Here is a 55,307-nt window from a genome sequence, read left to right as displayed (position 1 = left end):
CTCCCAAGGACAGGAGCAGAGCGGGCGCCTAGAGCACACGAACCTACTGAATTGATTGGATGACGAATAGAATGAGATAATCCCCAGAGCCTGGAGGTTCCCAGCCCTGCCTGGCCTTCAGGGTGACCCCACTCCGGCGTTAGAGTCAGACCTGGAAGGCACTGGGGAAACTGAGGCCGGGGGAGGGGCGCATCTGCTGGCATGGGAAGGACGAGAAGAAGAATATCAGGAGTAACTGTGTTCCAGGCAGCGTTCACAGCAAGTGCAAAGGCCCTGCGGCAGAGTCAAGTGTGGATAGCTGGAGGAACTTGAGCAGAGCTGGAGTTAGGGAGAGGAAGCAGAGACAAAGCTAGAGGGGCTCTTGGGCCAGACCACAGCAGGCCTTAGGGGCCTGGGCTCAAGCTGCCACCTGCCCTCAGATACTCCAACTTGGTTACCCCATTAGCCCAGAGTGGAAGCTGGACCTGTGCTCTGGAAAGGCCAGCCTCCTGGGCCTGGAGGCTTCTTGACAGCACATTCCAGACGCAGCTGCCCACGCGGGCCTGTGCATTATGATTCCACCGGCTGGGAATGTTTTCAACAGACTGCAGCGTCCTCTCAAACCTGCCCCAGCCCACTCCAAGCTGCCCTGGGGGCCTCGACCTCAGATCTGACTCACACCTGGGAGTGCCTTCCTGGCCCTGGGGGGCTGAATCAGTTGGACCTGGTCTCTCAAGACCTAGAGACACCCCCTCAAACCCCTGTAGTCTGGCAGAGCCAGGAACCTGGGATGGAAGGCAACACTTTGGAGTTCTTTGTGCCTCCGTTCCCTCTTCCTTTCCTTGGGAGTAGATGCCCTCAACCATCATTTCCCCAAGAGCCGGATTCCAGGAACTTAGCAGTGAGAAAGTTATTCTTTCTGCTTCTGCTCGAACACAGAAGGTCTCACTCCATGCCCGCCTGTATCTGATTCCAACCTCAGCTCTCTGGCTGCACTGCTGTCCGTCTGAGGATCTGTCACGCGGCTCTCTCCTCGCAGCGTTTCCTGTTATGGCTTATTGTCATCATGTCAGTGTGTGGCTCTGGTTTTCCACTCCTGATGGTGAGATCAAGTTTCCTTGTAAAACGTAAGCAAGAAAAATGGGAATAACACACCAGACTGGTGGACAGAGGTGTGATTAAATGGGAAACACAGCATCAGAGGTTGGAGTTTGGGCGACACCCGTGTTTCAGAAACTGTTTGCTTAAGTTGGGTTCTCACCCAAAATGTTTTGTCCGATTCTTGCCCTGAGACGTTCACACGAACCTTGTGAGTTGTGCCCATGTCGAGAAAGGCAAGGATCTCTAGATGGAAGGCGAGGATACCGGATTCTAGGGATTGCCTGGAGTCAACTGCCACAAACCAGGGCGCCTGGGTGGCACAGTCGGTTTCCGCTCAGGTCCTGATCTCAGGGTCGTGGGCCGAGCCCCGCGTTGGGGCTCCACGCTCAGCGGGGAGTCTGCTTGAGATTCTCTCTCTCCTCCCCCTGCTCACTCGCTCTCTCTAAAAATAAATAAATAAATCTTAAAAAAAATAAATGAATTGCCACACACCTCGCGCCTCCAACAACAGAAATGTATTCTTACATTTCTGGAGACCAACCCAACAGACACCCAGTGTCGGTATCCGCGGGCTGAAATCAAGGGCTTGTAGGGCTGCACTCCCACTGGAAGTTCCAGGCGGAGGGTCGTTCCTGCCGCCTCCAGCTTCTGGGGGCTCCAGGCATCCCTTGGCGTGTGGCTGCACCCCGTCCGGTCTCCACCTCCGTGGTCACGTGGTCTCCTCTGTGTCCGTGTCAAATCTCCCTGTGTTTCTCTCTTATAAGGACACTTGCAACAGTACTTGGGGCCTACTAGGATGGTTTCCTCATCCGATGATCTGAATTTCATTGTATCTGCCAAGCCTCCAAATAAGGTAAAATTCATAGGTTCCTGAGATGAGAATGTGGACATATCTTCGGGGGCTGTTATTCAGCTGATCAGAGACTACCCTGGGTTTGTGACGAGCGGAAAAAGCTATTCTAGGGCGCTGTGGGGACAACAGGGGCCGTCTGACCATGGATGGTGGATTAGATCGCAGCTTGGATATGACCGAAGACCTTGCCTGCAGGAAATACGTTCATGTGTTTAGAGGTGAAGTGGTACCATCTCTGTGGCTTATTCTCAAATATCCACTTACATAAAAAGATTACCTGTGTGCCTTTTTCCAGGTATGATGTCAACAGTGCACACGTCAGGAATACAGCTCAATTTTCACAAATCTGACACACAGGTGTCCCAAAAAGCGCCCAGCCCCTGACACCCCCCCACGCCTCTCATCGCTGGCCCCCAGGGTGATACCCCCATCCTGACGCCTCACACCGGCGTAGTTGGCTTTGCCCGTTGCAGACCGTGACATAAATGGACCTCCTTTGTGTCAGGCTGCTGCTACTCAGCATCCTGTCTGAGACGCGTCCACATTGTTGTTTCCTGGGCACAGAATTCCCTGGTGGGAATTCGCTACGGTGTATTTACCCATCCTCCTGCTGATGGAGAGCAAAAAGAATATATAGAATCGGGGAACACAGGAATAGGGTGCCCACAGTGCTGTTCTTACAGGCTTGAAGTCTTGAAAAACCGCAGTGAGACACCACTTTGCCCCATTAAGATGGCTGGAGCCAAAACGGGCGATCACCAGCGTCTGGAGGACGTGCAGAGATCGGAACCCTGGCGCACTGCTGGTGGGATGTGGATGGGACAGCCGCTGTGGAAAATAGTCTGGCAGTTCCTCAAAGAGCGAAACATAGAATTATCGTATGACCCAGCAGTTCTACTCCTATTCATATAGACGAGAGAAATGAAAACACGTCCACGTAAAAACCTGTATACCCAGGTCCAGGGCAACACAATCCACAGCAGCCAAAAGGTAGAAACAACCAAGTGTCCGTCGATACATAAATGATACAGACCACGCGTCCACCACGCATGGGAGCGTCCCTCAGCCGCGGACAGGAGCCAGGCGCCCACACGCACTGCCCCAGGGACGGACCCCGAGCCCATGACGCTCAGGGAGGGAACCAGACACAGAAGGCCACGCGGGGTGTGAGTCCATGTGGGTGACACGTCCAGAACAGGCTCATCCATGGACGGGAAGGGGGCTTGTGGGGGCCGGGAGTTGGGGAGGGGGAGATGGGGAACGACGGCTGATGGGATGGGGTTTCCTTTCGGGGCGATGGAATGTTCTGGAACTAGAGAGAGGTGAGGGCGGACAACCCTGTACTGAAAACACTTGAGTTGTACACCTCCATGGGTGAACTGTGTGGTATGTGAATTATATTTCAATGAAGCTGTTATTAAACTCCAACAACACCCGGGGCAGGACAGCTTCCTGGGCGTGGGTCCCACCCCCATCACACAGAGCCCCGAAGATTGTCCTCCTGGGGGGCAGGGTGGGGACACTCCAGGAAGGGAAGACTGAGTTTCTGGCTGTGGGAATCAGGATGTTATTCCAAGTTTGTGCATCGCGGCGCCCTCTGCCCAGCAAGGCTGTGGATTACCTCATTCCATCCTTCCAGGCTTCTCTTCCTGGCCCATTTTCCTGAGGCGGCACTGAGGCTTGGGGAGGTGACACAAACATGCAGGATCCCTCAGGTGCTGGCCTCAGGGCTCCGAGTGCGGGGACACCCTCTCCCATCTCAGTCCTGGGGTCCTGTGGCTCAGGCACACCCCATACATGGCCCTCCTGGGACCAGGAAGAAGGATCAGGGAATCCCCAGAGCCACCAGGAAGGCATCCCGGCTTCTGGCCAGACCGGTTACCCCTCCAGCACTCCACTGGGCCAGGCCTGTCACCTTGTCTTCACCCAGGTGCTATTTAAAGGTGCCACCTGGGGCCCTGGCTGTAGGACTGGGCCTATGGGAGCAGAGGGGCAGGGACTGGAGCCCTGGGATGTGTCCTGTGTGGTGCCTTGGGGAAGGTGCTGACCCACTCAGGCCTCAGTTTCCCCACCTGTCAATGACGTCTCTAGGCTCTGAGTCTGTGAAGGTTCACCATGCTCCTCTCAGGATCCAGGGCACAGGGTGGCTCCCAGTGGGGCTTGGGGCTTGGGTGTGTCTGTAAATGATGAGCAGGTATGGGTGTAAATGGAGCCACCCTCCTCGGACATGCAGCTCTGGACGACGCTGGGGACCTCGTGCGGGCCCCAGTCATCATCCATGCCCCTGTCAGCTGGCCACAGACATGCGCACATATCCATCCGCCATCAGCCCACAGCACCCCATCCCCTCCCCTGCCCAACACCGGGATGCACAACATTCCCTCTACCCACATGTCCCCCCATGCCCAGCCCTCAGTGAAGACCCTGGCCCTGGGGGCCTGGCTCTTCGAGAGAGCCAGTTTGGAGGGCAGACAAGTCCCCCCCGGTGGCATGCCCAGTGCGGAGGCCGGGCTGGCACAGACATGCAGGCCAGGACTGTCCACCCAGTCTCTGACCCCTGAGCAGCTCTGTTGCTCCCTGTGTCTCTGTCCAACTCACTGTCTCACAGATCGGACTCTCTTAGCCGCCTTTCCCTGTGTCTCTCCCTGTAGCTGTCCGTGTCCCTGTCTCGGAAGTCTCTCTGTCTCTGTCTCCCTCCGTGTCTCTGCGGGCCCGCCTCTCTCACACCCACGCCCCCGCAGCCCCTTCAGGCTAAGCCGGTGACTCACGGACACGCACTCCCCACCCCGCAAGACAAACACGCGCGGAGGCAGGAGAGTTTTCCCGAATGGGCCCCGCCCCACGTCCTGGCCCCGCCCCAGTCGCCTCGTTGCCCCGCCCCTGCGGCTCTGGCCCCGCCCCCGAGGCGCCCCCACTGGCCGGCCGCAGCCTCTCCACTGGTCGGCTCCTTGCCCGTGGCCCCGCCCTCTCGCCCCAGGCCCGCCCCCTGTGGCTCAGGCCCCGCCCCCGAGGCTCCCTATTGGCCCGCGCGGGCTGGCCCTGCACGGGCGCCCCGCCCCTGCCCCGGCGATGGCCGAGCTGCGGACGCGCGGGGGGCAGGCAAGAGCGGGCGGCGAGCCGGGCGCGGGGCCATGCGCGGCCGCCTGTGGCTGGGCCTGGCGTGGCTGCTGCTAGCACGGGCGCCCGGCGCCGCGGGAACCCCGAGCAGTCCGCGGAGACCGCGCAGCTACCCACACCTGGAGGGCGACGTGCGCTGGCGGCGCCTTCTGTCCTCCACCCACTTCTTCCTGCGCGTGGACCCCGGCGGCCGCGTGCAGGGGACCCGCTGGCGCCACGGCGCCGACAGTGAGTTCGGGGAGGGGGTGCGGGGTAGACAGTCCGGCAGGAAGGACAGGGGCGGCGGCAGGAGTAAGGACGAGCCAGGTCCTCTGTCCCGTGAGGGTGTGTGGTGTCAGCCAAATCACTCCCCGGCGGGGGCCTCAGTTTCCTCAACCGTGAAGTGGGTCCAGCGCACGCGCTGGGAGGGTTGCACAGGTGAGGTAGGGGTCCCAGAGGAAGCTCCGCACGCTGGCCTGGCTCCGCAGCAGAGAAAGGTCTTTGCAGAATAGCTGAGTGGTTGAGTAGCTGAGATCACTGGGTCCACTTACAGAGGGGAGGCGGCGACCCCAGGACCCAGCTACATAAGGAAGTGGAAGCAGAGTTAGGGTCTGAACCCTGGACTCCCCACACTGCAAATCCAAACCCAGAACCTGCCCGAGTGAGGGACCCCTCTCTTTCTTCCCACACATCGTTTTGGTAGATGAGGCACAGAAAGGGGAAATGACCTGCCCAGGGTCACACTGCTGGGGTGCGGGTGGGGGTGTTGCTGGGGCTCCTTAATGCCCAGAACCTTGTCAAGTTGGAGTCACTGTCCCTGATGCCCTGCCCAGCAAACAGTAGGCACTCAATAAGTGTGGAACGTCTGAAGCAAGAGGAGACATGGGGGCAAAAGAGAAGGAGGAACCTGGGGATCACTGGGGACCTAGAGCCTCAGCGACCCTGTGGGCCTGTCTTGGTCTGCTCAGAGCTCTGAGGCCTGGGCTGGGGGGATAGCTAATCACTGGCCACTGCCTGAATCACTGCCATTAGGGCAGATAATCACCCCCTGCCCTTCCAGCTGCTTTCATCGGGCTCCCAAGGCTCTCATTAGCCTCACCGGACAAGGACGATGACAGGGGGACTGGCTGGGCCAGTCCATCGGTGGTGGGCACAGGCAGGGTGTCTTCAGGCTGGATCTTCTGGGTGGTTTGGGACAGTCGCTGCTTCTCTCTGAGCCTCAGTTTCCCCATCTGGGCAGCAATGGTGGTGACATGGTTGATGGCTCTGTGGGGGGGGAGGCGCTGGGAGCTCTTCTCTCCTTCGTTAATTCTGTAGTTATTAATTGGGTACTACGTATCCTGTAGTGGGCACAGGGGACAAAGCAGTGACCTGGACAGCCCACCTTCATGGGGCTCCCACAGCAGAGGGTAAAGCAGTTAAACGAGTGAATGGCTAATTTGGTAATTTCACAGGAGGCCATGTAGGGTGCAAAGAAAATGAAAACAGGGCGATGTACAGATGACTGGGGGGGCAGCTTTACTGGAGAGGTCTGGGGCCTCCAAGGAGGTGGGCTTGAGTTGACTCTCACGTAGAGAGAAGGACCTGGGTGCCTGATAGTGGAGATAGCAGGTACAGAGGTGCCATGTGACATGGGGTGAGCTCCCCATCACCTCAGGCATCCAAGTCCAGACTGAAGACCAGAGGGCAAGGCCTGGACTCCAGAATAGGCCCTGGTACATGGGTGGGTCGAGGGTATGGGCAGCTGCTCATCCCCTGGGTCTGCCTCGCTGGACTGCTCAGAGTGGGGCAAGGCTCCTCTGGGGTCACCCATCTGCCACTTCCCAGGCCTCAGTTTCCCTCTCTGGGAAGTAGGCACAGTCGGCACCTCCCACCTGGGGTTATGGGGTGCAGTGCTTGGCATATGGTTGGGGCTCCAGCAGCAGCGGTGACTATCATGGAGCTGAGCACACCATGCTGCCCCCCCATCCCACCGCCTCCTGCCACGCCTCCCATCTGGAGCTCCCGTCATCTCAGTGGCCAGGGTGGGAGGCCGAGCACCGCCTGTGTGGCTGCCGCTAGGGGGTCTACACCTGTTACGCCGCTAGGGGGTCTACACCTGTTACGCCTCACTTGTGCCCAGGCAGTCCCCGCCTCCTCTGCCTTGGTTTTCTCAGCCTTGACCCGCCAGGGCCCTCCCTGCTCTGAGCTTCCAACCTGGCTGGGGCTCCTCAGGGCCCAAGAGGCCGGCCCCTCCGGGCTGACGTCCTCCCACCTGGCAGGGCCCGTCCTGCCTCAGGTCTTCACACTGGCTTGAGAGTCCTTCCTGCCCCTCCATCACCCCCATCCTTGGAGTGCTCCTGGCAGGGCCTCTGTGCTCCCCTGTGTCAGGGCACAAGCCAGGGCCAAGCACACAGTAAGCGCTTGGTGAGTGTTACCTGTGTGAACGAGCCAGCCAGAGTAAGTGGATGAGCGGACGGTGGGCTGCAGGCCCTAACCAACCCCACCCCCAACCTCCCCACCCCCAGGCATCATTGAGATCCGCTCCATCCACGTGGGCGTCGTGGCCCTCAAGGCTGTGCACACGGGCTTCTACGTGGCCATGAACCGCGGGGGCCACCTCTACGGGTCGGTGAGTGCAGCTCGTGGGGCTTCTGGTGGGCGGGTGTCTGGTGGGGGGGTGTCCGGTGGCCCACCTCACACACCCGACCCCCCGAAGCGGGTCTACACTGCCCACTGCAGGTTCCAGGAGCGCATCGAGGAGAACGGCTACAACACCTACGCCTCCCTCCGCTGGCGTCACCGTGGTCGGCCCATGTTCCTGGCGCTGGATGGGCAGGGGGCCCCGCGGCGTGGGGGCCGGACACAGCGCCACCACCTGTCCACCCACTTCCTGCCTGTCCTGGTCTCCTGAGCACAGGGGACAAAGCAGTGACCTGGACAGCCCACCTTCATGGGGACAAAGCAGTGACCTGGACAGCCCTCCCTCCTGAGCTGCATGTCCAGGGGCCGGCGGCCGGCGAGCTCGGGCCGTGGCCAAGCACGTCTGGTCACTCGTCTTTTCCCCAAGGATTCATGGAGTGTCTGCTGTGTGGCGGGCTGGGGGTGCTGCGGGACCCCCACAGACACGGCCTGGCCCCCAGGGAGCTCCTGAGTCGGAGGGGAGGTGGACACTGAGTTGAGCAGAGGCCACAGGTGTCCAGTCACAAGCAGGGGGTGGGGTACGGAGGCCCCAGAAAGGCCCCACCCCAGGGATGGAGCCTGAAGGACAGGGCCATGTAGTCACCAAAGGGCTGAGACGTGGCCTAGGCAAAGGCTCTGAGGTGGGAGCCCATTGGGTGTTTGAGGCAGGGAGGAGGTGGGAGAGGCTGGGGCAGAGTGAGGTCTGAGGGCTGGGGGAGAGAGGGCGACATGGACATGCCACGGGGTGACCGGTCCCCGTCCTGGTCCCGGGACCTGGGACGTGTCCCCTCACGTGGCAGAGGGGACCTTGTCAGGGCCCCTGAGGAGGGGGTGACCCTGGGTTCCCAGGGGGCCCAGTGTCCTCACGAGGCCCTCACGAAGGGGAGGCAGAGGGTGGGAGTCCCAGAGACGGGCAGACCCCGCGCTGCTGGCGGTGAGGATGGAGGGGGGGCTGCAGGCCAGGAAAAGGCCGGAGCCGGGTCTCCCGGGGGCCGCGGGGGGAGGAGGGGACACCAGCCCTCCATTCTGTATTTCTGAGCCCAGAACTGTCAGAGAATCGGTGTGTGGTGGTCACAGCGGCCGCAGAGCAAACACACGGGCGCGCGCGGTCTGGAGGTGCTCGCACTGCAACCGCGGTCAGAGCTCCAGAGCTCCCGCGCTCCCGTGGGGCGGGCAGGGCTGGGAGTGGGAGTGGGTGCCGCGTGCGGGCCATGGGGGCCCCGTGCCAGCATCCTCCAGGGGCAGCCACGGCTGCCGCCCTCCCAGCACCCCTGAGCCCTCACCGTCAGGCTGAACCCCAGCCGAAGGAAAAGGGGTGCAGAGCCCAGGTTCAAACCCCAGCCAAGCTGGGCCCGGCAGTTCCGCTCGGGTGTCCCACCCCGGGCGAGGTGGGACATTCCGCGTGGGGAGGGCAACAGTCCCTGGGGCGGGGCGCAGGCTCCCACCCCTCCCCACAGCCCCCTCCCACTACAATACAGAGGATGAAGGCAGGGAGCGGGCAGACGGAGGGCGCTCACTGCGGTCGGTGGAGGCCACTGGTCCCCGTAGCCACGCAAACATGCGCGGTCAGCGGCCCCGTGGGCAGGGCCCCCGCGGACGGGGCTTTTCCGGCGGCCGCGGCCTTCACGCTCAGGGAAGCTCTGGCGTCTTCGGGCGGGGGGGCTCCCGGCGCGCTCCGGGGTCGGGTCTGCGGCCGCGGAGCTGGCTGAGGCCCGAGAAGCCCGACCTCGCGGCCGCACAGCTCGGCCCGTCCCCAGCGCCCGCGCGGAAGGAAAACGCCAACCACCTGCTTCTCTTTCTAAGTAGGTGTATTTTTAAATAGCTTTCAAGATACACATATTTTTTCCTTTAAAAAACGTCTGTCGGAGCAGTTTTGTTCTTGTTTTGCTGGTCATCCTGTGGTCCCGAGCCCCCTGCGCTTGGGTTGGGGGCTGGTGGCCTGTCCAGGCGTCGCGGAGACCCCGGCCTAGCGGCTCCACCCGGTCTTTCCACAGATCATGCAGGGCCGCGTGTGAGCTAAAACGTCCATTTATTTCAAAGCAGTAATAATTTAAAATTATAAAAACCTTTCCGCCGTTGACTGTGTGGAGGGTGAGGTTAGAGACAAACGGGTGGGGGAGCCGGGGACGCCCCGGGGGCGCCGTGTGCCCAGGCCCCCGTGCCAGACGCCCGTGGGGAGGGCGGAGCTTGCTCCAGCCTGGAGGCGGCGGTCGTCTGAGTCTCTGCCCACCGCGGGGGGGGGGGGGGGGGGGGGAGGGAGGGGGCAATGCGGGAGCCGAGGCGGGTGGGGGCACCTCCAGGCTCCAGCTCGCGGCGCCCCCCCCACCGCCCCGCAGGGCCTGGTGCGGGCGAGGTCCTGTGCTCAGGCTGGGGGCCGGCCCGAGGCGGGGGGCTCAGGAGTTGCCGGCCGGGTTTTCGTTGCTGGGCGAGCTGGAGGACGACGACGACGAGGAGGACGAGAAGCTCACGCCGGTCAGGCCTGGGGGGTTGGTGGCTGTGTTCTGACCCGTGAGGCTTTTCCGGCACACGGGGCAGCTGTCGTGCTTCGCGGGGACAGAGGGAGGGGCGGTTCAGAGGCAGAGCGGGGGGGGGGGGCCGCGCGGGACGGGTGGGGGCACAGCTCACCTGCTGCAGCCAGGGCACGATGCAGCCGTCGTGAAAGAGGTGACTGCAGGGCAGCTGCCGCACGCGCTCCCCCAGTCCGTAGTCATCCTTGCACACGGGGCACTCCAGCCCGGAGCCTGCGGGACGGACGCCTGTGACCGCCGAGACCCGCGGGGGAGCCTGCCCACCACCCCCGCCAGGGCACGCAGGGGCCGAGGCCCCACCTGGCGTCCTGGGGGACGGAACACGGACAGTGTCAGGACAGGGGCCGAGAGACACACACCTACGTGTTCCTCCGTGACGGGGACGGTGGGGAGGGCCTGGATTTTCTCTTTGTCTGCAGGCGGGGGGCCTGTGTTTTCAAACTGATTGAGGAGCTGAAAGACAAGAGGCCAGAGTGCCGGGAGCTCGGTAGGCAGGCGCCGCCCCTCGCCCCGAAGGGCTCTGAAATGCAAGGCTGGGTTACCTGCAAAAGCACCAAGGCTGTGTTTTTCCTGGTCCCCAGACCCCCCCACGAGGCTGAGCCCCACGCTCCTACCCACCCGTCCGCATGTCCAGTCAGGGTCACCTTGCACCCAGGGCAGCTGCAGCCCTGGGGACAGCGCGACCCCTCCCAGCTCAGAGGGTCCCACCCAGGGGCTGGTCCCTGAGGCCTCCTGTCAGCTAGAGCCAGAGGGCTGGGTCCTGCTGTGGGGAAGCGCACCACAGTTCACCAGCAAAAGGCCTCACAAGGGCTGCCAAGTTCACGGTGACCACCCCATCCCCGGGGCAGCTCAGGAGAATGTGGAAGTCCACGTGGGGCACCCCAGCCTCAGGATGGGAGTTATGGAGAGCTGGGGAGCAGGGCATCCACACCAGGGACTCTCTCGGCCTCTGGGAGCAGGGCCCGTCAAGCTCCTCATCCTCAGCAGGAAAGAGAGCGACCCCCGTGCCGTCCTCGGGGCGGTGACCCTGTACCTGCGTGATGATGGCATCCAGGCCGTTGGCCCCCCAGGCGTAGTCCATCGGGTTTGAGTGCAGGACACCCCTGCGCAGAGAGGTCTGGGGTTCAAGTGGCGGAGGGGCCGGGCAGGGCGCAAGGGGACCCGCCCACCTACTCACCAGGGGCCCAGGCCCAGGCTGGGGATGCTGGCAGGAGTGATGATACCATTGACCAGCTGCTGGATGATCCTGGAACAGAGTGGGGGGCCCAGCCTGTGGTCAGCACCCTCCGAGGCTGGGCACCCCAGAGGAGGAAGCAGAGGAGACACGTGTCCAGCTTCGAAATTCACAGCGTTTAAAGGCTGTGTTTTCAACCAAGAAGATTTGCGAAGACTCAGACACGAGACAGACCCTCACTGATCTCTGGGCCAGCTCTCCCGGAGGCCTGGACAGCGCCTGTGAGCGCGAACCACGTCACATCGCTCCCTATCTTACAACCTGGGGGCGCATCCCGGAGGTCCCCAGCCCTGCCGTTCGCAACAGCCCTGAAACGTGCCGGCTGAGGTCACGGTGAAGCCAGGGCCCGAGCCTGGGGCAGCCGCTGCAGGGCAGCTCACAGACGGGGGACACCAGGGCCATCAGGGCAGCCCAGACTGTGTCCTTGGCTGGAATCGAGCAGGACAGAGCTCCCTGTGCATCTAAACCCATCTTAAGAGACACAGGCGCTGCTCTGTGTAGGGCCAAGTTCCAGCTATGAAGACGCTGGAGAAGCCTGGCCCTGTATCCTCTGGGGGCGGGCCCTCCGAGGAACGTTTCCTTTTTACCCCCAGTCCTTCTGAACAAGCCTCAGCTTTCAAGGAAGCCGTCCTGGTGCCAACCCCAGCATGGAGGGAGCCTGGGGCTCTGCTGAGGAGCACGGATGCCAGAAACCCACCCCATTTGCCTGCCGCCCTGGGAGACAAGGACCCAAATGGGAACCAGCCGTGTCTGAGCTGATGGGCATGCGGGCAGGGGTTGCAGGGGAGAGGCAGAGACCCCTCTCAGAAGGACGGGGGCAACTAAGTGGACAAGAGGCCCCCTGGCCCTGTCCAGGTCCCACCGCATCCTCAGGCCCTCAGGCCACACTTTAGGGTCCCCCTCTGCACCCATCAGCATGGTGGGCTCAGGCAAAATCTGCCTGGATGCACTGGGGAACTGCCCTGCCCAGAGGTCAGCCCCAGAACTAGCATCCACCCCCTCTGTGCCCACAGAACCTTCTAGAAGGGCAGATGGTCAGTCTGCCTGAGTCGGGATGGGACAGGTTGTAAGACTCCCACGAGCGTCCCACCCGCCGGCTATCCCCAGGTGCCTCACCCTTCCAGCGTGGGGACGCCTTCGTGCCGGCCGGTGGCCCGCCGTGCAGTGAGGCGGGCGCGGGGCTGCCGGGCACCATACCGGTGCCGGGAGTGTTGCTCTCTCTCCCGCCGGCTCTCGGGGTCCCTGCCCTCATCGGTCTGCACCCCAGGGGGGAACGTGGGGATCTCGAAGCTGTCGTCAAAGATGCCGAAAGCAAACTGGCCGTAGCCCTGCGGCAGCGTGAACAGGTGCTGGTCCACATTCTGTGGGGAGGAGGGCCGTGATCACGGGCAGGGGCAGGAGCCCTGAGCTGCCACCTGGGTCCTGCCCAGCCCAGCACATTGCCTGGACCCCACGTTTCCTCCATGCGCTGAGGGGTGCTGTCCTGGGGTCAGGGCTCTGAGGGATGGGGACACACCAGGGGGACCTTGCCATGTGTGGGATAAAGGAGGAAGGAGCGGCCCAGCAGTCAAGGGTCAGGCGGGAGGAACAGTCCTGTGAGGCGAGGGGAGGGGTGGGTAGCTGCCTGCAGGAAAGGGGCGCAATCTGGGGCCAGACTCACCTCGAATGGTGGCCTGCTCTGGTCCGTGGGGGCTGTGGAGGGAGCGGACCCATTCTCTGTACTCCTGGGAGGACGGGCACAAGTCAGCAGTGGGGACTGTCCCACCGGGACCCAGGGCCACTGTCCCCCTCTGAAGCCCTGCCCGTGCCCTGGGTCAGGAAGGGGGGGGTCATCTCCCCTAACCCCCCCCCCCCAACCCACCGTGGCCCATCCAGGCTCTGTCTGCCCCAGAACTGAACCAGCATTCGGTGCAGCAGCCCGTGTCCTGGCCACAGCCCCGTCCGCACCCCGAGGGGCCTGGTCCGGCCAGTGTGCACCTGGGCTGTGTTACCTGGTCTCTTCTGGAAGCTCCTCAATAAAACCAGACTCGCATCTGGGGCAGATGTAATCCTGCAGAGGAGAGGGCAGGTGAGTGCGATCTCGGGGTCCCTGCCCCCGGGCTGAGCTAGCTGGACACCCCCACAGGACCGCAGCACGCAGCACAGGACGAGCTCCAGGCACACCTGTGAAACTGCTCAAGCCCAGAGTCAGAGCTGGCAGAGGCCCCACTGGGTGGCCCTGGGTGGGGCCTGTGCACGGACACCCATCAGCCGTGGCGTGGCTGGAGCCCCCTGGACCTGCTGCCCTGGTGCGGGTGAGGCCCAAGCTCCCGGGTCATCTCCCCACCGTCCCACAGTCCCACAGTCCATCAGCCTATGTTCCTCAGGATGACAGAAGTCATTCCAAGGTCTCCACTCAGCCACATCAGCTGCTGAAGGCTCTGACAAGGCCCGTACCAAACAGGCCAGCTGATGTGGGTCCACCGAGCAGTTCCTGACTTGCACAGATGGACATTCTGTGAGTGCCCCCCACGTGCACAAAGAGGCACGTGCCCCAAGCTCCAGGGGGGTCGCATGGGTGACCACGGAGCCCCAGGACTATGGAGGCCTCAGTAGCTCAAGTCCCTGGAGGGGGCCACGGAGGGTGGGAAGCACCACCCAGGCACAGGGACCAGCCTGTGGGTGTCCCGTGGTGGCATTTCTGGAACGTTCCAGCAGCCCTGGCACAGGGCCTGTGACCCCATCCCCACTGGCCACGCCCCCTCCCACCCCTGGCCCACCAGTGCTGTCCCAACTGGACAGTGGGGGACTGGCCCCAGGGGAGCCACAGGCACAAGCCCACAGCCGTGGGTCCCAGAGCCCCACCACCAGCCACCAGTGCAGGGTCTGCCCCTGCCTGCTGAGTGGGAGAGAAGGTGGGGGGGACGGCTGCTGACAGTCCCAGGGGAGCCACAGGTGGGAGGGCCAGGCCCCTCCCTCCATCAGGGCAGTGGGTGCCACCACAGCACAGGCCACGTCCCCTCACCTTCCTGCACGCCGAAAGCAAAGGGGGCCCCAAAGGACACTGTCTGAGCCAAGTGGGGAGCACAGGAAGGAGTGCACAGGTCGTAGGAACTGGTATCCAGGACGTATAAACGAGTCTAACAGTTCAGCGACAAAAACACAAATAACCCAGTGAAAAAATGGCCAAAGAACCAAGACAGTTCTCGAAAGACACACGGATGGCAGTGAGCCGGAGGACGCCCAGCACCGTCGGGCAGCGGGGAAATGCAAACCAGAGCCTGGAGACACCAGGACGGCCCAACTCCAACACCAATGACAAGTGCTGGCGAGGACGTGGAGACCTCAGAACCATCCGCCACGCCGGCGGGGACAGTCACGCAGTTCCTCGAAAAGTTGCACACGGAGTCACCGGACGACCCTGCAATTCCACGGCTGGGTACACGGCCAAGACATGAAAACGCACGTCACACCAAACCCACAAGTGCACGTCCACAGCGGCCCCGCTCACGGCAGCCAAAAGGTGGCGACAACCCCAGTGTCCGTGCGCAGGTGGATGTGGCCCAGCCACGCACCGGAGCGTCCCTCGGCCGCGGACAGGAGCCAGGCGCCCTCACGCGCGGCCCCGGGGACGGACCCCGAGCCCACGACGCTCAGGGAGGGAACCAGACACGGAAGGCCACACGGCATGTGAGTCCACGTGGGTGACACGTCCTGAACAGGCTCATCCGCGGACGGGAAGGGGGGGCTCGTGGGGGCCCAGGGGCTGGGGGTGGGGTGACGGCAGATGGGGACGGGGTTTCCCTTGAAGGTGATGGAATGTTCTGGAACTGGATGAGGTGGTGGGTACCGGACTCCTGAGTGTACAGGAAACACTGAGGGCACACCGTGAACAGGTGGGCTGTATCTCAACAAAGCCACCAGAAGGAGCAGCAAGGACAGCACCCTTTGCCCCTCTGAGTAGGGACGTGGGGGCAACGGGCAGCTCTGCAGCACAGTGAGTGACCAGCCCTCAGCACGTGGGGCGAGGGTCCTCACTGCCCGGTAGAGCCTCTAGGGGAGGGAGGGTTGGGACATGGGCTGATGTGGCTGCAGGTGTCTGTGGTGGCCTCAGTTAGGATCCCAGGAATCAAACCACCGCTGGGCATGGCCGTGTCACAGACAATACTGGGTGTCTGCCCAGGGTTGCCCTTGGCTCAGGGTGGGCAGGAAGGTCCAGGCTCTCTCTGTGTCCTGGCGGAGCCCACCCCACACACACACCTGCCCTACAGATGAGACAGAAATCAGACATGTGCCTGCCGTCTCCAAGCGGGATGGCGGGGCTGGGGAGGGCCTATGTGAGAAGCTGTCCCTCCCTCTCATCTGAGCATGCTGCCTGTCCCCAGCCAGCCTGGAGGAGCCAGAGCAGGGCCGGTGTGGCAGGTGGCCTCAGCCTGACCTGCTGGCAAACAGGCAACCTCTCCTGCCATTACTGAGGCTTGCGGCCGCTCCTGAGCGTCACCTGGGAGCCCCATCTCACACGGGGCACAAGCTCCTCATCCCACTCTCTGCTCTCCACTCTCCCCTGTGGTCAGCTCAGAACACCCCGGCCTGACCACTCCCGCTCCCCTGCCCCATCCAGGCCACCTCCACCTGCCCTCTCTTCTCAGGGCCTGCACACCATCCCCTTTGCCGGAGCGTTCTCCCCCGATAGCTACCTGGCTTGCCCCCTCTCGGAAGTCGGGTCTCTGCTCAAACGTCACCTCCTGGCTGCAAGCCTCGGTCTCCCCACCTGTAAATGGAGGATGGCCTCAACCCTAGGGCTCTGAAATCCAGGAGCCACTGGGGACTGGAGGGCTACGGCTCAGCTGCTGGCTGTGGTCAGGGCCCTGCCTCCGTGCTCTCTCTGAGTCCAGGTTGGCCTGTCGGAGCCGTGGCCCCGACACCTAGGAGTTCAGCAGGCTCCACGCTCTGCTTCTAGGCAGTGGGGAAGGGACCAGATCTGGGGGTGTCCCAGTGCTCTCCTCCTCCATGGGCACACCCCAGAGGTTTCTCTTAAACCTGAGTACCCAGTAATAGAAAACTGCAGCCAAGCAAGGAGACCCTGGACAGAGTGTTTGTGGCCCACAAGGCAGAGCCTGTCTACCGAGCCTGGGTCCAGGTGGTGGCAGCCCCTTGCTCCCAGCCCTCAAGTGTGAGCACCTGTCTCTAACCGATGGCTCCTCATGGTGAATCAGTGACCTCTCCCCCTAGGAGGGAGGGAGGGGACCACCCCAGCATCATCACCAACAGTGGCGGCCACAGCACCGAAGACAGGACGCTAAATTCACTGAGCGCTCGCTCCCTGTGCTCAGCCCCCATGATGCGCCTAGGTGGTGCGACTCAGCCCTCCTCAGTGACAGGGAGGTCAGCCGGGATGGCCCTCAGGAACAGGCACCAGCCCTCATTCATACACTCCTTCACACCATGGCCAGGCAAGTACGGTTACATCCGGGAAACTTCGGCGGGCGTCAGAGAGGTAGCTGGCCCCACAGGATGGTCTGCTCTATGGTGACGCTGGGCTCTGTAGGCCCAGGCCCGTCAGGGCTCCTCCAGAGGAGGCAGAAGTCCAAGTGCGGTGCAGACATCGGAGGGACACGGACTCAGGTCCAAACACAGACATGATGGGACTCCCGCACCCCTGCAGCCCCCTGCTCACCAGCCACGAACCCCAGGAGCACACTTCCTGCCCCACACAGCCGTTCTCAGCTGTCACTGAGCAGAGGGACCTGCCAGACCCCATGGGAAAGCCGACCCTGCCCCTCACCACTCCCCAGCCTCCCTGCACTTTATTCCTGGGGTCTTAGCAGCGGCCACCACGCCCCACGCTCACACCCCATCTGTCCCCCGAGCGTCTGTGAGCATCGCGCACACTGCTGGGTACGGAGCCACACCAGGACCTGGCAGTGTGTGAGGCCCGCTGCGAGCCAGAGATGAGCACACACACAGCCCAGCACTCGTTTCCACCCCGGGGTATCCAATCCCACCTTCCTTATCTTCCCAGGGTGCTTCTGACACCACTGCTAGCCGGGATGCCATAGGATAGGACACGTGTGCCCGCTACACTGGGGGTTCCCCCTCACTTCAGCCTGCCAGATGGCTCAGAGGCCTGGGGTGCCTAGGGCATGGCTCAGCCCAGCATCCAGCCACCTCTTTGGGGCTCAGCCTGCTTCCGCCCCTGCTGACTTCAGACCCTGAGCAAACACCAGCCCTCTTTGGAGCATCCACTGTGTGGGGCTGCAGGGTGGGGGTGGGGCAGCTCACACATCGAGGCTCCCTAGGCATCCCTGGTGCCCGATCTCAACTCCATGCTCTGCACTCCAGCGAACCACCGGAGTCAGTTCCACACTTAACCTCCCCAGGGCCCCGGTTTCTGCAGCTGCAAATGGACGGCTCACCATGGGGCAGGGCCTCCCTGCCACAAGCAGGGCCCAGCACAGCACATAGCACAGGGCCACACGGGGCTGTCAGGTGCCAGAGGGTCCAGAACGAGGCCATATGGTGCCTAGGAGGCAGGCCCAGCTCCATGGAGGGCTCCGTGGAGAGGACTCCATTCATTCTGCTAAAAACTGAGGGCCAGGACTTCTCCAGGCCCCTCTAGGAGCAAGGGCAGCGGACGCGTGAAGAGCGCGAGGGCAGGCCGGTTCTCCTCACCCCAGCACCCCTCCAGGCCCAGTCTCTGTCCAACCGTGCACTCAGGCCATTCCTGAGAAGGAAAGCAGTCACCATCACGAGACGACAGGTGGAAAGAGGGCCATCTAAGACGCCACCTGCAACAAGGAGCTCAGGGCGTGAGGACCCCGGACTTCCACCTGCTCCGTCCACCTGGTGGGACCCTGCACCTCCTGGCAAGCCCTGTGGACGCCGAGCACAGCCGGGCTCTGACCAGGGACGCTCCGCTTCCACAGCCCCACAGTCACGCCACCCAAACCAGCAGCACATCCACCGCATCCTGAGCGCTGCCGTTTCCCGGGAAGGATCGAGTCTGGGCTTGTGCGCCAGCCGGCCTGTCTGGCTCCTGCTCCCACATGCCCTGCCCCAGCCAGGCCACAAGCCTGTCCCTGTGCGTCCTGCGGGTCAGGCGCTGGGCTCCTTCACACACACACGCTCCCAACTGGACCCCACTGAGTGGGCACGGATTAGCTCCTCAAACCCATCTTGCAGGCGGGGAAACTGAGGTCCAGGGACGTTGAGCGCCTCGCCCAGAGCCACATGGCGCAGACGTGGCACAGCTGGGTGTGGCCTCAGCCTGATCCTGCAGAGAAGCTCCCGAAAGCAGGCACTGTCTGGGGCCTCTGGAGGGACCACCGCAATGACAAAAATCTAAGGCAGGAACTGCACACAAGCCAGCCCCAAGGCCCTGTAGCCCACTAACACCAGCACCACCTTCCCATGAACAGAACACGCCGCCACGGGGGCCAGGACCTTCCACCGCTACCAGGTTAGCTGAGTGTGCGTTTCCGGCCCCGCAACATCAGGTGTGCCCCTTACTGATAAACAGTCACCCTGTCTACTGCGCCTCGTGGAATCCTATTCCAAACCCACAAGCAGGCACACTCCTTACCGTTATTTGCTTTTACGGAATTTACCAGCACTCCCAACTAAATATTTGCCAATCCCTTACTCAACACTGGCTCCCTGACCAGCCTATAAACTCTGAGGACAAAAGTCAAGGATACCTTGACACCACTGGATTCTGTGCTTAGGAAGGTCCTCACCAGCCCGGCGACAACTGCAAGAGGTCAGGGTCCTCCAGGTCCAAGGCCACACGGCCAGGAAGCGGCCACACCTGGCCAGGACCCAGGCCCTGTGCTGGCCCCAGGAAGAGAGGCCCAGAGCAGACAGCTGTGCAGACTGCCCAGCCCCACCACAAAGCAGGCCACTCTGGGGGAAGCCCGAGACCCAGGGCCTGTCGCCGGGCTCATGCCAGCTGCAAGGGGCTGTATGCAATTAATCTACGCTGCTGAGCTGTCAGGGGACCAGCCCCTTCCTGCCATGGTCGAAAAAGATTCCGAGTTGGGGCTGCAGAAAGCCGGAAGAGGCAGAAGCAGGACTTCCGGGAGGAGGCCGAGTGGGGCAAGTCTCAGCTCCCCCAGCAGGTGCTCACACATCTGAGGTTTCATTTTGTTTTTCCCTCCTCCTGAGGAGGAAGGAGCCCCTTGCCTCTGGCAGCCACACCTCCCTACCTTTCCTGGCCTCCTGGGCCCAGACACCGCTCTCTGCTCCACACCCCGACTTTAGCCCACTTTCCTTCTCTGTGGCTGGGATGATGCCTAAAGACTCCTTCCCCAGCCCCCTCCCAGCCCCCTCTTCCCAGGGGTCCCCACAGCTGGAAAGGCAGATCGGAGTCGGGCTCTGATACCGAACACCCTCCATCCACCATCCACCACCCACTAGCCAGGCGGCTGTGGGGAGCATGCCGCCCGGAGATAAAGTACAAGGAGAGCACCTAGAAGGTGCTCAATAAATCCTCACCGCCGGCAGCCCCTTCACCGAGGCGGGGGAGGGTTCCCAATCCCACACCTCCCTCTTCCTGTCCCGCCTGAGCTGGCCCAGTGGCAAATGTCAGGACCACGGCTGGCCTGAGCTTCCCCGGGTTTCAGATTTTGCACCTGTAAGGTTGGAGAGGGTCGGACGGGACCACGGCTTTCCCTTCCGGCCTGGGGCAGGGAAACACGGGTCCCACCCTGGACCCCCGGGATGAGGAGCCTGGAAAACTGTAACCTTTAACAAGCAGCCCCCTCCCGCACCACCCGGTTTGAGAAACGTTGGCCCTAAATGAGCAGAAAGCAACACCTGGCCACAGGCTGGCCTCACCGCACCGCCCCCCCCCCAGGGAAGCTCAAAAACGCAGGCCCGGGTCACAAAGATCTGCCCCGGGCAGCTGTCAGGCCCAGCCCAGGTCCACCGCCTTCTCGTCCCGACCACGGGAAAGCGGGCGGGAGGGCTCCACCGGGCGGCCCGCAGCCAGGCGCCCGCAGCGCCGACCACGCGCTCCGGGAACGGCCCCCGGGTCCCCCCACCTCTCTCCCGCTGGGCGGCGTGCCGAGCGCAGGTCACGCGGCCTCCGCGGGCCTCAGTTTCCCCATCGGGGACCGAGGCCGCGCATCTGGGGTCATCGGCCTCGCTGCGCCCCTGGGGGCGGCCCCCGCCTCCGGGCCCTCCGCAGAGACCCGGGCCGACGCCGCCCGGGCCTCAGTTTCCCCGTCGGAGCCAGCTCGCCTCAGGCCGAAGGAGAGAGCTCCCGCCCGCCGCCCCGGCCCGGGCCTCACCGGCAGGCGCGGCACGATCTCGACCGAGCAGCAGTGGCAGAAGTACCGTCCGGGCTGCGGCGACGCCTCGGCCATGGCCACTGCCGCCTCCTCCGCGCCGCCCGCCCCCCGCGCGGCGCCCGCCGCCGGCCGTTTGCTGCTCCCTTGCCGGCCGACGCGCCCGCGCACGCTCACGCAAAGCACGCAAGGCACGCACGGCGTGGGGTGGAGAGCGCGCGGGAGCGAGGCAGGCGGCGCGCGCGGCAGGCGCCGGCCCGGGCGACGGCGGTCGCCGAGGGACAAACTCGGCGCGGCCGCCTCTCGCTGGGGCTCCGGGCAGGGGGGCGGGGCCAGGCCTGGGCGACCAGGGGCGGGGCCTGGGAGGGGCGGGGCCTATCTCCTTGGCAACCCGGTTCAGGGAGCGGGGGTGTGGCTGGGGGCGAGGCCCGGCTCGGAGCTGCGAAGAGGCCGGGGGGCGGGGCCTGCTGGGGTGGGGTCGAGCCCCTCCTCTTCTCCAAAATAGGCAAGTTTCCACTTCCCTCACTGTATCTCCCACCTCAAGTACCACCGATCCATCCCCTCCCTGTTGTGGCTGGTGCGGGGCGCCGGGCGCGCTCTCACCGCCGGGCCTTTGCACTGGCTGTGCCCCTGCCGGGTGCACCCCAGACACCTGCGTGGCTGCCCTCACTTTTCCCCAGTCTTTGCTCGAATGTCTCCCCTACTGAGATGCCCTTCTCAGTATTTCCACCTGATAAACGGTAGGGTCGGCCCCAAGGAGAAGGGATGTTTATATCTCGTTCCCAGCTGGACTCAGGACAGCGCCTGGTACATAGGTAGTCCATAAACCCTCGTTCAATGAACGCAGAGGAGAGACCCATTCCGGGGTCGAGGGAGGGCTGCCCTCCGTGTCACAGTATGACCCATGGGAGAAGTGAGTCTGAGGCCCGCTGGGTGTGGCCTTGTTTCTGAGAACGAAGGAAGCCTAACCTCCCCCCCCATCCCACAAAATTAATCAGCAAAAAATTCGTTATCACCCAGCACAGGCCGGGATCAATTGAGGTTAATTCCAGCCCAATCACGCATTTATTTATTTATCCACTCAACAAGACGTTCATTGAGAACCTGCTGCATACCAGACCTTGTGATGGGTGCAAGGACACAACGTGGAAAACAACTCAACGGGCAGTGAAAATGGCTCCGTGGCTCGGGGAGACACCCCAGCCCCATGAGATTGAGCCAGGGGATGTGTCCCTAGGGTGGTGCTGGCTCTGCCTGGGGAGACAGACAGACGGTTTCCTAGGGGAAGGGGCATTTGAGCCAGGGCTTTGAAGAATGAATAGGAGTAGGTTGGAGTTGGGCTTCCCACAAAAGGGGGCATTGGAACCAGAGTGCCAAGCAATTAAAAATTGGAGCCTGTGTATAAAGGATCTTGAATGTCAAGAGGCTAGGGACAAGGACTTGTCTGCCAGCCAGTCTTGGCCCCCTCAAGGTTCAGGGGTGATTCCAAGCCATTCCTGCTGTGGATGGAGAGCATGCTGGTCCCATCACTGGGAATCCAGGAAACCCCAGGTCCAAGGAAGGGCAGTTTGCCTCAGGCCTCTCATGCCCAGCCCCTTGCTCATTTCACACCACAAACATGTCCATGCTTTCATTCTGCAGAAGTTTATGAGGTATCACCCAAGAGGCCTGTGTTCAAGCCCCACCAAGCCTTGCTGGCTGTGTGACCCTGGGTGGGTCACTTAATTCTCCATACAGATGGCAGAACCTGCCTCCCAGAGTTTTGGGACTGGATGAGGCTTGGAGCACACATGGGTACCCATGGCAACTCCTGGGTCCTCACCGGACCCTGCTGCCTGCCCTAAGTTCATCTGCCCCGGCCCACCCTTCCCCCAACCCAGCCTCACTGGCCCCTTGGGTGGGCCAAGCTGCAGCTAACCTCAGGACCCTTGTCTGGTCACGCCCTCTGCTGGGAGTGCCCTTCCCACTGTCCCTTCTCTTTCCCTGCTTCTCAGGAGGCTGCCCCAATCCCTTCCTGAGGGAGTCCCCTCCCATACTGCACTCTGATGCCCAGCACCCTCTTTCCTTCTCCTACAGCCATCCCTAAATCCAGGAGTTATCAATGGCATCGCCTAAAACAGGAGACCAGTACTCAGCCTACAGTCAGTGTCCCATAGATTCTTGAATACATGAATAATTAGTGAGTCCCTGGGGCGCCTGGGTGGCTCAGTCATTAAGCATCTGCCTTCGGCTCAGGTCATGATCCCAGGGTCCTGGGATCGAGCCCCGCATCGGGCTCCCTGCTCGGCAGGAAGCCTGCTTCTCCCTCTTCCCCTGCTTGTGTTCCCTCTCTCGCTGTGTCTCTCTCTGTCAAATAAATAAATAAAATCTTAAAAAAAAAAAAAGACATTAAAAAAAAAATAGTGAGTCCCTGCTGGGTGCCGGCCCCAGGCAGGGCTCTGGAAATGCAGTAGGAACAAGAAACCAGGGTTTTGTATATTGTAAAACGAAGAGCTCAGTATGGGCCTGAAGTTGAATCTTCCCACAAGCATCATGATGTGAGGACAATTGAGTCCCCATTTTACAGTTGGGGAGACTGAGGGAGCACACAAGGTCATGCAGCAAGGCCAGGCCTCGAGCCCGGGGCCACTGGGCCTCTGTGTCCTCTGTGTGGGCCCTTGCCTGCTGGCCACCCTGGGGCTGCGGCATCGGAAGGCCAGCACTCAGGCCGTGTCTGCGTATAACCCAGTGGCTCTGGGGTTCTGGGGCCCTCAGGCACCCATTCGTGGCCAGGGCCCTGCACAATAAAACACAGGTGGCTCCTGATGGGTTTCCCAGCATTTCCTTGAAAAGGCTTTGATAGTGGATTATGGAGGTAGGGTGGCACCTGGCCCCTACAGATCCCCCCCAGGACAGGGCCATGCCTCCCCCCAGACTTCCCACAACACGGTTGTGCTCCCCTCTTATTAGACACTACCGGACAAGGACAGACAGCCCCTCCGAGACGGTCTTCCATCTGTGAAATGGGTCTCCCTCCTGCCTCCCAGGGCGGCTACCTCTGTAAACGGCAGCTGTCTAGTCACCAGACCTTTGCGAGTGCCTTCCCCTCTGCCTAGAGCATCCTTTCCTCCCGCTGCCACCATGCTGAGTCAGGAGCCTCGTGGGCAGAGGGGAAGTTGCCCTGACGACAGTCAGTCTACACCCATCTGAGTTTCCCCCCTGGGCAGGTGACTCCTGCTTTTGCTAGGTTTCCTTGCCTGTCGCCCAGGGACACAATAGCTTTCTCCTTCAGGTGGGGAGGATTCAGGAGGTGAAGCCTCTCCTAATCCTCTGCCACGTTCAGCCTTTTTTTCTGGCGTTGTAGTGTGTTTTGATCTCGATTTTGGGCGAGTGACCATATTCAAACTTCTTTTCTAGCTCATTTATTTTTCCAGGTGAATGTTAGGACCTTCTCTCAGGTGGGACAATTCCATGGAGATTACGACTGAAGCTGCATTCAACTAAGTGAGCTGGTAGCATTAAGTGCCCTGTCCTGGCCCAGATGGCCAGGTGTGCGCTCATGTACTCACCTACTCAGGTTCAAATCAAGCCTCAGGAAGTGGTCTTGGGGAGCTTCGGGCCGGAGAGAGTGATTACCCAGGTTGCAGGCAAGAGACTGAGGCACTGAGCAGGTCAGGCACCGCCCCACTGGGCAATATTTCTACTTATGCAGGTTTTGGGTTTTTTTGGGTTTTTTTTAATCTTTTATTTGTATATTTTGAGTTATGCCTTTTTTCCCTTTTTATGTATATTTGTTGGTTTATGTTTTTTAAAATTTCTATTTTTTCATTTTATTCATACACACCCAGGTGTCTGTCCAAAAGCAGGCTGCTCCTTTAACCCGAACCAACAGCACTTTACCAAACAACGGGGTAATCAGTAGGAAAGACACAGAGCCGAGGTCAATCTGCAGCCTCAGCCACGTTGGCTGCTCATCTCCATGTTTCGTCTTCGTTCCGCATCCCGCTGTGTTGTCAGTTCTTCCCCCTGGGACATTCCTTGGCCGTGACCTTGACACACTGGCACGGGCTCGAGTCAGGCCAACGGAGTGCTCATGCCTCCTCTTCCCGTTCACAGTCCCGTCCCCGAAGCAAACACAGAGGATGGGCCAGGAGGATGAATGGATGCACGAAGGAGAGGAGGAAGGGACGAGGTCCCCCGCTGCGCGAGTTCGGGGTAATGGGAAAAGCCCCGATGGGGGACAGCGTGGCGGACCGCAGCGCGCTGTCCCGTCCCAGGGGAGACCAAAGGCCGTGGGACCTCGCTGTGCTGAGCCGGCCGATAAATAACCCACGAAAAAGGGCAGCGGCCACGGACTTGTGCTCACGTCACACCGGGAACTGTGCCCTGCCACCTTGGCGGGAATGCCTCGACTGTCCCCATTTCGCGGGAGGCGCAGGGTGGCAGCTTCCGGCCGGGAAGGGGGTCCCCCCACCCCCGCTCCCCGGGCGGCGGCGGGGCCAGCAGCCCCCCTGTCCACGCCACGCGTGGCGGCGGGTTGCCCGAGGGCCCGCCGCGGGGACACGGCCGCGCGCAGCAGCGCGTGTACGCACGGCCGGCCGCCCGCGCGCCCGCGCTGAGCACTGCGACCCCCGACACACCTGCTGTCGGCGGCTGAGCCCGCCGCAGGCTCCGGATCTCCAGCACTGCGAGCTAACCATCTGTGCGGCTGGACTGGCCCTAATTTGTTAGAGCAGCAAACTGGAAACTAATACCTCCAGCTCTCGCCGGTCACATGCACGCTCGCTCAGCCCGGCCGGGTCTCCCAGGCCCCACCCCAGCAGGCTAGCTCTCCAACCATTGGCCGGAGCTGGGTCACATGGCCTCATCTAAGCCAATGGCCAGCAAGAGGAGTGGCCGACATTACGTAGGTCCTGTTCGGCCTATCAGCATTCACCTCTGGGCTGGGGGTGGGCCCTACCTTCAGTCGCAAATAATACTGCCTGCTTCCTGCACAAAATCCGTTCCCTTTGCAGGGGAGGGGATGGGGAAGGGGCCTTGGGGATGGCGTGGAAGAGTTGCCGCGGGAATGGGCTTGGATTGAGCAGGAAGGGCCCGGAACCCAGGCTGAAAAGCCAGGACTGTCTAGGGGCCATGGGGAGCCACGGGTGGCGTTTGAGAGGGGAGGGCAATCCCATGAAGGCGTTATGAGGCCCAGCTCTGATCAGGGTTCTGCCATAGCATCCACCACGCCCGAGTCTTTAGTTGCTGCCTTGGCTATCAGCATCACATGCCCTATTAGAGAACCCGCAAGGCTTTGCTTGCCAGAGCCCTGACCGTTGCAGGTCCTAGTGCGAGGGCGGTAGATCTTAAGTTGGTGTGGAGTCTATCCCAAGCCTTCTTCTGATTGAGGAAGGTGGGAGGAAGTGACCCTGGGAGTTCTGGGGTTATATCCTGGAGGCAAAGGTTGGCACTTCAGGGTATGCGTGGTTGCTATAGCCCCTGCAGATACGCTGCTCTGGATCCTAAAGGCTCCACTTGAATAAAATGTAAACGGGCTTAATGAAAGCTGGTTTTGTCCACTTCAAGTGACAGAAACTCAGCTTAAATGGACTTCATCTTATTGGGGTGGAGGAATTCAGGCACAGCTGGATCCAGGACCTCCAATTACAGTACAGGGAGTTTCTGCTGCCTCTCTTGGCTCAGTGTCCCACTGGCCTGGCTTCTCGCTGGCCATTGGTAGGAGCCACCTGCAGCTCCAGGCTCACACCCCTCCGGCTCAGGCAGGAAGTGGGTGTCTCTTTCCCAGAAAAAAAATCTCAGAGCTGACTCCTTCTGGTTTGCTGAATGCCAGATGATCCTAATTGGTTGAGCCTGGGTTGGTGCCCACTCCCGGGATCATTTGGGCTGGGAGCACAGGAGGTGATTACTCCAAGGAAAATCTGGTGCTGGGACCAGAAGGGGGGGATGCCAGCCACAATCTGGGGGCTGGCTGTCATTGTCCAGTCCAGAAGAGGAGGGCCCTGCCCCACAGCTCAGCACATGGGTCCTGGAATCCTGCTTATCTGGTACTGATGCCAGTCCCAACACTGTGGGGCTTTGTGACTGCCAGAAAGTCACTTTCCTTCCTCCACCCTCTGTAAAATGGGTGCGTGTCTCATGGCATCAGTGAGTGGCAAAGAAGACTCATCATGCATCTTCTCTGCACAAACACCTATCTGCTAATTAATAAGAATCTGTATACACATGTCATGCCCCTGCTGTGCACCAGGCACTGTCCCTGGCATCCTGGCTGGAATCTGCAGTAAAGGGATCTGTGCCCATTTTACAGATGAGAAAATGGGGTACAGAGCGGTCACACAAGTGGCCTGGCCAAGGTGGCACATCCTGCACTGGGCTTCCACCGGAAGGCTTCCTGTCCCTCCAGGCCTCAGGGTCACCTCCTTGGAGACCCCACAACCTTCCTGCTTCCAGGGCCTCTGTACTGCCACCTGTCTTCATACTTGCGTTCACTCCCTTGTTTGTCTCCAGCCGATAGGGACCCTATCACTGAGGCACCAAGCCCAATTTGTGGTGCCTGCCTATTGCTGCTGTGACAAATTGCCACAAACATGGCGATTTAGAACAACACAAATTTTCCTCTTCTAGTTCTGGAGGTCAGAAGTCCAACACGAGTCTCACTGAACTAAAATCAAGGTATCAGTACAGTTGCATTCCTTCTGGAGTCTCGGGGCAGGGGGCATTTATTCCTTGTTTTTCCAGCTTCTATTTTTTTTTTAAATTTTTTGAAGATTTTTTTATGTGAGAGAGAGAATGAGAGTGCATGAGTGGGGGGAGGAGCGGAGGGAGAGAGAGAATCCCAAGCAGACTCCCCACTGAGTGAGGAGCCCAACACGGGGCTCGATCCCAGGACCCCGAGATCATGACCTGAGCCGAAGTCAGTTGCTTAACCGACTGAGCCACCCAGGCGCCCCAACGAGTGCCCTCCTTAATGTCCATCACCCACCACCTCCCTCCATCAACTCTCAGTTTATTCTCTACAGTTAAGAATTTCTTAGGGGCGCCTGGCTGGCTCAGTCAGTAGAGCATGCAATTCTTGGTCTCAGGGTTGTGAGTTCAAGCCCCATGTTGGGCATGGAGTCTACTTAAAAAAAAAAAAAAAAGTCTTTTATTGTTTGTGTCCTCTCTCCTTTTTTCCCCTTTCCCCTATGTTCATCTGTTTTGTTTCTTAAATTCCACATATGAGTGAAATCATATGCTGTTTGTCTTTCTCTGACTGACTTATGCTTGTCCAGCTTCTAGAGGCCACTCACATTCCTTGGTTCAAGGCCCCTTCCTCTACCTCCACAGCCGGCAATGGCAGGTCCCATGCATCTCTCTGACCACAGAGGGAAATGGTTTCTGCTTTTGATCTTCTGATTCCACTGGGCCCATCTGTGTAATCTGGGACCCTCTCCCATCCAAACGTTTAAGGTGGGCTTTCTCTTACCCATAGCACAAACATCCTACCACTTTTGTTCCCTCAACCCCTTCCTCACCATTGTTCAGTCCAGTGCGATTTAAATGTCCTCCTCCTCTGAGAAGTCGGCCTTGACCTCCCCAGTCTGCATTGGGTACAGCATCCTCCATCAGAACCCTGATCACTCTGGATGGTCGTGGCCTGTTTTCTGTGGGGCCCGGAAGAGTGAAGCCTGGGGCCAAGGGGAGTCATGGGGGATGTCTGAGCTGGGGAGGGGCCTTATGTTAGACAGCCGAGGTAGGAAGTAGGCTGCAGGGGATGAGGCTGAGGCCAGTTCAGGGTGGAGAGAAAGGCATGAAAAGGGGGCTCCCCAGAGAGGGCCAATGACTTGCTTTAGGTCACCCAGCACATGGCCTCTGGGTTGGGGAGATGTGCCAGGTCGGGGGGTGGGGCAGGAGGCTGCTGGCAATCACCCTCAGTTTCGAACCCACGCCAGGCTGACAATAACCCTTTGGTTTGCACAACCCAGGCTGGGGCGGCTGAGCCATGGCAGGGTCAGGTCTCGGCCAAGGTCACAATGTCCAGCTCTTGCACACCCTGGATGAGAACATAGGGTCCCATCCCTGCCCCATTCCCCAACCAGGGGAGAATCCCTTCACAGAGAGGTCAGGGACAGGCCAAGACAGCTGGGTGTCCTCCCTCAGTGCCACTAGGCAGGAACGTGGCCCTTGGCTACTGGTGGGGGCACATGGGTCAGGCTGAGCAGCTGAGATGGAGGAAGGGGTCTAGGCATGGCATATTCTGGTGGCAGATCTCGTGCATATGGAAGGTCTGTGTTGTGCGGTTGCAGGGATCTTTGGCTTCCACATCTGGGGCGGGGGAAGATGCAGGAATGGGAGGTGATGCGGTAGCATCATCACCCCCATGAGATACCCCATTGCTCTCAGTCTTTTTTATTTTCCTGAAAGCATTTACCACTCTTTGAAGTTATACATTAACTTGTTCATCTATGTATTTTGTTTCTATGGCCCCTACAAACCATGGGCTTGGTGATGACAAGACCGGGTCAGCCTTGGTCACCCTGGTACCCCAGCACCCCCCAACAGTCCTTGCCATAAGGAGATGGTCATTATTTCTTTCAAACAGAGAGGGGCTGAACAGGACCCATGAGCATTTGGAGAATGCCCTGACAATTTTGGGGGGGGGCCCCAAAGATAGGAGGGATGAACTCCAACATAGGAGGAGCATCTGGCTGCCCCAAGGCCCCAGTGGATTCAATTCTTTCCAGGGCCATTCTGATGTCTGATATCACTGTCATAAACTGTGGGAAGGCTGGGATTCTGGGTGGTCAAGGGCTCCAGATATACAGAGCAGAGAACCCGAGGAGAGGAAAAAACCCTAAGCCAGTAAGTGCTTTTCGATGGGGCCTGGGAGGACCATTTGCAAAGGTCTGGGAGGGGAGGGGGGGTTGGTGCCGTCTCCCAAAGGCCAGGCTCAGGGGCCACACTCTGGAAGTCTCACTGCTGTCCCCGACGCTGGGGCCATTTGTGGCTCTGGGTCTCCTGCTGCCGCACCCCGCACCCCTCCGCCTCTGCTGCCACCCAGCCCCGGCCCATCCCCACTCGCTCACACCCAGCCGAGCCCACTGGCTGCAGCGGCCAAGGGGAGTGCAGCGGGGGTGTGAGTGGGTGGATGTTGCTGGGGCTGAGGTCTCTGGAGTGTGTGGGCGCGTAGGGGCGGGGAAGAGGTCAGGGGCCCAGATCACACTTGGGCCACATGAGCGACCGCTTGCAAACCACGACGTGATACACGGATCCGCAGACCCGCTCCCCGTGGGTCTCCAGTTAGCTCAGCCACAGCCCTCCGGCTGAAGACCCCCCACACTCACGGTGAGCCCCGGAACTCACACCCACCACCGGTTTGGCCCTCTCGCGCTGGCCACAGGGACACCTTCCCAAATTCTCGGGCTCCCGGGGCGGACCCCCGCTCCCCACCAGCTGCCCTCGGGGTGGCCAGGCCCAGCCTCTGCACACACCGTGCGCGACACCGCCTCGCGCCCCGCCCCGGCCCGGCCCCGCCCCGCCCGCAGCCAGCGGGACCTTTATAGGGAGCGCCCGGCCGCGGCGCGCTGGGAAGTCGGTGCCGCCGCCCTCCCAGCCGCCTGCCCGCCCGCCCGCCCGCCCGCCCGCCCGCCAGCCCGCGCGTCCGACGCGGGGGCCGCCGCCGTCTCTGCGTCCGCCATGCGTCCCGGGACGCCGGGGCCACTGTGGCCACTGCCCTGGGGGGCCCTGGCTTGGGCCGTGGGCTTCGTGGGCTCCGTGGGCTCGGGGGACCCCACGCCCGGTGAGTGGGGCGGCCGGAAGGGGCGGGCGGGGTGGGCCACCCACGTGGGCCTGCCCGGAATGCGGGCCTTGGGGGAGATGTTGGGGGGCGCGGCGAGGGTGGCAGCTGGTGATCGGAGGCCTCCTCAGGTTCAATCTGGGAGGGCTTCAGGCTCCCCTCCCCCAGCCCCAAAGGGCCTGAAGGAGGGTCACCAGGAGGTCAGCAGAGCAGATGTGGCTCTCTTTCACAATTGTCATGAGTAGTAGTCACCATGACTGCTGACATTTATTGAGTGCTTAGTGTCCACCCCCCGTCAATCCATAATAATAGCCCAATAATGGTACTCTCATCATGCCCATTTTCCAGATGGGGAAACTGAGGTGCAGGGTCACACAGCTTGTAAGTGGCGAACTCAGGATTCGAACCTGAACCATGTGAGTCCTGAAGCCCCAGAGAGGCAGGGCTGGGTGGCTGGACCCTGGACCTCCACCTGAGGTTTCAGATCTTCTCCAGGTTTGGCTTAGGCAGATGGACTGTTGGAATCCCATACCTGCCACTTGTTGGGGGATGCCAGGCAAGGAATATCCCCACTCCCGGCCTCAGTTTCTCGTTTTGTAAGTTGGGTGCCAAGGTGCTGGGCTCCCAGAGCTGGTCCCTGTAAGGCGCTCAGACAGTGCCTGGGAACCAGTGAGCTCTCTGGGATGGGGGCCATGGCCACTCCTGCCCCCACTTAAGGGTGCAGGAAGGGAGGGCTATCAGCCTGCCTACCCCACCCGGCAGCCCCACCCCAGCCCTGCTCGGAGGGGAGAGCTGAGCCCCCTCCCCGAAGGCCGTGTCCCCAGGGAGATGGTGAGCTCATGCAAGGGGAATGTTCCCAAGTTGGAGTGAGTAAGAGGCGGGCCAGGCAAGGGGGGGCTGCCAGGCGAGGGGGGCTCTGTGTGCCCTCGGGCGCTGTCTAGACAGAGGGCAGAGGCAGAGAGGCGGCTCCAGGGCCCACTGACCCTGACATGTCCAGCTCTGGGTGTTTGACTGGTTGGGCAGGATGCCAGGCCTGGGCCTGGGGGCCTGGAGTGAGGGAAGGTGGGGAGAGCTTCCCACCATGAGTGGGGGTTGTAGCTCCTAGAGGACGAGGAATCCCAGAAGGATGGCAAAAGGATCCAGAGCTGAGCTGGGATGGGAGCACCCGTGCAGGTCTCTGCCCCTCCTTCCCAGGTTGGGAGCACGTCATCCCCTCTGTAATTACTGAGCACCAACTGTATACATCCCCCAGGGCTGGGAGCCGGGTGTTGGGAGTGGCACAGGAGGGCACCTCTGGTGTGGTAGTCACTGCCCCCCTTGTCCACAGGTGGTGTGTGCTGGCTCCAGCAGGGCCGAGAGGCCACCTGCAGCCTGGTGCTGAAGACTGACGTCAGCCAAGCGGAGTGTTGTGCCTCCAGCAACATTGACACCGCTTGGTCCAACTTCACTCACCCGGGGAACAAGATCAGCCTTCTGGGCTTCCTGGGCCTTGTCCACTGCCTCCCCTGCAAAGGTGAGACCATGGGCATCAGCCACAGGCCAGGGTCACTGGGACAACTGAGAATGAGCTCCCCATCTCAGGGTATGCAGAAGGAGGTTGAGTGTTTGTGGAAGGAATCCAGGGTTCAGAGAGAGGCTGGGGACTTGAGGTTCCCAGGCCTCAGCCTCCATCTGTTGAGGATTTGGGAAGAAGCCTCCATCTGTTGAGGACTCCCCAGCTTGGTTTCTAGCCTCTAGGCCCTTGCTCATGCTGCGTGCTCCGCCTGGGTGACCTTTCCCACCTGCACGCCACCTGGGAGAAGTACACTCGACTCACACCTAACTCCGGGGAAGGTGGATTTTCCCAACTGGCCATTTGGGTTTGTGACCACCCCCCCCCCCCACCAGTCAGTGTTCCAAACACTTAATCTGCCCATAACCACACAGATTCCAGGGATCTGTGGTGGGACCACAGATGCATGTTTAACAAGCATGTGCCTTCTGGACCATGTTCTGAGGAGTGTTCTCTGCTGCCTCCTTCATCAGACTAGGAACTCCTTGAGGCCAGAATGAATGAATGAATGAGCCAAGACATATTCTCTGCCTTGGAGAAGGGGCTGGGGACCCTCCCAGGCCTCTCTGGTCCGGGCCAAACCTGCAGGGGCCCAGAGGTGGTGTGGGGGCATGGCTTGAAGGAGGTGGGCATTAGTACCAGGGTGTTGGGGCATCATTAGGAGTTTGCCAGCTGGGGAAAGTATGGGATCGGGTCCTAGTGGGTGGGGCCAGGGCAGGGAGGAGGCTGGAGCTGAGGGCCAAGCTGAGAGCCCAGCTGGCCACTGGGATGTGATTAATCCCTGATCAGCCTGGCTGGGTGGTCTTGGACTCACTGCCATGTGCCCTGGCTCCCTCTAGAACCTCCTCTGGGTTCTGGGAGGAGGACAGACTTCAAAAATTGCCTGGCCTGGGCATAAGGTCCAGGTCACACACACACACACACACACACACACACACACACACACACCCAGCCCCCCCACCCCCGTCCCCAATCTCATCTGGCCTTGGGGAAGGCAACTCAGTTCTCCCACTTCCGTTCCAGCTTGTGAAGCCACCCAGGGGGAGTGTTTCCAGATGTGTGTGCGGGCAGGCAGCGTGGGAGGTGCCCAGGTGCGGCCCACATGCCCTGGCAGGGGTGACATGGGGGCGCCAGCTCACCCGCTCATTTATGCTCATGCTCCGCCAGTCGGCCTCACCTTACGCACAGGGAAACTGAGGCTGAACTCAAGAGCTCGAGTCTGCCCTCCAGGCCCACAAGCAACAGAGCTGGGGGGGGGGGGGTCCATCTGGGGACTGGCCTGAGTTTTTGTGCTGAGGACCCCTGGCTCTCCTCCGCTCACAGCTGTGACGGGCCCTCAGTTTCCCCCTTTTGTAAAATGCTGACAAAATGGCATCACCTCGTGGCGGAGTGGTTGGGAGATTGCAATGAGCCTGGGAGGGCCTGTAAGACGAGCAGCTCATTAATGGGTCTGGGTCTGATCTGCGTTTCCCAAGGTCTGGGGAGGGGGGTGGTGGGTGGGGGGGAGACCCCAGAGAAAGAACTGCCCTGGTCAGACCTGTTTCCCTTCCTGAGAAATAGGGCTGAAGGGGCAGGGGTAACCCCTGATTCAGGGGGCTCGGGATGTGGGAAACCCCCTCCCCAGGAAATGAGCCTCAGGGCCTAGTGCCAACGCCCCGCCCTCCCCGACGCCTCCTCCGGGTTGGTCCTGGCAGGCAGACGCTGCTCGTCCTCCCCAGACGGGCGCATGGACGGGGTGGGGCCCCCCTCCGCTGACGCAGCCGGGCCCCCCGCCGGCCTTCCCTTCACGGGGCGTAAATCAGGGAACAGACGCCAGCCCGAGCGGGTGGCCCAGCTGCGGAGCGAGAGCGGGCCCGGGCGCTGGAAGCTCGTTCCTGAACCCCTAGATTCCGGGCAGACACCCCCCCTTCCCGCTCACTCTGAGCCCCGCCTCCAGACAGAGCCCAGCCTCGACTCCCGGCCCAGCGGGCCCGGGGCTGATCTCGTCCCCAACGGATCCGGCACCCAGACTCCGAACCAGTCGCCCTCGCCCGTGCTCCCCGACTCCGGACCGCCCCCCACTCAGCGCGGCCTCTAGCCTCAGAACGGGGGCGGGGGCGCCGTGGGCTCCGCGGACCTCCGGCCTCGGCCACGCGCCCCCCCCCCACGCGCGCGTGCCCTGTGTCCGCAGATTCGTGCGAGGGCGTGGAGTGCGGCCCCGGCAAGGCGTGCCGCATGCAGGGGGGCCGCCCGCGCTGCGAGTGCGCGCCCGACTGCGCGGGGCTCCCGGCGCGCCTGCAGGTCTGCGGCTCCGACGGCGCCACCTACCGCGACGAGTGCGAGCTGCGCGCCGCGCGCTGCCGCGGCCACCCGGACCTGCGCGTCATGTACCCGGGACGCTGCCGCAGTACGTGGGGGCGGGGCCGGGCGGGCGGGGGCGGGGCCTACCAACCAGACTCCCGAGAGGGCGCCGCTGGATTGGGTCAGCTGTGGGGTCGGAATGAGGAAAAGCGGGGTGGGGTTTTGGAAAGGGAGGTCTGGGGCTCACGTGGGGTGAGAGATAGGGGTGCGTGACTCAGGGCGGGGCTTGCGGGTGCAGCCCGAGGGGCGGGGCCTGGGTGTGGAGCGGGTGCGGGCGGGGCGCGCGGAAGAGGCGCGGCTTACGGCGCGGCCGGGGGCGGGGCCTGAGGGTGGGAGCGGCCGGACCGCGCCCCTGACCCGCCCCGGCGCCTCGCTCGCAGAGTCCTGCGCGCACGTCCTGTGCCCGCGGCCGCAGTCGTGCGTGGTGGACCAGACGGGCAGTGCTCACTGCGTGGTGTGCCGCGCGGCGCCCTGCCCCGCGCCCTCCAGCCCCGGCCAGGAGCTCTGCGGCAACAACAACGTCACCTACATGTCCTCGTGCCACCTCCGCCAGGCCACCTGCTTCCTGGGCCGCTCTATCGGCGTGCGCCACCCGGGCAGCTGTGCAGGTGCGGCGCGGAGCGGGGAGCAGCGGCGGGGGCTAGCGTCCCGCCCCTCTCCGCGCCCCCATTTCTCTTTTCGTCCCTCCCACTCTGCAGGCACCCCTGAGCCGTCAGATGCAGAGTCGGAGGAGGAGGAGGAGAACTTCGTGTGAGCCTGTGGGGCCGGCTTGGGCCTGGCGTTCAAGGCCTCCCCGTTTTATTTATTGCCACAGCCGAATCTAATTTATGTCCCATGGACGCTCCCCAGAGCCTGGACCGGGACCACCTGGGGGGGCCCGGGAGCCCCCTGACAATATCTTGGAAGGATTGCGGGGGAGGAGGCCTGGGAGTGTGGCTGGTGGGTAGGGCTCCCACCGCAGGTGCCGTGCTGCCCAGGACGACCCCATGCTGCTTCTGCTCTAGGGGATAACTTAATTATCGCCACCACCGAGAGGGCTGGGGACTCACCCCTGCTGGCAATTAATGAAGAAGCACCCCAGTCTTCTAGACTACAGACCGGGAGTGAGGAAGGGGTCCACGGCCTGGGTGTGTATAAATGAGCCTCAGAACCTACCCAGGCCTCAGATAGGCCAAGGAAGCAGCCACTGTCCCCAACCAGCTCAAGAACTCCAGGGTTTACCTTCCCTCCTGCCCCCATTTCCCTAGTACGTCCTGTGGGGGCCCCTTAGAAAAGCCCAGCTTGTCCCCTGGAGTGGGTGAGGGGCTGTGTGTGTCTCCTGACACAGGCCTTGGGCCAGCATCAGCCCAGAGCGGGGCCTTATGTCCAGTGGTGCCCAGTGCACTTAGGGCAGGACCCAGTGGGGCACAGGAGCCCCTGCTCACCCACTGGCCCGGGGTGGGGTATATGTGCCAGGACCCACTCTACCCTGCCTCCTGGAGCCACGTGTCTGAGCGGCACCCCTAGTTCTGGCTGCCCCATCCACAGGTGAGGTCCAGACCAAAGCCCCTCAGTCCCGTGAGACTTGCCCTGGCCAAGCCTCTAAGCCCAGTTCCAACTGGACCCTCCTCACCCACCAGCCGGCTCAGGATCTTGACACCAGCCAGATGCTGGCCTTGGGCCAAGTCCCTGCTTTCTCTCTGGGCTGTTGCTTGGTGTCCCTGCCCCGTGTCTGCATGTGGACCAGAGGGTCAGGCCACACGTGGGTGGCCCAGCAGGCAAGAGTCCAGCTCTGAGTTTGGGGGAGCCGCACAGGAGCGGTTGTGCTCCGCCTCTCCTAGCCCCTCAGAAGTGCCTTACCTGTGACCCTGAGAAGTGCCCTTGAGTAACGGGTTCACCCGAGCCCCCCGACAAGGCCATCTCCCCTAGCCTGGGGTCCTGCCTCACCAAAGAAATAAAGACTCCACTTTGGAGTGTCCAAGCCTTGGTTTGCCCCTCTCTCTCTCTCTTTCTCTCTGTCTTTCTCTCTCTGAGCCTCTGTGCTGCCCCCCTTTGGTAGTGGGTCACCAGCCAGGGGCCTGGGGTGTTGTTAGGGTGGTGAGTGGGGGGAGACCCCTTCTGTCTCTGGGCCTCAGTGTCCACCTCTGGGCAGTGGGCAGCAGCCAGGGAGACAGCTGAGGACAATAATGTGCAGAGCTGGGGGGGTGCGGGGAGAAAGCCTTTCTAGGGCAGGAGAAGGAAGAGGGGATCAAGATGGCTTAGGGCACCCCCAGGAATCCCTCTGAAGGCACCCCCAGGAGGCCTGGCCTAGAAGGGTTGGGGGTGTGATAATAGCAATAATACAATTAATGATAATACGACAATAACACCAGCTGGGACTTACCCAAACCTTGTGACAAGCCGGGCACCGTTTGTTGGAAGCACTTTTCAGACAGTGAGACCAGACTGCACGTGGAGCCCGGCCAGCCTGAGGCCCCACCCTCTCCCGGCCTTGGCTTCCCCACCTATACGTGCGTGTGGTTAGCTGGAGGCTGAAGGAGTGCCACACAGGGGGCACTGTGTGGGCAAAGGCCAGGAGGCTGCGCTGGCTGTGGGCTGTGGGTGGGTCAGTGCGGGAGGGTGGTGAGGGGCCTGGGTCCTGAAGCAAGCGGCTCATCGTCACTCAGGGAGGCGGTGGCACACTGGGCAGACCCTTGGCCACACCAAGGCACAAGAGAAGCTCGAAAGAACGTGGATGGACCCTGGAGATGAACCATCCTGTCTGGTTATTCAGTTAACATTTTATTTGGTCATTTTGGCCCTTTGGGTTTGGAACTGATGCCCTCTCCTACCCCACACCCCACCCCATACATGCCAGGCTTCCCCGGGGCTTGGGGGGCCCGTGGATGACCTGCCCTGGCCATGGGATTTCCGGGGAAGGAGCTCTTTGAATCGTTTGCCATCTCATTTGTATACCCAGTGCTGCTGTGGTTCCGGCCACTCCTGCAGGGACCCGGTGGTCCTGGGCAGGGGGCTGGGCCGGGGTCCTCGAACCACATCCCATATCCAGCTCACGAAGGCAGACACCTGCGTGTACACGTCGGGGGTCTTGGGGTCGCCGCACCAGAGTCCAGAGAAGGAGACAAGGCCGTGGGCTTGGTTCCTGCACACCAGGGGCCCCCCAGAGTCCGCCTGGGGGTGGAGGGAAAGGCAAGTTCAGGCGTCCATCTCTGGGCCTCTTTCCCCGAAGGAGCTTCTGTGTGCAAATCTGATCAGGACCCTTCCCCGCCTCAAAACCCTTCCATGGCTTCCTAGTGCTCTTCCAGCAAAAACGATACTTAACAGCCTTCAGGGGCTGTGAGCATCTAGCTCTCACCCACCTGTCTGTCCTCCTTTCCTTTCGTTTTGGCCCTACCAGCCTTCTGGGCTGTTCCTGAAGTAAAGCAAGCTTGCTCTAGTCTCTGGGCTTTTCCATATCCTTGAGACCTGTTACTGCCCCCTTTCAACACTGCTGGTATAGATATACAAGTCTGCAGTACTTTGTGCAGTAGGCGACCTGCACAGCTATACATGGCAGCCCTGAGATGAGTCTCTGCCTGGCATGCCTTCCCTCAGATCTCCTCAAGACTCCTTCAAATCTCAGCTCAAAAGGTGCTCTCCTCAGAGAAGCCGCCCTGAATACTCACCCTAAAATTCCTGCTTTCTCCCCTCCTCTCCCCTCCCCAGTCCTATCACCCTAACTATAATCTAAAATCAACTCTGACCCTATGAAGTAGGTACTATTAGTGTGGCAGTTTTACAGATGGAGAAAGGTCCAGAGAAGTGAGGTGACTTTTCCAAGGCCACACACCTGGGAAGTGGCACAGTCTGGATTTGGACCCACACAGCTGGACTCCAGAATCTGTGTTTTGAATCACTACACTCTGCCTGGAACAGAAAATCCTCCAGGTTGAGTTTCTCCCTCAGCATCAGGGCCAGGGCTGCCATTAGTCCATACAGGGTCTCAGGAGCAGAAACTCCTTGACCGAGATGTGTACTGCACCCCTACTGAATATTGCTTATAGATACACAAATCTGTAGCCCTTTGTGCAGTGCACAACCTGCACAGCTGTACATGACAGCCCTGTGACCTTGGAAAATTCTTTGTCCTTCCAGGGTCTCAGGTGAGGTCTCATCTGGTCTCAAAAGTGAGCTGGGACTTAGTTCCCAAGACTCTGCCCATCTCCAGCCCTCTCTGTGGGCCTCAGTTTCCCCATACCATAGGCAGGCAGGGTGGAGACAAGTATCTTACTGAGCAGAAGCCACGCCGCCGGCGGTCCCCACTTTGGGTGCAGAGCATGCCAGGGTTCAGCTGGCCCCTCCAAGAGCTGTTGCAGATGTCCAGGCCCAGCACGCGGACCTCAGCCTCCATCAGCCCGGGCGGCAAGTCCTCAAAGTCAGATATGGAGCCCCAGCCAGCCACCTGGCACTGCGCGCCAGCCTTGGGTGGCCTGGCACCTCTCCGTGGCAGCTTCAGCAGCCCCACTGCAGGACCCAGGACAGCAGAGCGGTTCAGCTGCAGAGAGACTGCTGAGTTAAGGCTTACCCCCCGACCTCCTGCCTCGGTTTACCCATCATGACACCTGGTCTCTTCTTGGCCTCATGGAGAGAAATCAGTAGCAGCCATCGGGCCGTCAGGAGGCCCTGCCCATCAGGCCTCACCCCCTCAGACCAGGGCTCTGGCCTCCCCTGCTGCCAGAAGTAAGTGTCCTTCTAACCAGCATCTCCCCAGCTTGTAAGCCCTCCCATGTCTCCCCATTGTACTTGGGACAATACCGCTTGCCTCACCATTCAGCCCTCCCCTCCAGGCAGAATGAACTTACCATCATTCCCTGGTCCCCCCACCCCACTCCCCCACCCCTTCAGGCTGGAACACCTTTCCCATCCAGCCTTCAGGTCTCAGCTTAGATGTCACCTCCTCCAGGTGACAAAGCTCCCCTCTGAGACCAGATGAGACCTCACCTGAGACTAGACTCCCAGGGTAGGACAGAGCCTCCTCGGGGCTTCCATGTGCCCCTGTCAGGGCCAGTTTACTCAGCTGCCACCCTGTTGGACTGGAGGCTCTAAGGGGACCGGCCCTGGGGCTGTCTGTTCATGGCTATAGCCCCAGTTCCCAGCGCACAGCTGGTGCTCAATCAATGTTTATGGAATGAATGACCCGGGCCCCTGGTTTTGGTATTCACTCACTCCTTGTGGCCTTGGCCCTGCCCCGACCGTACCCCAGCCTCGGTTTCCCCAACTGCATAATGGGATGGGTGAGCTGTGGCTTCCAGGTTTTGAGGTTTCACAGATGAGCAAAATCCACATGTGAGCTTTGGCCACTGACACTGCTGCGCCCTTCTAATCGTGCCGAGAGAACACGGCACCCCAAGCCCTCCTGTTCCCAGGGACCTGTTTCTGTCATGTGGAATGTCCCTCTGCTTTGGACATTCCCCTTTTCTCCACATTTGGAGAGCAGGTTTGAGGTGTTTTCTCGTTAAAACGGAGGTCCTGGGATGCATGGAATTGAATTTGGGGCACCTGAGTGGGAGATGTGGGGGGTGCCCCCCAAGCAGGAGGGGCCGTGGGGGGTCCAAATGGATGCACCCTGTGTGAGCAGGGAGGGAAGCTCACATTTACGGGAAGAGCTGCTTCCTGCGCAGAAACCCCGCAAAGGGCCCGGGGAGCAGGGACTGGAGTATCTGATGCCCTAGGGTCTCATCTGTTCTGAACATCGAGGCCTGCTGTGGGCCATAAATGGCCACAGGAGATAAAAACCCCTGTCCTCCCAGTCTGGAGAGGAGGCAGTGAACAATGGTGAAGAAGCAAATGTTTTCAGCAGTGCTGGACCCAGGATAGGTGGGCCAGAGGGAAGGGATGGGGAGACGGCGGGGGCTGGGGCAGCTTGCAGAGGGGGCCTCCTGAGAAGGGAACATTTGAGCGAAGACTTGAGAGAGTTGGGGGAGGGAGAAAGCCAGGCAGTGTCTGTGGCGTGTCCTGGAGCGAGCCACAGCCAGTGCAAAGGCCCAGGGGTTCGAGCATGCCGGAATGCTGACAGCTCAGTCGGCCCTGAGTCGGGGGCTGAGGGGAGAGTGGGAGGCACGGAGGGCAGAGGAGAGACGTGACCTGACTTGGGTGCTCACGGGACCCTTCCAGCTGCTTTTCAGACATGTCCGTCAGGCCGTCATGGGGTGGCCACGGACAGGCCAGACCTGCCTGCATCCAGTGTCCCCCCGCCCCCAGCTCACCTTCAGCAGACAGATGTCATTGGCATGCGTGGTGGGCTGGTAGTCCGGGTGCCTGATGAGAGCCGAGATGCCAAACACCTGCTGTGTCGGCTCTGGAGCATGCAGGTCGTGAGCCCCCAGCACCACCAGGCCCGTTCGGGGGTCCCTGCAGGGGGAGGGGGGCTTGAGAGCAAGACTGGGGCCTCGGCCTCCCCCGTCTGCAGAACGGGGGTGTGGCAGCCCGTGTGATCCTGGCGAGAGCCCTGTGATCATAATCGTGTATCTGCATTCCCGCTTCAATTATGGGATTTACCCAGATCGTCGGAACATTAATGTTAATCAGTATTATAACAAGGTACTTCGGATGGACGTAATGCTTGCTATATTTATTATAATTCCCACCTCAGTTATAACAGTACCTCCGACACTTTCAATATTAACGTCAGTGGTTCTTTAACAAGGTACTCGGGATGGACGCAGGGCTGCGCTCCTCACGCACCAAGCCCCCCCACCCCACCTGCTGTCAGGTAAGCTGCCCCTGCCGAGGACGTGGGGGCTGGAGCAGGCCCCAGCGTGGGCTCACCTGTGGCTGAAGCAGTGGGCCGCGGAGACCACCCAGCGGGCACGGAGCAGGAAGCCTCCACAGCAGTGCTGGCCCTCAAATTTCACAGACGCCATGTAAGGCCGGGAATGGGGCGTCACCTCATGGCCCCCGATGATCCGGGCACCCCAAGAGCCTGCGGGCAGGGCGGGACTGCGTCAGGATGGGGCAGGAAGAAGGGTGGTGGGAACAGACGGCTCAGGCACCTGCTGGGGCGGGGGTTGGGTGGGGGCCAGCAGGTCGAGATGGGCTGGAGGCGAGGAGCCCAGGGAAGGTCTCCAAGTGTGTGCTGGGAGGAGTCTGGACCCCAGAAAACCTGGGCCTGGGCCTCCACCCTGGTCCCCCATCCCGGCGACAAGCAGGGCAACGACCCAGAGGGCTGAGTAGCCACACAGGCCGGGGGCTCTCACCTGCGGGCCTCATGGGCAGTGTGAGGACCACGGTCAGCAGCAGCAGCTCCCTGGCCCCAGGCCCCATGGCTGTCACAGGCTGGTGGCTCCCTCCAGAGCTCAGCAGGACACGGCCCCCACCCTCACCCAACGGCCCGGGAAGGGGGAACCTGGCTGTGGCCTGTGGTCGGAGGTCGGCCCGGCCCCACCAGCAACGCCCAGTTCTGCACTGGAGCTTCCGAGAAATCTGATAACTCCCCTGCCACAGGAAGAGTGGGCGGCTCAGGGGCTGCCTGCCTGGGGCAAAGCCCGGCTCTGGGGGGCCCTGTGACCCCAGCAGTCACTTACCCTCTCTGTGCCTCAGTTTACCCAGCATCTGCCCACGGCACGTATGCAGGGAGCTTCCTGCAGCACCCAGTACAGGGGCGACAGGCATAGGGCCCGCGGCTGCCTGCTGGGGGTGTAGGTGCCGGCTCTCTGGCTGAACGGGGTCTGGCCCCAATGCCGCCTATCCCCCATCTGCAGCCCCAGCGCAGGCTCAGGGCTGTGAGGACAATAAGATGGGCCTGTGATTGTTGCTGCCTTGGTTGCATTTATCGAGTGCTGACTGTATACCAGCCTCTGGCAGGAGCCAGAGGCAAGAGCGGGACAGTGACCCCCCCCCCCATGGTGCTGATGTTCTGCAGGGTCACGGGGTGTAGGTCTGGTGACCTGGGGTCATGGCTGATGCACAGTTCTGGTGACTAGAGAACATAGAGACGGACAGGGGTCACTCAGGCCCGTGAGGCAGAGGGTTCTGTGGGCTCGGGAGCAACGTGCGAGCGGCAGGGCCTGGGGGAGCCTCTGGGACACACGTCCCCTTGCAGAGGCTCTGCTGAGACCAGAGCCCTCGCCCTGCCCCACCCACTGGTACCGCTCAGCATGTGCCCGACCCAGGACACAGAGGTGGAGACGTGGCGTGGGCGTCTGCAGAGCCGGGCTCCCCGCCCAGTGTGGAGGACCCGGCAGAAGAGGGTGGCTGGGTGTCGGGGTGGGGAAACTGCGGCCCGGGGCCAGTGTTTCCACCTGGAGGGAGGGGCTGCAGGGTGCCAGGCTCACCCCGTACACGGCTCACAGTACCTGGGGCAGGGGGAGGTGCAGAGCCCGTCTCCCAGGGCGGCCCCTCGCCGGTGGACGTCCGGGCCCAGATGAGCGTGGATGCACGCTGCTGGGGGGTCATCGCAGCCTGAGGTGCTGTGCCAGCCGGTCACCTGACATAGCAGCCCTGGGCGCGCATGGGGGGCGGTGTCCAGCCTGGCAAGGGTGTGGGGCAGGTAGAGAGGAGAGCTGATGGGGGCTGGAGGTGGGGAGAGACCCCCAGGGGCAGAGAGGGAGGGAGGGAGGGAGGGAGGGATAAGAGCAGGAATGGTGGCACTGAGGAGGAGGAGGCACGTGGCCGCAGTGCACTCCGGGCTTTGTTCTGAGCCCCTCTCTGAGGGAGGGCTCGTGCATCCTCCCTCCAAGGTGTCCTTCCCAAGTCCGCCTGCCCAGCCCCCTTCAGGCGCTGGAGGTGGTGGCCGTCCAGCCTGCGCGGTGTCAGGACCCCGCCGAGGGTTCGGGTGTATGTGTGAGCCCCCACGACTGCACCGAGGGTGCTGACGTTCCTGGGTTGGGAGGTGTGGGGACGGAGCTCTAAGGCTTGAGCACCCCAGACCTGCAACCCACCCCCAGCGCCTCTCTTTGGCCCCGGCCACTCACCTGGCCACCTTGCAGTGCATGGCCATGCAGCACGGCTGGGAAGATGTCCTCACCAGCTGCAGGGACACCATGAAGGGCCTCAGTGGGCACCACCTCACAGCCCCCCACGACCCCACCTCCCAGAGTCCTACAGGGCAGAGCCATATGAGTGAGGAGCCGTGACCACACCCCCAAATGCCGCCCAGCCTCCCACTTGCCTGGCACGTCCAGTGTGACATGCCACCACACACCGATTCTCTGACAGTTCTGGGCTCAGAAATACAGAATGGAGGGCTGGTGTCCCCTCCTCCCCCCCCGGCCCCCGGGAGACCCGGCTCCGGCCTTTTCCTGGCCCGCGGCGCCCCCTCCATCCTCACCGCCAGCAAGGCGGGGTCTGCCCGTCTCTGGGACTCCCACCCTCTGCCTCCCCCTCGTGAGGACCTCATGAGGACACCGGGCCCCCCGGGACCCCAGGGTCACCCCCTCCTCGGGGGCCCTGACAAGGTCCCCTCTGCCGCGTGAGGGGACACGTCCCAGGTCCCAGGACCAGGACAGGGAGGTCTTTGGGGCCATGTTTAGCCCACCCGAGTTCCATATCTCCTGAGATTGCTGTGTGTCATCATCCCCATTTGACAGTTGAGGGATGAGGCCCAGAGTCTTAAAGGCAGCAGGGCAGGGGTGGACAGGTGGGCTCGGGGGAGCCGGATTTTAAGCCCGGTGAGGCCCACCGATCCGGTAACAAGTGAATGTCATTCGAAGCTCCTGTGTCTGTGGTGACAGGTCAGGGCTGTGGGAGGGGCCAGCACAACCCTGAGAACCTGCGGGGAAGAAACCCCAGGGTCCATGCGGTAGCCCTCTCCGCTCGGGTCGGACCCCGTGTGGCCACCCAGAGCCCAGCTGCCTCGGGCAGGGGATGTTTCTTCGGGGGACCATTTGGGGGCTCTGTCTGCTCTGGACCACTGGGGCTGTTCCAGACCACACGCCCCTGGGGGGCTGGCGTGAGTGTTCCCCAAGCTGCAGGGGTCCCAGAGCCCCCTGGGGAATCAGCGTTGTTTCTATCCCTGTGACTGATGGAGAAGCTGATACACAGAGAGGGTAAGTGGCTTGGCCAGGGTTGCACAGCAAGGGAACGATGAGGCCAGCATTGCTGCCTCCGCCAAAGGCTGATTCTGCCCACAGCCAAGCCCATTTCCTTCCCATCCAGGGAACGCTTGTGAAACAAATAACGGTCCTTCCTGGTCTCAAACAACCAAGCTCCCCAAAGCTCTGCGGAACGGGCGGGGGGGTCCCCGTTTCCATTTCCCAAACTGAGGCCCAGAGAGGGGAGCCTGACTTGTCTGGGCTGCGCAGCGACGGGTCTGAAACCGAGAGCTCGGGACCTGAGTACTTGACGGGTGTCCCCATGGAGGATTTGGGTGGCTTTCCCAGTCGGAGGGGACTCAGCCACGTGATGGTGGTGGTGGCGGCAGTGATGGTGATAGGTCCCTCTGCTGAACATTTACTTTTGTTATTGATTTGTGGGAGCTCTTTATATGTCAAGGAGTTTAACTCAGGGTCAGATGAATTTCTTTTTCCGAGCAACTATCAGGTGCAGAGCACACAGGCTCCCCTCACCTGCGAAGTCTGGGGCTCCCAGGGCCATGGCACAGGCCAGGAAGACAGCGGGGGTCATGGCTCCTGGCATGTGGCTCCGTGCCAGGCCTGACCTGCGGTTCGGGGCCATGAAGCTGGGGAGGGGGTGCTCTGGAGCCTCTTGCATCTGGCTCACCCCTTCCTGGCCCCTTTAGGGGGCTTGTGACATTTGAAGTTATAGCACCAAGAGTTCCGGAGGGGCTGGCCCAGGTGGGGGTGCAGGGGGCCCGGTGGGAGCCTCCAGGCCCGTCTCAGCAGGCTCACCCCACCACTGTGTGTAAAGAAGATAACAGCGAGAACCACGATTGTCATCACTGTTGACTCTCGGTTCCCTCACCCTGACACACATCACCTCCTGTTCTGACCCACAACCCAGGGCTGTTGTCACCTCCACACAACAAATGGAGAAACTGAGGCACAGCAGAGCACAGTGATTGCCCTGGGTCACTCCTCGAGCCCTGCAGGCTCCCACAGGTGCTTGCTGAGTAACCGCTGGGAGTCGGGCCCCAGGGCCACGAGATAAACAGCTGCTGGTGCAGGACCGGCAGCTCCAGGGTATTTATCCGGGTCCCCTCGGACCCAGCCCTGAGGGGGGTATACATCTGCGTTCATCACTCAGCCCGGAGCCAGTATGCAGTCGGTGCTCAGTCTGTGCCCAGCCCCGTACCACAGCCAGAGTGGCAGGAGAGGTGGGGGAGTGTATCAGGAGCCGCGGGGCATTGGAGAAAAGCTCCAGAGCTTCCCGGAAGACCGCAGCTACGGCGTTGGAGCCCAGGGACCCCGCTGCCCGGGCCTGTGACCTGGCCCCTGAGAGCCTCGGCCGCTCAGCGGAAGAAGGGCCCGTAGCGCGCTGAGGCTCAGGATCAGGAGATGCCTAGGACGGGCTCCGGCCTCGGCAGCATCCCTCGTTTAACCCACACTTTATTTCTCTCACGTAATTTAATGAGCGTTCCAAGGAAATCACTTCTCATTTCTTGAAGAGGGCGACGGGCTGCCTCAGGAGTAAACACAGCCCCCCACCCCCCAGTGACGTCCTGTATCCCACGAGCGCCTCTCCGGACTCCAGGCCCTGGTGAGTGTGGCACTCCCGTGCACCTGCCTGCCTCTCATAGGCTCTCCTGGCCCCGCACCCAGAGGCCTGGCAGAGAGCTGAGGAGGGCGTGTGCAGGAGTGAGCGCCGCGCACACAGGAACCAGTGGGTAAACTGAGGCTGGGGGCCCAGAGCCCCATCACCTCTGCCCCCCTTGTCTGCCCTCACGGCTCCAGGTTTCCTCCTGGGGAGGGCTTTGGGGGAAGCAGTTCGGCCACAACTGGGGTTCCCAGAGCCGCCCCCACATCTGGGGAACAGGTGACTCTGGGGCATCTCTGAGAGTATCAGAGAGGGGTCGGCAAGGGGCTGGGTGCCCGGGGCGCCCCTTGCAGAGTCCCCATGTGCCCATCTGCACACGGCACTGGCGCCGTCCTCCCCGCAGGGGAAGTCAAAGTGGATCCTGGGAGATAGGAAACCACTCATCCCGTGGGTGTTTATTGAGCACCTGCTGTGTGTGCTGGGAATGCAGACAAGTCCGTGCCCGGGTGGACCAGGTAGATGACATCATCTGCCAAAAGTATTAAGTGGTACAAGGGTGGCCAGAGAAGGACAGGGAAGGGGATAGGGCTTTAAAACAGGGAAACGGAGGAGACCCAGTAACAATGGGCAAGCCGGGAAGGTGCTCCTGGAGGCGGGCACAGCGCGTGCTGACGCGGGATGTCTGGATGTGGGGTGGGGGAGGTGAAGGGAGGGCCAGGCTTGGCAGGGCTCAGCTGGACCGGGGAGCGAGGCCGCAGGGCCCTGGGGAGCCACAGCAGGTGTCTGACGGGGACAGGTTAGGGCGGAGCTCTGGAGTGCACCGAGGAAGCAGGCAGACGCGGGAAGCTGCGGGGTGGGGGCGGGGCGGCACGGACACAGGCCTGAGCTGGGGTCAGAGCTGGGGGAGGTGAGGGCGTCTCGGACTCAGGCACAGGGGAGGAGGGGGCTTTGTGGGGTGAGAGCCCCCTGAAGTCCCAGGGCCCCAGAGGATGTACAGGGGCGACAGGAGCTCAGGGCAGGGCAGGGGGTGCTGGGCGGAGCCCCGGGGCTGGCCACGCCCAGCACAAGCGGGGGTGGCCAAGGAAGGGGGAGAGGGGAGAATGTCATCATGGAAACCGTGGGTGCACGCGACCCAGACTGGGATGGGGGCTGCAGGGCACTGAGCAGAGAGGAGGGGAGATGGGTGACCTGTCCATGTCTCAGGGAGAAAGTTCAGCTCTGGCCCCCTGTGCGCCCCGCCCTGGCACACCTCCCGGCCCTTGCCTGACACTTCTGCCACCTGGGATGCCTGCCCACCATCTCTGCCCCACCCCCGTCCCGGTCCCCTGTGGCCCCACCTCCAGGCTGGTCCCCTGGAACACACCTGAGACTGTGGGTGTTGGAGTCCGTGTTCTGGGACCCTGAGAGGACTTTGCTTTTGATCTGAGGGAGGCGGGCGCCCTGGGAAGTTTAGGGTGGGGAAGGGACCAGAATATGGGGAAGGGGACCATTGCTCCCATCAGCCCCTCCCCATCAATACGCTCTCCTCCTCTCCCTCCTGTTCTTGCACAAACCTCAAAACTCACGTCATTTCTTTAGTAGACCAAAAACGCCCTGTCTCCGAGGACGAGGCTTCTGCGTCCCCCACACCTAACAGGGCCAGGAGCACAGTAGGTGCTGGAAGAATCTATGCGGGCTTAACGGACTTGGAGGCGGAGGGGCAGTGATGAAACCACTCCCAGCCCGCTTTTGCTGAGCGCCTAGTGCAGGGTCAAATCTGGGCCCGCAGCACCTGCTTTAAAGTTTTATTGGCACTCAGCCACACGGATGCATCTGTGTATTGCCACTAGCTGCCTGGACACTGCAATGGCAGAGCTGATTCCTTGCGACAGAGATCCTCTGGCCCGCAATGCCAAAAATATTTACTATCTGGCCCTCTACAGAAAAGTGCCAAACCCTGAGCTTGTGTGCTGGGCACTCTTCCAAGCCTTTCTGTATATTCACTCCATTAACCCTCCAGCAGCCCTAGGAGGTGGGGGAGGTAAGCCCAGAGAGGTTAAGAAACGGACCCAGGGTCACCCAGGCTCTGTGGAGCTGAGCTGTCACTCAACCCAGGGCCCCTGATACTTCTCGGGGCTTTTCCGCTTGTTCTAGGCTTGTGATTTCACCTCACTGTGCTAATGCTGAAGGAGTACACACGCGCTGTAAGGAGGGAGAGACAAAGACCCTCCCCATTGAAGGCTCATTCCAGGTTATTTCCCCGCTACACACACAGCCCTTTATTGACCACCTGCTGAGTGGAGGGAAGAATCTACTCCCCCCCACTGCAGACCCCATATGTGTTCAGGGCCAGGGGCTAGTGTTCTCATAAGAACCCGGGAGGTCAGGGCCATAGTCTGCATGTTGGTGGGGACAGGACCTGCCTCACTCCCAGCCCGTGGGGTCCACCTGGTGACGCAGCATGTAGGACTCAGGATAGACTACAAGAAGCCAGGGCGGCAGAAGAGCATTTGGTTGCCTCTTTCATCAGACTGTGCCTGCTCCCCACATCATCTGCCCAGGCCTCCCCAGGCTGTGGAGCCCCACCGCTGCCTCAGGCTGGGCCTCACACTGAACCCCAATGTAGGTGTCCAGATGCCCACCCAATGTCACCCTTGTCATCCCTCCAACCCTGTCTGTGTCATCGTGCCCTTCCGGGGGCTCCCCAGGAGACAAGGGGCCTCTAATACCTGTCATCCCACATCCCATCTGGTGGCAGTCCTGTTGGCTCCCCTTTCAAGATCCGCCCAGAATCCACCTGCCTCTCAGCCTGGTCCAGCCTCCACCCTGTCCCTGGGGGTCCTCTTCTCAGCCTCCAAGCCTCCCCCCACTTTGCTGTCCTTACTCCACTGGCAGCGGGAAGACCTTCACAAAAATAAAACAGGCTGACCCCTCTCCTGCTCCAAACTCTGCTATGGCTCCCCAGTGCCCTCAGGACAAAGCCTGCCTTCTGTGGGCTCTCTGCACTGCCCCTTCACTCACTCTGGCCGCAGGGGCCTGCAGTGTGGCCACGGGAGCTGTGGGGCGGATTAAATGTATCAACCCTCCTCCAAACCCAGGACCGGGCCCCGGGCTCAGCAAACGCGGTGTTTTTATTATTCCTCCTCAAAGAGGTCCGGCTCAGTCCCACCGCCAGACCTTTGCACTGGCAAGTGCCCTCCGCCTGGACGCTCTTCTTCAAGATGGGCCCGTAAACGGCTTCTCCCGGACCTTCAGGTCGTCAGGTTGCAGCAGCCTCCTGGACACCCCCTCCCCGGCTCCCAGGCGTCCTTCGCTCCGGCTGCGTGGCCCCCTCCGCGCCCCCTCCTCACCCCGAGCTGGGCAGGGGGGACCTCGCCTCGGCAGGGCGGGAGCGGCGGCCGCTCTGGGACGTGGGATTCACCACGCGGGCGTCCCGCGGGCTGCGCGCCTGGGGACCCTGGGCGCCGCGCAGGGGGCGCTGCGGGGCGGCCGGCGGCCGGCAGGGGGCGGGCGCGGGGCCGCGGCGCCGGGAGCCGGCAGGGAGCGCGCGGGGAGCGAGCGCAGGACGCGCGGCGGCGGCGGCGGCGGCGGCGGCGGCGGCGACGCGCGCGCCCAGCCCACCCCCCGCGCCCGCCGCCGCCCGGACAATAAACAGCCGCGCGCGGGGCGATGCCCGAGCCGGTGTCGCCGCCCCCGCGCCGCGCAGCCCCGGCCGCCAGGCCTTAGTCCGCCAGGGCCCCCCGCCCCCCGCCCCCCGCCGGCCCCCGCCCCCGCGCCCGCCCGGCGCCCGCCCCCGCCCAGCATCGCCGACCCACCCGGACCTCGGCGGGGAAATGGAGTGAGTAGGCGCGCTCGGGCGGGAGGCGGAGGGCCCGGGGGAGGAGGGGGCGAGGGAGGGGTGAGGCCCCCCACTCCCGCCCCGCATGGGGCGCGTCGCGGCCCCCGCGCGGAGAGGGAGGTGGCGAGGGGCCTCCGGGACCCCAGCTCGGCTGGGGAAGCACTTGGGTTGGGCCGCGCCCGCCCTGAGGCCTCCCCCATCTCCGAACCCGGCGGCCCACGGGCTAATGGGGACTCGGGTGGCAGCGGAGGGGAGCAGCCCAGGACGCTGGGGAGGGGGAGGCCCGTGTCTCCGCCCGCGCCCCGCCAGCGTCCCCGGGCTAGCCTCGACCCTGGGCCACCTGTGGGCTCGAGAGCGGGAGTCCAGGGGTGATGGACCGACCCCTCCCCATTGCATCGCACTGGCCTTGAGCTCACCCGCCAGCCCCCCACCCCCACCCCCCCAAGCCTAAGCTCGCGCTCCCTGTGCCCTGGACGCGCCAGTGCTGGCTCTGCCTGGCTGCCCTCCCTAAGGGCCACAGTGCTGTCAGGAGCCTCTGCTAGGGCCTGGGTCCAGCCGCCAGATACTGTCTTGAGAACCGCTGGAAAGAGGGGGCTTTTCTGCAGCCTTCCTTGTTCGGGATGTGTGTGAGCCTGGAGGTCCTGGTGCTTTCCAGCAGGCGAGCTTGGGTCTGATCCCTTCCCAAGGAAAGTGTCCCCGAGATGGGGCCCCAAATGGTGTAGCCAAGAGTCTGGCTGGCCTATGGTGCAGGTGGAGTGGGCAGCCTGGGTCTCTGTGGGGTTCGGTGAGGAGCTGCTGGGTGGCAGAGGGTTCTTGCACGTGCAGGCTCGATGAGTGTGCCCGGTCATTTCAGAGAGAGAGTCCGCTCTCTTCCTGGCATCAGGGTAACCCCCAGGCCCCACTCCCACAGGTGGGCGCTGGAAGGTTGTGGGGTGTGTTTACATGGCCAGGGGATGGGAAACGGTCTGGGATCCTGGCAGCCCCCCCGCTGTGTGCTGAGGCCAGCAGGTACCTTGCTTGGGGCCAGGTCCCCACCCTGGCTGAAGGCCTGGACATGGAGTTCCAGCCAGCCCACCAGGCCCGGCTCCTCCTACCCTTCCCACTGGGTGTTTTCTGGGCCGACAACTCTCCTCCAGGGATTCACCCGTGACCCGCCACACCCTCAGCTGGGTGGGAGCTGCTGCCTCCCGCCCTCCCCAGGAAGACGACACCCGATGTCCTCTGCTTTTGAAAACCCAGACAAAGGCCCAGTCTGCTCCCCCACCCGGCCCCGGGAGCCCAGCCAGGGGCTCAGGGGAGCCAGGGCCCGGATGTGTCTGCACTAGGTTCCCCGACTTGTTTATCTGCTCTGCTCCCCAGGCCCAAGGGGAGCCTCTGGGGCTCCTGACAGCAGACCCTGAGCAGAGTGTGGCTGTGGGGAAGGGGCTGCCTCAGGGGACGAGGGGTGAAAACCAAGGAAAATGTCCACCCAGAGCAGAAGAATGAGAGGATATTCTGGTCGGACCCTGTTGTTTCCTTTCCTGCTATCTATTTCATTCTTGATGGTGATACTGAGGCCCAGAGAGGGGCAGACTCTGCCCCAAAGTCACACAGCACAGGGAGGGCCCCTGAGTGCTTGCTGCCCTGCCCTTGTGCCTTTTGGTTAGATATGATGCCATGGGTCCTGCATTGGGTGGATCACTGGTTTTTCTGGATGCAGAGGTGGGGCAGGGACTTGGCATTCACTGGCCCAAATAGCCATGAGAGAAAGCCTCTGTCCTGTGTGCTTGGGTTGACGATGGGTGGGGAGTGGCTCCATCTGGTGCCATCCCGATGGAGCACCTGCCCCTCATTCTCTCGCTCATGCTCCTTTTCCAGGGGGCAGAGCAGGCTCTAGGCATGGAGGCAGCAGCCGTGAGGACCGAACCCCTCATTCCCTTTCCATGGATTTTGCCATCAGAGTCACAAGAGATGGTTGTGGCTTATGGTGACGCTGGCGAGTTTCTTTTAAAAATAAACTTAAGAGGGCGCCTGGGTGGCTCAGTTGGTTGGGCGACTGCCTTCGGCTCGTGTCATGATCCTGGAGTCCCGGGATCGAGTCCCGCGTCGGGCTCCCTGCTCAGCGGGGAGTCTGCTTCTCCCTCTGACCCTCCCCCCTCTCATGCTCTATCTCATTCTCTTTCTCAAATAAATAAATAAATAATCTTTTAAAATAAAATAAAATAAACTTAAGAATTTCACAAAATTTTGGGTGCCTGGGTGGCTCAGTTGGTTAAGCAACTGCCTTCGGCTCAGGTCATGATCCTGGAGTCCCAGGATTGAGTCCCACATGGGGCTCCCTGCTCGGCAGGGAGTCTGCTTCTCCCTCTGACCCTCCCCCCTCTCGTGCTCTCTCTCTCTCATTCTCTCTCTCTCTCTCAAATAAATAAATAAAATCTTTAAAAAAAAAAAAGGGACACTTGAGGGTCCCATTTTAAAAAAAGAATTTCACAAAATTTTGTTAATTTAAGTATTAAAGATTAAATTAGTTTTTGTTAATTTAAGAATTTGAGGATTTAACAATTGTTTTAAAGATTTTATTTATTTATTTGAGAGCGAGTGAGCGCATGAATGCAAGTGGGGGGAAGAGTAGAGGGAGAAGGACAAGCAGACTCCACGCTGAGCCCGGAGCCCAACGTGGGGCTCAATCCCCCGACCCTGGGATCATGACCTGAGCCGAAATCCAGAGTCGGACACTTCACCGACTGAGCCCCCCAGGCGCCCCTTAACAACAATTCTTGAGTAACTCCAGGAAGGCAGAGGGCAGGATGGCTGATGCTGCTGAGGTGGGCCGGAATGGCAGACTCTCCTGGGAGCGTCTCGGGCCCCGGGTGGGACTCCTGCTCTGGGGAGGATTTGCCGTGTGGTCCAGGGTGAAGGGCAGCTACCCTGGGAGCCTCAAGGTCTGGCTGGTAAACTGAGGCTAGGTTAGCTCGGAGCAGCCTTTCTCAGATGCTCAAGCTCCTCTCCTCCTGTCCTCAAGGCTCAGACCTCGGGACGGAGCAGGAGAGCACATTCCTCCCCAGATCCGTTCCCCTACCTCCCTCAGGCCTGGACATCCTCCAGGAGAAGGTCTCACCTTGTGCAAAATGGGTCCTTAATGCCTCTTTCACACTTGCTAATCTCCCTGTTTAATGAGAGATTGAGCCAGTTAAAAGGCAACACTGTCCTGTGATAATTGAACCTAAGAACAAGCTTTTATTCTCATTGTATCTGTTTTGGAATGTTTTTACACTGATGTTTGTGCAAGCGCCTTCTGCTTCTCAGGCTTGGTAACAATGTAGCATTTCCTTCTGAGACAAGGGGGATTCACTGGAACAGCGAGTGGATTTGAAGGGAAAGAACGTTCCAGTTGTAGTGGAGGTTGTGGCCGGAGCACGGGGAGGGGGTTGACGTTTAGTAAGCAGCTGTGTGTGCCAGGCCCTGTTCTGAGTGCTTCGTCTGTGTGAACCTGCTGGATCTTTACAGCAGCCCTGCAGGGTGGGGAAACTGAGGTAGAGAGAGGTGACCTTGACACAGCTGGGGCCGCACAGCTGGTATGTATATGCTTCTGGGTCCTTTCACCTGCCAGGGTGGGGGAGGGTGTCTTTGCACCTTCCTGTGTCCCACGGGGCTGTGGTCTGGGCATGGGGGGTGATCCTAGGTATCCTGACATTGGCTTTTCACCCTGGTTTGTCTCCTCGGCTACACGGAAGGTGGCTTTGGCCCCTAAAAGCATCTACCTTGTGCCTTCACCCCCCAGGGACCCCTTCAGTGTCTGCTGATTTGGGAGTGGGGCGTGGACAGGTGGAGTCCTGACCCCTCCATGAGACTTGAGCGTGTCATTCACTTTCCTTGGAAGATCTGGTGAATGGGGACATGAGCGCGCCCAGCCCCCTCCCAGGTGGGATGCAGCTCAAGGACGGGGCGGGTGCTGTAAGTCTTGACCCCATACGTACCACATGGGCAGGAGTTCTTCTCCAGCCCCATGGTGAGATCCATCTTCAAGGGTCTCAGATGTTGGTGCTGGAAAATGGGTTGATGTTCTTTAAAAATATCATATCACCTGTTTCCAGGTCTGAGACCCTATTTCCTACCACCCTTCTGCATTCAGGAAAGCTATCCTCGGTTCATTTACGTAACACTCCCTGCTGACCCTCCTAGCCTTGTGTAGGATCAGGGCCCTGAAGGAGCCCATGGAGGGTCTTCTCTGTGGTGTGGGGAAGGTTTCGTGGTCCATCCCTTCACAGACCTTTTCTATGAAAGATATTTAAAGGTGTACCTGGGGTGCCTGGGTGGTTCAGCCGGATAAGCGTCCAACTCTCGGTTTCGGCTCAGGTCCTGATCTCAGGGTCGTGAGATCAAGCCTGGAGTCAGCCTCGCACTCAGTGCAGAGTCTGCTTGAGATTCTCTCTTCCTCTCCCTCTGCTCCTCCCCACCCCCCGCTTGCACACATGCACGCTTTCTCTAATAAATACATGTTTAGTACATGTTTAAAAATAAATAAATAAAGGTGTACATAGATGGGCAGAAGGGCATGCCTGGCAGAGGGACTGGCCTGTGCAAAGGCTCGGAGTACCCGGCAGGGCAGCCACGGATGGTGTCCAAGCAGGAGAGGGGTGAGGTTCCGACCCAGGCATAAGAAAGAGGCTCTGGGGGCTGAGGAGCAAGTCAGGGCTCAGTGTGGACAGTTATTGTGGGGGCAGCTTGGAGAGAAGTGCCAGGGCTGTGGGGGGAGACCCCGTATCTGGGAGGCAGAGACCTGACTTCAGAAGGCTGTGGCGGTCAGAGCTGCCCACAGGTCAGGGCGAGACGGCGCTGTCCCTGGATGCACAGGGAGGGTGCTTTGGCCAGGCTGCAAAGGGACCCCACGCAGCGTGGGATGGCGGAGTGCAGGTCTTGGTGTCTGAGGAGTGTGACGTCGGGCTGAGGTGTCTGTCTTCTGCTCAAGGGTTCAAAGCAGGAACTCAGGGACCATCTGAGCCCATCACGGGGACAGTCTGGATCGGGCTAGAATTCAGAGGGGAGCCCAAGCCAGGCCTTGTGGTGGGAAAGACAGGCAGGAATCAGAGTGAGTGGGGGTCATTGCATGGACGAAGGGGTAGTGGGGGGATGGGAGCCCAGCCTGGGTGAGCAGAGGGTGAGTGTTAGGGGGCAGCACTGTGGGGCTTTGAAGGCCAAGTGAGGGGCAGGGGCTTGGCAGGGGGACTTCTGGTAACATCAGTCACAGAGTGAGAAGGCACTGTCCTAGTTGGTTTGTGCTCAAACCCTCCTGACCAGGGGGAGTTCAGGGCAGGGCCAGCAGGATCTTATGATGCCCCATGGGGTGGGCTGGACCCCGGCACTGGCCCCAGCCCAGCCCTTGGTGAGAGGGTCCACGTTTCTGTTGTACGGATGTATGTGTATATTCTTACCACCTTAATTGAGATGCAATTCACTCACCACACAATGCACCTGTTGGAAGTATATAATTCAGGATGTTCACATAGTTGTACAACCATCACCTCTGTCTAGTT

At 61.4% G+C, this 55,307-nt stretch overlaps 4 protein-coding genes across 7 annotated transcripts; 2 read left to right on the top strand and 2 right to left on the bottom strand.

Annotated features, from left to right (window-relative positions):
• The first annotated feature begins 4,991 nt into the window (after nucleotides 1–4,991).
• On the top strand, nucleotides 4,992–9,716 carry FGF22 (fibroblast growth factor 22). 2 transcript variants are annotated; one of them, XM_078058717.1, is made up of 3 exons: nucleotides 4,992–5,278; nucleotides 7,537–7,640; nucleotides 7,751–9,716. In XM_078058717.1, exons 1-3 carry the CDS (start codon nucleotides 5,065–5,067, stop codon nucleotides 8,183–8,185), a joined length of 753 nt encoding a protein of 250 aa, XP_077914843.1. In that variant the 5' UTR covers nucleotides 4,992–5,064; the 3' UTR covers nucleotides 8,186–9,716. The 2 variants fall into 2 exon arrangements, with proteins under 2 accessions (XP_077914843.1, XP_077914846.1); XM_078058720.1 differs by having other exon boundaries at nucleotides 7,728–8,032.
• On the bottom strand, nucleotides 9,481–20,889 carry RNF126 (ring finger protein 126). Of its 2 annotated transcripts, none has more exons than XM_078058716.1 (9): nucleotides 20,722–20,889; nucleotides 13,444–13,502; nucleotides 13,113–13,176; nucleotides 12,569–12,813; nucleotides 11,396–11,464; nucleotides 11,252–11,321; nucleotides 10,578–10,671; nucleotides 10,316–10,431; nucleotides 9,481–10,169 (listed from the first exon to the last, which is right to left on the bottom strand). In XM_078058716.1, the coding sequence occupies exons 1-9, from the start codon at nucleotides 20,794–20,796 to the stop codon at nucleotides 10,164–10,166; spliced, it is 798 nt and encodes a 265-aa protein (XP_077914842.1). In that variant the 5' UTR covers nucleotides 20,797–20,889; the 3' UTR covers nucleotides 9,481–10,163. The 2 variants fall into 2 exon arrangements, with proteins under 2 accessions (XP_077914842.1, XP_035956665.1); XM_036100772.2 differs by having other exon boundaries at nucleotides 9,481–10,233; nucleotides 20,722–20,888.
• A 9,387-nt stretch (nucleotides 20,890–30,276) lies between these two features.
• On the top strand, nucleotides 30,277–36,332 carry FSTL3 (follistatin like 3). Of its 2 annotated transcripts, XM_036100781.2 has the most exons (5): nucleotides 30,277–30,478; nucleotides 31,803–31,988; nucleotides 34,198–34,413; nucleotides 34,748–34,975; nucleotides 35,066–36,332. In XM_036100781.2, exons 1-5 carry the CDS (start codon nucleotides 30,376–30,378, stop codon nucleotides 35,119–35,121), a joined length of 789 nt encoding a protein of 262 aa, XP_035956674.1. In that variant the 5' UTR covers nucleotides 30,277–30,375; the 3' UTR covers nucleotides 35,122–36,332. The 2 variants fall into 2 exon arrangements, with proteins under 2 accessions (XP_035956674.1, XP_035956672.1); XM_036100779.2 differs by having other exon boundaries at nucleotides 34,748–36,332.
• Nucleotides 36,333–37,111: 779 nt separating this feature from the next.
• On the bottom strand, nucleotides 37,112–41,754 carry PRSS57 (serine protease 57). The gene is made up of 5 exons (XM_036100778.2): nucleotides 41,582–41,754; nucleotides 41,154–41,307; nucleotides 40,592–40,736; nucleotides 38,617–38,880; nucleotides 37,112–37,517 (listed from the first exon to the last, which is right to left on the bottom strand). Exons 1-5 carry the CDS (start codon nucleotides 41,646–41,648, stop codon nucleotides 37,290–37,292), a joined length of 858 nt encoding a protein of 285 aa, XP_035956671.1. The 5' UTR covers nucleotides 41,649–41,754; the 3' UTR covers nucleotides 37,112–37,289.
• Between the last annotated feature and the right edge of the window lie 13,553 nt (nucleotides 41,755–55,307).

Source organism: Halichoerus grypus, chromosome 1 (genome assembly GCF_964656455.1).
Source record: "Halichoerus grypus chromosome 1, mHalGry1.hap1.1, whole genome shotgun sequence".
In the NCBI taxonomy this organism is placed as follows: domain Eukaryota; kingdom Metazoa; phylum Chordata; class Mammalia; order Carnivora; family Phocidae; genus Halichoerus; species Halichoerus grypus.
Note: the sequence above shows the minus strand (reverse complement) of the source record. Positions and strands in the feature narration are given on the sequence as shown.

Coding starts and splice junctions, on each gene's coding strand:
- FGF22 (XM_078058717.1), top strand. CDS start 5,065: ATGCGCGGCCGCCTGTGGCTGGGCCTGGCGTGGCTGCTGCTAGCACGG. Junction 5,279..7,536: donor CTGGCGCCACGGCGCCGACA/GTGAGTTCGGGG, acceptor CCCCACCCCCAG/GCATCATTGAGATCCGCTCC. Junction 7,641..7,750: donor GGGGCCACCTCTACGGGTCG/GTGAGTGCAGCT, acceptor TGCCCACTGCAG/GTTCCAGGAGCGCATCGAGG.
- RNF126 (XM_036100772.2), bottom strand. CDS start 20,796: ATGGCCGAGGCGTCGCCGCAGCCCGGACGGTACTTCTGCCACTGCTGC. Junction 11,465..12,568: donor GGCGTCCCCACGCTGGAAGG/GTGAGGCACCTG, acceptor ACTCTGTTCCAG/GATCATCCAGCAGCTGGTCA. Junction 10,672..11,251: donor TGGATGCCATCATCACGCAG/GTACAGGGTCAC, acceptor CTTGTCTTTCAG/CTCCTCAATCAGTTTGAAAA.
- FSTL3 (XM_036100779.2), top strand. CDS start 30,376: ATGCGTCCCGGGACGCCGGGGCCACTGTGGCCACTGCCCTGGGGGGCC. Junction 30,479..31,802: donor CTCGGGGGACCCCACGCCCG/GTGAGTGGGGCG, acceptor CCTTGTCCACAG/GTGGTGTGTGCTGGCTCCAG. Junction 34,414..34,747: donor GTACCCGGGACGCTGCCGCA/GTACGTGGGGGC, acceptor CCTCGCTCGCAG/AGTCCTGCGCGCACGTCCTG.
- PRSS57 (XM_036100778.2), bottom strand. CDS start 41,648: ATGGGGCCTGGGGCCAGGGAGCTGCTGCTGCTGACCGTGGTCCTCACA. Junction 40,737..41,153: donor GCCCACTGCTTCAGCCACAG/GTGAGCCCACGC, acceptor CTCCCCCTGCAG/GGACCCCCGAACGGGCCTGG. Junction 37,518..38,616: donor GGCGGCGTGGCTTCTGCTCA/GTAAGATACTTG, acceptor CTCCACCCCCAG/GCGGACTCTGGGGGGCCCCT.